A 72089-nucleotide genomic window follows, 5' to 3' on the forward strand; every position below is an offset into this window, starting at 1 on the left:
GTGCTAGTACTTGGGCTTGAACTCAGAACTAATGTTCTCTCCCTTAGCTTCCTACTCAAGGCTGGTATTGTCTACCTGTTCAGTCACATCTCTTCTTCTGGCATACTGCTGGTTATTTGGAGATTAGGAACCTTTCTGCCCCGGGCTGGCTTTGAACCATGATCCTCAGACTTCAGCCTCTTGTGAAGCTAGGATTACAGGGATCAGCCAACTACATCTGGTTGACAAATGCTATTTGAAACCACAGACAAACAATTATTTTTCTCTTATGGTTTTACCTTTTCTTACATTTTATATATCTGAAAAATAACACACTTGCAAAACTAAAATCAAACATGCTAGACTAACCTTATCAAAAAAATCCCTCCCTATTTTTCAAAAAGAAAAATTGAAAATGCAAACCTACCCCAAAGACTAAAACTTAGAACAAGTTTGTGCTTAAATAGCATCATATTATTGACATCATACAAACATTCACACGCTTCATTGGTTAAAGTAAGTCAAGGATTCATTACTGGCATTTTGTACCAGGTGAGTCTCACAGTTGCAAGTAAGGACACAAGTTCTCATCCAACATACAGTAACTTGTGGAACCCAACAGCCTGTCTTTCCTTTCAGCACAAGTAGGAAAGCAAAATAGTCTCACAGTAAAATGTTCATAGCAGATAATATGTCCTTGGAGATTTGAATGTCCAATTATTCCAGTAAAGAAATGATTCGTCTTATTTATGTACATGGCCTCTCATTCCAGAAGATACTCATACATGAATTCAACAAGTATTTGTTGGGTACTTGTGGCATGCCAGGCACACAATATGGGTAAGATCTGATTCTTGTCCTCAAAGAACTTATAGTCTAGCAAGACAAGAAGGTGAAGAAAGGATCAGTGAAGTTAAAAGAAAAGTCATCCACTGGGTCTGTCCGGCTTGGTGGCATGATGCAAGAAGCTGTGGGACATGTTCCTGAGACCCAAAGTCTTGCTCCCAGTTTTTATCAAGACAGGAGCCTCAAATGGTCTGAGTCTGGGGAAGCCTTAGCAGATCATTCCCTAATTTAGGTTCCCATTAAATACCCAAATAAGAATCTGAGCCTGAATATTTAGAAGGGTTCAAGGTGGTCAGGTAGACTGCTCTGAGCTTCTCAAGTGGGAAGTTGTATCTTCATACATAAAGGTGTGGGAGGGCTTTTCTGTAGGACTCAGCTCTCTGTTTCAGCACTGTAGGCGGAGGTGTTCTGTGCATACCTTGCCTTGGTAAGGCCCAGTTATCCTCCATTCTCTAAACCATGAACACCACACAGAAAACACAGCCAAGTGTAGCCAAGACAACGGACAGATACACTGGGAATCTAATACTCCAGACTATTGAAACAGGTGCTGGGGGCCAAGAAACCATCACCTTCGATTGCTTATCTGCTAAGTTGTTCTAGACACACCTAGTCCTAGCAAGGATTGCTCTTCCCTGAAAAGGAAGGGCAGAGGAGGAGCCAAAGACCAACTGCAAGAAGTCTGAGGGAATGTGAATTTAGAGAAAGATCTAGACATTTTGAACAACAAACAGGTCGACCTAGGGAAGGATGGTCCTAGAGAGAACTGGCAGCTGCGTGTCAATGCTTCACAGAATTCACACACACACACACAGAGTCTTCTCTAGCATTTCCCTCTGCAATAAAATCTTTCATACATTAAGGTCCTAATGTCTTCTGTTGTAGTTGTTCTTGACGTATTGCTATGCTTAAATTATCTGACTTTAGTTATCATCCGGTGTTCTGAAAACATAAGTTCCTCTAGATGGTTCAAGCCACTGTCCTTGTGGACTGACTTCAAGGTCTTTTGCTTTACTCTACAATCTAAAAGATCTGACAACCTTTTTCCATTTTCTTTTTCTTTTCTTTTTTTTTGCTCTGAGACAACATCACCATTTATTTTCATCTGGACTAGATAAATCATCAGTTCTCAATCAACGGCAGTTTTGTCCCTTAAGAGATAGATGTCTAGGAATGTATTTGATTGCTATGGTGGGGAAGTACTGTAGATATTTCATCAGTGGAGGTCAAGGGCACTGCTGTGCATCTTATAGTACACAGTGCACTCCTCAACACAAAGATTCCCAGCCCAAAATGTCAGTTGTACCAGTTGAGAAATCTTGAACTACAGAGATATGAAAGCAAATTGTCAACCATTGACCAAGTCCTCTTACTTTTGAACAGTTGGAATAAAAATAATCAAGGCTGGATTCTCTCTTAAATAACTAGAAGTGAGCAGATGTGGCAACTGAAGTTTTTGTAGTAGTAGTAGTTGTTGTTGTTGTTTAGCAATCATCCAAGTGGAAGGGGAAATAGGCAAATCACTCCTGAATGAGCTTAAGTCCCTTACCCATACAGACACCATTATTCTTCTCACTGATTAGCATCTTTCAGCCCATCCTGGATTTTGGAAGTTCCCATTCTCTACTCACTGGCTCCGAAAGTTATGTTAAAATTTATAGCACCCTTTCTGTGGATCTCACCCATCTTGACCCTGGATCTCACCATAGCAACCATATCCAGCTCTCTTGCCAAGGACATTGTTATGGTTGCTAAATGCAGAGGACCCATCCACTTTATCTAACTCTCTGTGCATAGGAAAATATTTTAATGCCCTCTGATTTCCTTTTTCTCTCTCTTAGCAAGAAGCACAGGGCTACAAGTCCTGTTATTCTTGAGCTTCACAAGAGGCAAATATAAATCACAACCACATACAGCGTCATATCTCACAGAAAACTGTGTACATGTGTTCTGTGTACAGGACATACTTTAAAGTAACAAAATAATCTCTTTTATCAACTGTAGTGTTCCTTCTTCCCGTTAGAAGTAGATCCCCCCCCCTCATGGCACATAAATATCAGAGAAAAGCAGTCTTTAAAATATTTATGTCCCAGAGTTCTTCCTTGGTAGGTATATTCATTTGATGTCTACTTTTAGTCTGTGTTCCAAGGGTAGCAGATTCAATTTTCATTTTCTCTCCACCCGCGAGCATTCTTCCCAAACTTATATACCAGTCGCCGTCCATCTACACGTTCCAGGATTTCACGTTTGTAGTAATATCTGCAACAAAGGAAATTTCCATAAGGTAGATGTTCAGATACACAGCCGGTGTGAGGCCTGGCCATGTGGGGAGACCATAAAACCCTGCTCACCTCATGGCCCGGCTGAGTTTCTCATAGGTCATGCTACTGTTGTTTTTCTTCTTCCCCCACAGTTGAGCCACTGCCTCTGACTTCAAGAACCTGAAGACACCCTCTGAGCGGTCTTCCCACTTAATGAGTCCTGGATTTTTGTCGGGGTTCAGGAGAATGTCACGGATGAACTCCCATAAATGTGTCCCTCTTGGGTCTGATGAGAAGCAGAAAAAAATGGGCTGATTAATGACTAAGTCACAAAGAAAGGACAAAGGGAACAACAAGATATATATATATATATATATATATATTTTTAATTGAGCTACCCAATTTTCTCTATTCCCCAGGAAGAGGGATGGCAGAATTGCCAAATACCAGATGATTTCTTTTACAAAGCAGTTGAGAATGAATAGTTTGTACTTTTTTTAGTTTTACAGATGAGGACATTGAGATATGGAGAATTTAAGTAACTTCATCAGCCAACTATTGGCAAGGCTGAGACCCAGAGGTATGACTCAGTCTTTAAGTCAGGAATAATTCCTCCTAATTATCAATTACTATTGTATGGACTTCTTGTCAATGTCATCTAGTTCCTTCTCCAATGACATATCTCCAACCCAGCAACTCTGCTGTGGCCAAATGCACATCAGTATGGCTGCAGAATCTTCTAGACTACATGGAAGGTTAGGGGTATATGTAGATAGTACAAAGATCAAGGGACACTCATTTGACCAGTAAGCAGCTAGTGAAATGACATCAGCAGCCAAGTTTCACTTGACTACTTGTGGTTCCGTGTCATACAAATTCATCTCAAGAAGCTTCATTCATTCCCTGTCATAGAATGACTTGTACCACATCAGGACAAAGGCGTCAAATCTGTGAGCTCTTGCCTATTATGGCCTTTATCTCTTTTACATTCTCAGTTTCTGTTTATGGCCTCCTCAGTTCTATATTTTTTTCTAGATTTACAAGGTTTTATGGTGGAGGACCACCAGCTCCCAAAGAGCTGTGTTGAATCATCAGCAAAAGCAATTATTTCTTGGAACAAGAAATCACAAAAGTGGATGATTAGCCATAGAAAGAGGGATATGAACAATTCTGGCCTGCAACTTATCATTTACCAAGGGTTCTTATCTTTGGGCAAATGATGACAAATATGACAAATGAGGAGGAACTAGCTGGTAAACTGGGTGTCTGTGTCCCACTTTGAGAAACCACTGTACAGAGAGTTATGTGGCCTGAAAAATAAGAGACCTCAATTTCCTTCCCCACCCCAGTCAGAGGTTAAGAAATAGTGACAGAAGGCAAAGCAATTTTTGCCTAGGAACCAGGTTATTTAGTTCTGCCCAACATGAAGAGAGGAGCCAATGGGTACTTGGAAGTGGATCTTACTGTGCTTTTTGGTGTGGGATTTTGCGGGGTGATCTTGCTCCTTTTTCATATCTGGTGACTCTGCTTAGGAGGAAAAAGAAATGATAGTAGTTTAATTTATCCATGCCCTAACAACATTTTTGAATAGTTACTGCCTATCTAGCACTACTGGGCTATGTGGTAGGGAACCAAACAAAACATAATAAATATTATGGAGAAAAATAATGCAAGGTAAAATAAATAGTCATAGAAATATAGAGAAGGGGATAATTGGCGATTTAATACAAGGTGGTCATAGAAGATCTCTCTAACAGAGACCTATGCCACAGACCATGCAAAAAAGCTTGTGAAAGAGACTCCTATAGATGAGGTTAGTTAAACGCAAAACCCCTGAGGTCAGTATGTGTTTGATCAAGAAGCAAATTGGTAGAAGCTTCCACTGTTCGACATTTTCTAAGACTTTTTAAGGACTTTATTCTGAGAGAAATGGAGAGCCACTAAAAGATTGAACTTAACATAAAATGAGAGTATAAACATTCATAATAAAGAAAGATGGCTTTGGAACCAGAAGAGTACCATTTTTTGACAAACAAAGTTATATTTTAATCATGCTGACAAAGAGGCCATTGAATGGCCAGAGCTGGGCACAGAGGATCACAGTAGACTATGGAAACACAGATTAGTTTAGCAAATGACTCGTTATAGCCATCTTTTCATCCCCAGAAAGGAGATGACAGTGGTAGACCTTGGAGGTTAATAGCCTTCTCCAACAAAACAAGTCTGATGCTCCCTGTCCTCAGTCATAGAGGAAAACCAAAAAGTCCACTCTCACTAGAGCAGAGGGAGAATGGTGACTCCTATGATAGGCTAAGAAGGAGAGGGAAAGGATGAGGAGGGAGGTTGAAAGATGGGCAGCAAAATGCAGTTCCACAGGAATAGTAAGTTTGGGTGTTTCATAGCATAGCAGGGTGATAATTATTCACAACCTAACATTTTATAAAGAACTAGAAGAAAGAGCTCCTGAGGCTTCCAACACAAAGGCATGGTAGGAATGTTAATTGCTCTGATTCGATCATGGCATGTTATATACATGTGTCGAATTATCACACTGTTGTCCATAACTATCTTCATTTATTAACCAGGTACAATGGGGCACACATATAATCCCAACAGTCCAGAGGCTGAGCTAAGAGGATCATAAATATGAAGATAGGCTGAGCTACATACCGAGAACTTGTCTCAGAAAAAAATGTTTGATTATTATATCATTAAAAAAGAAAAGCAAATGCTCTAGCTCTGTGTGTGTGTGTGTGTGTGTGTGTGTGTGTGTGTGTGTGTGTGTGTGTGTCACAGAGGGCACTGGGGTTGTGAAAACCAAACCAAATCTTACCAACAAATATTTCACAATCCCAAACTAGCCAATTTTAATTCAAAGTACTCCTTAAACAAAGTCAGTCTTCAAAAGAAAGGGCCAGGAAAAGAGACCTTTCTCTTCTTCCATGAATCAAGACTTCCCAACCTGGGGGCTCACTGACCATGTGTGGCCTTAAAGACATTCTAGACTAAAGCCCAGTGCTAAGAGAGGGATCCTAATTGTTCGAATTGGTCCCTTATTCAGAACAGTGTACAAATCATTCATTTAAATGGTGAATAAGAATAGTTTCCGTTTCTTGAGGACATACCATGTGCCCAGCACTGAACTACTAAGCACTTTCCATGAACTGTCTTATAATCCATCAGATTGTCATTCTGTAATTCCATAGTTAACCGCCATGGGAGATTTGAGAAGCAGAGAGGCCAGGTGGCTAATCTACAGTCCCAACAGCCTGAAAGCAGAGTCCAGATGGGAAGACAAAGAGCTTGAGTCCCAAGGCTTTCCTCATGGCTGTTCTATGCCACTTCCAAAGAGGAAAGCCTGGACTATGTCACTTTTGGCACCTAATAGGTTTGACCCCCCCCCCCAAAAAAGAAAGCAATTTTGAAATCAATGATTCTGGTTTTCCCAATGTGCATGGGCCCATTTATCCACTGGATCTGATCACCAGCAATTCCTAGCATTTTCTCCTAAAGTTGTAGAAAGTGGAGAAGAGAGATTGAGAAAGACCTGTATAGAGGAAAATGCTCTTGTTCTGGTTGAGAATTTCTCTTGGCATTGTCACCAGGGTAGCCTACACCCTACTTGGGTTACCCTGAAATCTGGAAGGACAAATTCACAGGAAGTGCAAGGAGACGTCATTCTCCCTCCCTGAAGGTTGCAGGGAGAGGTTGCGACATCCCATCAGGATGTGACAATATTGCAACAGCACCTGGCACCCACCCCGGTTTCCAAGCGATACATCACCTTGACAGGGCCACGTTGTCCTGAAGACAAAGGGTGGCATTTACCCAGCAGGCCACAAGCAAAGCTCGTTTTCAAATGGTATCCAAGAGGAGACAGAGTCATTATTTCAGAGCCAGGATTGAATTCAGAAGAACCCAGGTGTCTCTCAGCATCTTGGCTTTGGTCATTGTTTGTAAGCTCCAGCCTGATGCAGAACCAATTGCCTTGGAGTTACCTTTTGTGAACAGGGTGAGAACCTTGGATACTGCCTCCTAGAAAATGTATGTGCGTGTACAATCATGATGTTGTGTCAATCATTTCAGAGGTCCATGGCCCACTGAAGTATTTGTGAACTATAAATAAACCGTAGGGACATTTTTGTTTTCATTGAGATGTCATTTACCCTAGCGAGACCTCAATCCAGCTTAGGAAAAACCTTCTTTAAGAAACAACAATCAAATTGCTACTACAATTATATGGCAAAAAGAAAAATCTTTCTTCCTCCTCTTCTTCTCAAGTGCAGGGACAAGCCACACAGAACCTCTGACCTACCTTGGCATTGAAATTGTTTGATCTACATTCTCACTTTAAAACAACCAGCCTCTCTCTCTTCCTCTATCCTCCCCACTGCTACAAAATAAAGCCAGGCCTTTGAAGTTAGCCATGTGGTGGATGATTCATTGTTATAAAATTATGGCTTGCTCCGGGGGAAGTTGTCCATTCTAGCTTTCTCTCACTTCTCTCGAGAAGCTCCAGGCCAAGATCCATGGGGTCCACACAGGGAAAAGAAGTTTGCCATGTAGGTATAAAGGCATGACTTTGGCTGAGCTGCTTCTCCAGAAGCAAAGATTAGAAGAATTTGCATATGATTCATCTATGAGCCATTTCTTTACGGGATATACAAATTTCAGTGTTCTAATAGACCGTGCCACCCTAGCTTGAGGCTCAACAAGTCAGTAGATAAACACATCAAGCCTGAGTTCACATTACTGGCTGCAAGACCAAGGGAGCAGATGAGAACCCTGGCAGGAACCATTTTATGAACTGCTAGATGACGGGGAAATGAAAACAAAACCTGCTTCCCACCTGTGCTATCTCGGAGGCCATCGGTTTACAGGGAGCCTCGCCTTAGCTCAAACTTGAACTTGCGCTAAAACATTGGAAAAGACGTAACTACATTATTTTATGAGAGGCTGTGACGGAAAGACTCAGGCATATAGCAAAGGTCTTTAGGAGGATTCTGGTCCCATCTAGGAGAGACTAAACAATTCTGGAATGAATTGGCCCATACTAGTTGGTAACTAATATCCTACCAAAGTGTTGTTACTTCAAAATACTATCAGCTGCTAACACTGATGGGATTCTTTAGGGCACAATTCTGATTGCTGATCTCATACTCCAACCTATTATAATGACAAGAGGAAATGGGGAACAGGAGAACAAGGGTGCAGAAAGATCTGGGTGTGAATACTGATATAGCTCATTCAATCTAAAAATTCAATAGGTAGAATCAGCTACTGAGCAGACTCTGGGTTCCCTGTTACTATCGATATGTGAGTAGAAACTGGTCCCTGAAACTCTGAGATTGATTCTGAGATCAACTTCAAGTCTAAGTGAAGACACAGAACAGATAAAGATGACCTGGCTATGGCAGAAGAGCTCAGATCACAGTTAAGTTTTCCCAGGAATCTCCAGACCTTGCAACCCATAAGGCCTGGGAAGCACTTGGTTCGACTTGACTCTTGGTTGAAATCCTCTGCCCCAAGTCAAAAACTCAACTGGAAAGGCATAGAAAGTGACACTGAGTGAGTTTGCACTCCCAACCACTGTGGAAAGCAGTGTGGCAGTGCCTCAAAAGGCTAAACATAGAACTCCCCTATGACCCAGCAGTTCCACTACTTGGCATTTACCCAACCATCCAGAAACAAGGACATACTAAATCCACTAGCACAACAATGTTCATTGCAGCACTATTCACCATAGCAAAGATATGGAACCAACCTAGATGTCCCTCAGTTGATGAGTGGATCAACAAGTTGTGGTATTTGTACACAATGGAATTCTATGCCGCTGTCAGAAAGAATGACATTGCCCCATTTGCTAGGAAATGGAAAGACTTAGGAAAAATCATAGTAAGTGAAGTAAGCCAGACTCAAAGGAACTTAGGCTCAATGGTTTCCCTCATTCGTCATAATCAGTAGAAACCTTGGGCTCTACTAGCAGAGATCTGCAATAGAGCAAAATATTGATACATAAGGCCATATAGTATGAAGCTAATTGAAAGGACCTCCAGGATATTGAAACAAAAGCCATATAATGAATGATTGTTGTCCTTAATGTACTATGTTGTCTCTCATCTCCTTTGCTGTCCCTTGGTTATCTCATATTGTTATAGTATCTCACTTTGTTATCTGATATATTGAATTTATTTGTATTTGGATATTTGAAATTTGATAGGGAAGGGGGGAAAACCAAGACGGGTGGGGGGTGTGGGGGGGGAGGGAAATGGGTACCAAGACATGTGAAAGGTTATCAATGTATGTGAATTAATGCACCTTCTATCTGGCAAATATCATGTAACCCTTTTACTAATTACAATAAAAAAAAAGAAAGTGACACTGAGGGGGTTCCACAGGAAATCAAAGGTGGAGCCAGTTGTTTCCTCAGTCCGGAAGTCCTTAGTCTTGCCTGGGTGGCAATGACTGCTACAGAAAGTTTATCCTAATAGATAAACAGTGTTGGCTCTGCTTCCTGATGTCAGCAAATACCTTCCAGTGATACAGCATGTGAAGGGCCACTGGAGAGACGAGGGATGCCAAGAAAAGAACTGGCTTTGGGTCTGAGCCTCAGCTTCAGAAGCATTGTCACTGGCATCCAGCCCTCCCTCCTTCAAGGGGCTTAACCTCAAACAAACTTCAAACCAAAAGGCTTTGGTTATTCCAATTCTTCAGAACACACACTCCACAAAAGAAAATAGAAGATTGTTGTTTAATTCCATGCTTTCTTTCACAGAGACATTATTAAATACCAGTTCTGAAGTTAACCCAAATTCAATTCCTAGAGAAAAAGAATTTCCCTGTTGCAAAATTGATATGCAAGGTCCCTTTCATAGACCTAAGGAGACCCAGAACTTTCTGCTCAGGTCAAAGGATAGCATAAAACCTTGTGTTTAAGTAGTGCTTACACAGTACAGGCAAATAGACCCACTGTCTGAAAGCCCACTTCCCAGATCCCCAATGGGCAAATCTTATTATTTGCTCTAATAGTGACTGAACATCTTGGATCCAGTCTTAACCAAACATAGCTATTGTGAACATAATTCATACAGCACAGGTTCATCCAAATTAGACTTAAAAATTGCAGAGCGGGGAAACAGGGGGAGTGGGGTTAGGGGTGGAAGTAGGTATAAAGGAGAAAATAATGATTCAGGGATTCCTAAAAGTTCCAGAAACCATCACTACAGGTTCACTGGCTTCTGGATCCATTATCACATATTCTTTGTCTAAAGCCAAATGTAATTTGAAATTGATATTATCATTATTTACACTATTACAGCATACATATTGGTTTCAAAACACACCTATTCAGACACATTGGAACTCACTTTCTTCCCTAGCCGTGAGAAGGAAAGTAGTGTGCCGATAATTCCCGCTATTCCTCAGGAATCATTAGCCTCAGATGTCAGAACAACTTACCCATAGGAAGGTGACTGTTAGTTGTCATAGAGATCTGAGCCCGGCAGAAAGATTTGCTGTCCAACAAATCTGTAGCAATGAACAGATAGGTGATATGAAGAACATCCTCCCTCTAACACAATACCTTGGCTGTGAGGGAGGTCAACAGCACTAAAGGGTCTTGAGGGCTGGGGAGTTAGTTACCTACTGTGCTACCATAGTTGGTGTCATATAAATAGTTTTCTTCTTTCCAGGTATTCATGATGGAAGGGTCTACAAGGAATAGAAAATGGGCAGTGTCAAACTTCAGATGAAGAACCTTCCTCTTCTAAGTCTGTGCCCTTAAAAAGGTATCAAAAAGAAATGTAACCGAGGACCAGTGGCTCATGCCTATAATCTTAGCTACTCACTAGGCTGAGATCTGAGGATCATAGATCAAGCCAACCTGGGCAGGAAAGTCCATGAGACTCTTATCTCCAATTAATCACAGAAAAAGCTAGAAGTGGTGCTGTGGCTCCAAAAGGAGCCCAGGGATAGCGCCCAGGCCCAGAGTTCAAGCCCCAGGACCAATAAAAAAAAAAGGGGGAGGAACTGCACTGATTTATGTAACTGTACCTAACCTTTACAATTGGGGGGAAAAAAGGTATCAGAAACACATGGGTTAGTTAGAAGAAGGCCTTGGAGAGAAGGGATAAGAGACTGCTTTGGTCCAGGTTACTTTATAAAAATATAATCTCATTTTCCCTTAGCATCTTAGAGAAAGTGTCTGAGGTCCAGTCCTGTCCTGTCCTTGTTACCTATGCCGATCACATTTTTCAGAGAAATAATTTTTTTACAACAATGCAAATCCTATCTTAGAGCAATGCTTAGATTTCCTAGGAATTTTCCTAGCCTGTTTCAGCCTTTTCTTACATCCTGCTATAAAATTTCCAAAATATTTTTACCCTTGGGTAAAGAGAATGCTTTGTTAGGGACAAATAAATATATAGTAAGGGGTTAACGGGCAAATTTCTTCTGACTACCTTCCTGGGATATTTGATAATATTGCTTTATGAGGGAGTGGGTGGGGGGAAGGAAATGGGGACAAAAATGTAAGAAGGGATATCAATACGTGAGAAGTAATGCACCCTCTATTTGACGAATATAAATGTAACCCCTCTATACATTGAAATAAAAAATAAAAATTAAATATAATAAAAAAAGAAAAGGCTTTATAAGTCCTATCCATTCCCTTCTTTGCTGGAACCCTAAGAGGTACTTAAGTTTGGCGATGGCTTCCCTTGCTTTAGGATCTCCCTAATTAACTTAAAGGGTGATATAAAATTCTCAAAGCAAAACCAGCCAGAAGAGTGATGCTGTGACTCAAGCGGTAGAGCGCTTGCCTTGAGCTGAAGAGCTCAGGGATGGTGCCCAGGCCCAGCGTTCAAGCCTCATAAAAGGACCAAAAAATAAAATAAAATAAACACACAACAGAAGGCAGAAAGTGTTACAGAGTCAAACAAATAGCTTTTGACGAGTGGGGCCCATTGCCTCATCCCTTGGATAAAGAAATACCAGCTTCCTCACGCAGTGCTCCTTCTCAGGCTTGCCGAGTAAGCATACTTCACTCCAAATGACTCTTCACATTTCAGATTTGAAGGGAACTCCCCTCCGCCCACCCTAAATGAAGGCCAAACTCCCACATAACCCCTAATCAGGCTGGACTCCAACACAAGCAGGCTGTTTTATTTTTTTCCATGGATGGTCAAGAGCTTTAAGATTCCTTATCTTATCTACCCTCCTCCCAAACTTCCTGCCTTTCCTTTCCCTCCAGATCCACACTGCCATGCTAGGGTGGCAAGCCACTGGCCGAGTTTCATTTTGTTTTTATAGCATAAATGGTATAAAACCTGACTCACTGGCTAAGTCTTCTTGTTTACGACACAGGGATTTAGTTGGTATTTTACCTAATAGATAGATACATGTTTGGACACCCCAAGCCCAATCTCCTGGGGTTACACCCTCTCTCTTCATTGGGTCATCTCATACACCTGTTGTTGTCTCTGAAAACAAACCAAACCAAAGAGGTTTGGGGGTGTTGGCCCCTCTGTGAGCCTCTTCTCTCCTTCCAGGGTGGGTCTTTCTCCACCCTCCAGCTCTTCTTTCTGAACTGGCTACACAAGAATGTCTAGATGGTCAAGGGGGATTACTGAGCTCTGCAGAACCTCTCCAGTATCGTCCTGGCTCCTCAAGGAAGGCTATCTACTAAGTGAAGGCCATTCTCCTAGGCAAGCCTTATGCCTACCTCCAGAACTAGAACAGATCTACAACACACAGATGATCTGGGCCCATCTCCCAGACTCCAAGGAACAGGGCAGGGCTAGGAAGGACTAATTAAGTGCTTCAAAGCTATTGTTTTCCTTTTCTTTAATAATGGAAGGCTAGCCCCCTGCCCCCCATAAAAGAGTAAATAATTGCATGAGCTAATTTTAGTGCCAAGTGACTGGCAAATCATCCTCAGGTCAAATTCTGTCCTGGGTAACTGGCATGCAATGTTCAAGAAGGCCGGTGGCAAAGTCAGCCAGCCCATATGGCTTGCCATCTCCCTGATGTGGACACAGGGAGTGACCCAGTAGCAGCTGCTCTCACACGCAAGGATTAAGGGACAACTTGCACAAGTTAAGACAGAAAAAGGGGGCAAGTAGATACTGTGAGAATTGTTGAGAACCCATTACACCATCTGTCATGTGAAAATATCCTATAGGCAAGAACTGGGTTCCAGGGTCGCTTGAGGAAATGGATAGAACTGAGAGAGATGAGAGGGAAAGTGGACGGGGTGAAGCTGATTAAGATACAGTGTACTCATATACTGACATGGTGAATTGAAACCCCTTTGTACAACTACTTAAAGATAAAGAGAATTAGGTTCCATAGCTGCTTTGAAAATTCCCATGAAAACACCCCTAAAGTCCCAGAAACTATGCAAACTACAGCACTAATTCACCCTCTCCCTTCTTGTAAGCACACTCCTACCTAACCTATCTCTTCTCTCCTTCCTCTCTCTTTCTCTCTCTCTCTCTCTCTCTCTCTCTCTCTCTCTCTCTCTCTCTCTCTCTCTCTCTCTCTCTCTCTCCTCTCTCTCTCTCCCTCTCTCTCTCTCTCTCCCTCTCTCTCTCTTACTCTTCCGAACTTAGCCACATCCAGTCCCCTTTCTTTTGCTAGGAAGGAGGTCTACTTTAAATTCCGCACCCCTCCAGGCACCTGCTTAGACTTCAAACATTGGCCTGAACAGAAGGCAGAAGCAGAGAAGGCTGGGCAGATAGGAGACTCATGAAGATCACTGGTTCTAGAGTAAGAGAAGAGGCTCATGGTAAAGTAGCCTATTGGAGACAGGGAAAAAAAGGCCTTCTTGGGTTCCCTGCCAAAACTTACTCCTACACTCTCCCTTAGACTCCCTCCTGATTATTCTCCCCACAGCTTCACCTGGCTGGCTAAGCTGGCTCCCTTCGTCTCCCTCATGCTCACCGGTTTGTTCAGCCTTGACGATGACATTGTGTGTAGACTGGAACAGGTCACTGCTGCACTGGCCTGTGAAGGATAGATTGGGAAAGTCAGGGAGGGCCCCAAGGGAGACAAATCTTGGTGATTCAGGAAGGATAGATCTGACTTTTTTTTTTTTAAGAATGTACCTTTTCACAGCCTGGCTAGCCATGTTTGCTTTATAGGAATGAGCTTCCCTCTTGACTCTCCTGGCCCCAGAGAATCATTAGTCTAGAGATTTCCCATCAGATGGGATTATATGGCACCATGGAGGGATGACATCCAGTCTGGTAGGCACAGAACATTCAATGGAAAAGACTAGTTTTCCCATTGCTACGAAAGAGCTGGGACTCGGTGTCCTCATCTGTACATTTAGGGGATTAGACAGTCACTAGACAGCCCCTATGGTGCTTTCCCATGCTACCATATGACATGAAATGGAAGCAAGAACAAAAGGGAAACTATTTCTAATGTAGCTAGCTTGATTCTTCATTGACCTTAGACTTAGTCAACCAATTCTGATTAGATTCAGCCTTTGAGGTACATTTGGATAATATGCAGTGATCTTTCTCTTATTTATGTCATATGTTCTTGGGGTTTCTGAAAACTCCTCTTGGGTTATATGGTATACAATTACGTACGCATGAATGAACCATTCTAGAATGGTTTCCCAGTCCCAAACAGATCATTAACATTTCAGGTGTGCAAGTCATATATCTAATCTTTTGACCTCTTCTGTTTTCCATCTGTAAAATGGATGCAATACTTATTTCATTATAAGATCATTACATGAACCAATTTGCTGGGGACTAAGAGAAGTAAACACTCAGTAACATTAAGTTCATCTGTGAAGAATCAAACAAGGAAATGAAGGTGAGAAGCATGGCTATTTAGGCAGTCAGAGGTCATAGCAGCAGCATGTGGTCAGACCACACAAGTCACAGAAGATCAAAGATGGACACTGCGTGTCCCAGGTCTCTATGCCTCAGCTCAATCAGGGCAAAGCTTTAAAGAAGTGGACTTAATTGGAGGTGGGGAAGTAAATGTTTTGAATTCTTCAAGTGTAACTCTATTCTTTCTGAACATTGGGAGAATGGGGATGGGGCTATTTATAGAGCTTTGGTTTGGATCTAGTAAAAGAGAAATGAGCAACTACTGTGGTAAGGTGGTGGGAAGAAGGAAGTATCAAGGTACTAAATGACATCATCAAAATGGCTACCACAGCCAGCCTGCCAGATCATCATGATTGATGGCAGCTGTCAGGGTCTGGCTCTGGCTCACAGCCCTGGTGCTTGAATTGCCTCCTTAACTAGGGACTTACTTGCCCAAACATAGCTTCTATTAGGCTATAAAGGCCTTTCCCAACATGGACAGTGAGCTGAGAATCTTTCAACGTGCCTGATTTCTTGGATTCAAGGAGCAGGAGAAGTCTCATGTCAGTCAGTGTCTATGGCATTGTGCAAGATAAGTTGGCTGCCCTGCTGGGTTCTCTAAGTCAGTCTGGAGTATGTTTGGAAACTAGTGACAGGTGTACAGAGTTTGCAAGGTGGCCTGTCTGGGAGACATCTGAGGAATACGGGCAGCTTCAATTACAGAAATCACTACACAAGCATTCCATGTGTCCAAACTGCCTGTGAAAAACCTGCGTTCTCTCCCTCCCCCATCTCTCTCTCCTTTATTTCTTCATTTTTTCCTTTCCCTTCCTTCCTTCCTTCCTTCCTTCCTTCCTTCCTTCCTTCCTTCCTTCCTTCCTTCCTTCCTTCCTTCGTTCCTTCCTTCCTTCCTTCCTTCCTTCCCTCCCTTCCCCCCTCCTTCCCTTCCCTTCCCTTCCATCCTCCTTCCCTCCCTCTCTCTCTCTTTCCCTCCCTCCCTCCCCCTCTCTCTCTTTCTTTCTTTCTTTCTTTCTTTCTTTCTTTCTTTCTTTTGCATGTACTATTTAAAACTCTTCCAACTGGGGTTGGAGATTTAATTCAGTAGCGGAGAACTTAACCAGCAAGTATAAGGTCCTTAATTCAGTCCTTGGCTCTGGAAAAAAACATCTTCCAAAAAGAAAAAATAAAGTGACCATTCTCCCTTCTCAAACACACAAATCTGATCTCACATATCTTCTTACTACCCTAGACATCCATTTTAAGAACCTAGATCTTGACCAAGTATGGTGGCATGCAAGTATAAGTCCCTCATTTGGGAGTTTGATACATGAGGAGGGAGACTTGGAAGCCAGTCTGAGTTATACAGCTAGATTTTGTCTTAAAAAAATATTGAATGCTGGGAGTTTGGCCTAGTGGTAGAGTGCTTGCCTAGCATGCATGAAGACCCGGATTTGATTCCTTGGTACCACATACATAGAAAAGAGCTGGAAGTGGTGCTGAAGCTCAAGTGGTAGGCCTCTAGCCTTGAGAAAATCCAAGGATAGTGCTCAGGTCCTTGAGCTCAAGCCCAGAATGGCAAAAAATAAAATTGAATAACAAACAAATCCTAGGTTTAGATAACTCTCTCAAGTAGCCAGAATGATTTTTAACAAGAAAATGACTGAAAATTTTTACAGTTGGCAAATGTAAAGAAAAAGAAAAAAAAGCCTGTATAGGAGTAGCAAATTTTCCATAACTACCCAGCCAGGCTTTGTGTCTCTGGAAATACTGACCACCATAAGGGATTAGACCTACTTCCTACCCTAGCCCTTGCTCCTTTCTCTCGCCTCCCTTCTATGCTCTGCCTTAGAAAAAGGTCATTTGTTAGTGGGGCATCCTTTGTCCTCCCTAGCAGGGACCCCCTCCCGCTGCAGAGCCTCTGGACTTGCTGGCCACCTCTCACCATTCCACTTGAGATGTTGAAGGTTGCTGTAGAGCAGCTGCCCAGCTGTGCCCGCTGCCCGTGTGAACTCCTGAAGACTCATGCTGCACAGGTGTTCACCATTGACGTCAAATTCTTGGAAGGGGATGCAGCTGGCATCCAGCTGGTTGGTGTCCAGGAGATGTTGAAGCCACTCCCATACCTGGTACTTGGTCCAGTACTGAGGGTGAATTTCATGCCACTGACCTCCAAAAAACCCACTGGAAACTGCAAAAGAGGAGGAGGTGGCCCAGTGAGTAGCTATTCCTGGGCATAACCTTCAAATGGAGAGGCATTGCTGGGCGTCAGATGTCATGGGGGACTCAATCTGTGTGGATGTCACTGTGGGGGTTGGAACATGAGGTGGACTCTGGAAGAGGTTCTTTCTCCCAATTGTGTGGGATTATCATTTGCCTCTGCACCTTCATGTCTTCCCTAGCATGATACTTATCCTTCGGCATAAGATGAGGACTGGAAGTGGTCGGATCTCACAACCCTTATCCCAAACTATAGTATAAAAACTAAGCCACTGATACTGTTCCAATCACTTGTGTGCTTGTTACCAACACCCCAATACAGATTGCTTTCAGGAATACTTGTAGACCAAAATCTGGAACCATTCAACTCCCCCAAGCAAAATAGTGTAGTATCTGTATAGTATGTGTACAGATGCTCTCATAGACTTCAACTCATCTCTAGATGACTTGCCATCCCTATCACTATGAAAATTCCAGGGAAATGACAGTTATTTTAGAAAGAAAACGAGAGAATAAAAACCTTACACGGGCACAGTGCAGAGAACCATTGTTGTCTTGCTACATTGTTGAACTTATGACTAGTTGGATCTATAGATCCATTACCCTGAAATATGGAGGACCTGTAGCTCATCTTCTCTGGCTGTATCTGTGTGTCTCTCTTTCACACATACACATAAACACAACTACACACTCCTATTTTTCACATTAGGTCTACTCCAAACCCAAGTTTGCAACCATTTACTACCACATACAAGTTCTGATATGGATATCCTAATGTGATCCAGATTATTCCTGAGCTAATCATGGCACCATCCCCACTTCTACACTGATTACTATAGTAACCTGACTTCCCTACTCAGTGGCGTTCAGTATTTCCCCCAGAATCTGCCAAATAAGAAACAGAACTGCCAGGTTTGAAGACATTTGGCTAACTTCTTCAAGTAATATGACCTTTGTCTTTTATCTGTACTGTTTATTAACCCCTGTTTGTGTTCTACTTCCTAATCCAGTTGAATGCCTGCCTATCTTCCAAAGTCTGACAAGTCATCAAGTGATCATTACTTCTCTTAACTTCCTTAGATGGATCCATGGAAGCATCCCTGGGATTTCTCCCAATGGCTTTTATCATGTTGTACTTGTCTTTTCAAATCCCTAAGTCCTGGTTAACTCATCCTCCTATCTCCATTATAAAAACTTCCTTGAAGGCCTTCTATTATCGAATACTTACTACATTAAAAGAGATGTTTTACCCAAGAAGAAATAACACATGATTATGGAAGCACCCTTAGGTGCATTCATGAGATTATTCATTCAGATTCCAGCAAAGAACTGGAGTTCACATAAGTCAATAAACGCTGCTGGGCCTATACTGTGGTACTTATCTAGATATATTTCTATGTATCTCCTACAGTCACTTAAAAGAATACTACAGTCAGCTCAAAGCCATTAGGATAGGGATGTGAGGAAAGAGCTGGCCCCGGGGCTAAGTGATGGGACTGAGAGTTCTTACAGACCCTTCTAAACACAAATCAAGAGAAGGAGCTCTCTTTCAAGAAAAGTGAGGAATCAGTCAAGGACACGATGCATTGTATCTCCTACCAAGCTGAAATAGGGGAACTGTCACTGGACATGGCACAGACTCAAGATGTGGACCACAGAAGGAAAAGTATTTGTAAGGAAATTGCCCCTAACTTCCTACAAAGTTGTACTAGATCAGTACTTTCTCAAACTTCAATGTGATCACAAATCACCCATGAATAAAGCTAGAAAAGCTCTGATGCAGATCAGGACTCAGCAAGCACAGAGGGTGCTTCTGCCTACTTAACAGCATCACTGGGATTCTGCTGCTGGCAGGCTCAATTCCCATAGGGCACATGGCCAAGCCCTCCATGCCCCAGAACCACCCAATCCTAGTTTCAAACCCAATCCCACCTCTACTCATCCCTCAAAGTCTATCATCTGCTTTCAGAAACAGCAACGCAGGGACGAAGAGCATTTGGGGTGTGAAGAACTGGCACGCCTAACCCCTGTTGATTAAATAAACATGGCCCTAGACTTTCAGCATTTTCCCTTGAAATAATTTTGCTGCTCCAGCAGTGCAGTTCTGGATTTTCCAACAAGAATCAACAATGTTCAATAATCCACTATTAGGTCTGGTATAATCTCTTCTGCTCACTTAATATGATGGCAAGTGCCTGTCCTGACATACATAGGACATACATTAAGATTTGACATACATAGGACATACATTAAGATTTGACATACATAGGAATACATTAAGATTTGACATACATAGGACATACATTAAGGTTTGAGGTCAGCCCTGGACAAAGCAAAACAAAACCCCACAATATTCTACCTGAAAAAAATAATAAAAATTATTAAATTTTATTAAATTATTAAAAATTTAAAAGGACTGGAAGTATCATTCACAGGGCCCAGCAAGTTTAAGATCATAGAGCCAAACTTCAGTACTGCTAATCTCTTATCCATTTAACAAAAAGGGCAGAATCTGGAGTTGCATCCTGCTCAAAATGTTGTCTAGAGAAAAGTATCTACTCAAGCAGAGAATTCATCAGCTTCACTTGTTTCAAGAGAAACAGAAAACCCAACACGTTCTGATCTCCATCATTGAGCTTCCTCTCTTTCCTTCAGTCTTGCTAAAGAGCAAAGTCTCTTCTAGGCTTCTAGACTTTCTGGAGCTTAAGAAAAAATATATATATATACATACACACACACAATTAGACAGTGCTGTCTTCAAAAGTCCCCTAATCTGGGGGTATAGGATCTCTTTCTCTGTTTAGAAGATTCCTGTTAGGTGACAACAGGGAACTTAAAGCCAGTAACAAATATATAACTGCCAAGAAAGGGCAGCAATTTTGTGAGACAAGTGATGGGATAAGGCTACCTACTCACACTTCCTGCTGTTTGGCTGGGATTCCAAACTAAGAGAGGTGGAGCCCCACATGGATCAACCTTTCGTGGGAGAATATAATTGATTCATTGCCATCTCACTCCTACTTCTTTAACTCTTGCTCACTCACACAAATAAATAATAATAATAAATGAGCCGCGGAGTCTGTGGTGGGAAGATTAGTGATAAGTGTGAGGTGTAAAAACCCCAGAGCTTTTGAGAACTAATGTTACTGGTCACTCAACACTGTCTACACAGACCACCTTCATGGCCAGTGTGGGGACCTGATTTAGCAACAGCTTTTTCCTTCAGCTTCTGCAGTAAACCAACAGTTTGATCACCTCGGTAAGACTTACCACTAAGTCCTGCACATTTGCATAGTGTGTTCTAGGCTAAAGCATTAAAGGCTACCTGGTCACCTGTAGTGATTCTTTTCTATCCCTCTATGCAGGGAGGTCACTGCAAGATGAATTAGAAAGCTGAAGGTGTAACCTTTTCTCCCTTAACTTGCATGTTCATATGTTGTGTTATATCCACATGCTTGTATATTGTGTTGGACACATGAACCTAGGCTTCCCCTATTATACCTCTCTCTTTCTCTGGTGGCCTTTGGGACTGAATACTTGTGTATGCTTAGCAAGTGCTAAGCCCCTCACCTGCCAAACAAGCACCCTACTACTGAGCTATATCCCTAGCCCTCCCCAGCCTGGCTTAATATTCTAGCAAAACACCATTAAAAGCTTCAACAGGGGCCGGGAGTTTGGCCTAGTGGTAGAGTGCTTGCCTAGCAAGCACATATATAGAAAAAAAGCTGGAAGTGGTGCTGAGGCTCAAGTGGTAGAGCTCTAGCCTTGAGAAAGTCCAAGGATGGTGCTCAAGCCCTGTGCTCAAGCCCAGGACTGGCAAAAAAAATTCAACAGGAGATCCTCCTTTCCCTTTTGGGAATGTCTTCTATCACCCCATATACCAGGCTACCCACCTAGAACCCTAGTATTTCACTAAGAGACAGGGGAAGAGAGCAGAACCACAGATAGCTCCAGCTATCAGGATGAGGGCAGAGCTCAGTGGTAGCATATGCAAAGCCTTGGATTCAGAACTGCAAACAAAAAAGATGGGGGAGTTTCTCTGTACTTTCTGGTGGCCCATGTCATCTCCTCAGTAGCACCTGTAGTGCCCGAATGTTAATGTGGGAGGGGAATTAAAGCAAGGAAGGATATACAGGGGCAGTGACACCTATGTCTGCACGATGCCCACATTTGCACAGCTCTTACCATTGCACGTGGGGTAGCCATCTGTCCAGGCTGGCTGCTGGTGAAGGAGGTTGTTGCCTGGGTTGAGATTCATTACACCACTTCCTTCCAGAATCATGATCTGTAAAGGGTCAAACAGTTGGTTCAGTCTGTGCCTCATGGACAAACATCACTGAAGAGCTCAGATCAGAGAGTTAATTTAGAGGAAAACAGTGTGTGTGTGTGTGTGTGTGTGTGTGTGTGTGTGTTTGTGTGTGTGTGTGAGAGAGAGAGAGAGACAGAGAGAGAGACAGAGACAGAGACAGAGAGAAAGATTCCTTCCCCACATTGCCACAGCCTTTTCAGTAAAAGGCAATTAAAAATTTCCAAGTTTGATTTTCATATGCATGAGGTAAGTATGTACAGCCAGCCATTCATAAATGAATAATCTCTGATCAGGAATGAAGCAGGAGGAAAATTCAATACCTGCTCCCAAGGCAAGTCTGGCCACCATCCAAGTTTCTTACAAAAGTGAAAATGCCAGAGAGATTTAAAGTGAAATTTCAATCAATGAAACTTCAAACCTGGCACCTATGTGGGAGAACTCAGACTAAAATCAGACATTTCTGTCGGTGGGCCCCACACCTGGGACTTCGCTAACATTTCCTCAGGGTAGAGCCCTGCCACTGCATAGGCTCGATGTCTAGGGCCTCCACCATCCTTTATTGGAGTTTCTTCAGTGGTTTTGGTTTTGTGATAAGAGTCGGAATTATTTTGTTTCTCCAATGGACCCTTCCCCTTTGGGGTAAAATTAAATTTTGCCTTTATTTTTTAATCTCTATTTTTCCCCTTTCTGATAAAAGTTATGACAAACATTCTTGATTTCTTCTGTCTTTGGGCTCCGTTTCTCTGTTTACAGATGCAAAAGAAGAATTTTCTCTCATGCATCTGTTTGGAATGTTCGAACAGGTGGATTTTTTTTCTTTACAACTTTAGAAAAGTTCCCTTCATTCATCTAACAGGTATGACGTGCCTGCTCCCCAACTGGGCACCCTCCACATTTCTGATCAGAGCCTCAGGGTGTGTGCAACCGTTCAAAGGAAGGGCAGGCTTTCTCTAGAAGCTTAGTGAGCATTGCCCTGGGGCTGTAAAAGTCATTTGCTTTTTATAAAATGCCAAGTTGGGGACAGAAGTCATTCCCTACAGATCATGGAAATTTTTCTGCCTGTTTGAGGAAATTTTTACATGTTCAGGTGTCACCAAAGGCCACCAATTAGAATTATCTCCCTAAGTTTATTCCATATTGACTCGACTTCCTGCCCCACCACCCCTCATCCCACCAACTCAGCGTCTACCCTCTTTGATTCTATCGACATAGAATTGGACCTAAGGGGAAGAAGACAAACCCTATACTGACTTGTTCAACAAATATTTATCAGCCCAGAGAAGGGCTGGGCACTCTTTAGGGATAGAGCAGTGATTAAGGGTTGAACCAGGCTAGACACGAACATTCGTGATGATTATTAGTATGGTCACCATTGTTGCTTAGTAAATAATTAGGCTTGAATCCAGCCTAAGTGGAAGGTGGAGAAGGAGAGACAGGGTAGGAATGGGGACCACTGTAATAAGCAATGTCTCCCTGGGTGGAGAAACAAAAGACTGGGGTTTTGTGTCTTGATATATCTATTAGGAGACATTTGAACCCAGAGAGCTGAGGCCCACTCCAAGCTCTCCCAAAGTTGCCACTAAGTCCCACTGGTTACATAAGTTCTCAGAACTCATTTTCTCCTAGGTCAAAGGCTGATGCTAACCTATAGCCTGGTCATCAGGGATTGAAGAGCAAATGCATTTGGCATAGAGCAGGTCATAATGAAGTAGGACGGGGAGAGGTGACAAGGAAGAAGGTCACTACCTGACTAGATAACCTGACCCCAAACAACCTGGAACCCCAGCATTCCCTTCTGAAAATGGATTCTTTAATTCCTTTTTGGAAATTTCTGGCATTCTTACCCTCAGAGAAAGAAAAATCCATCTTAGGTACAACTCCTCTTTTTAAAAAAAAACTAATAAGTAAGCTTTTTTTTTTCCTTTCAGCTTTTCAGAGTAAGGCCCCAGAACTAAGAAATCAGTCTGGTGACTTCAAGACCAAAGAAAAGCTTGGAGTCTCCAGATGAGAAGGGTGAGGGAGGGAGAGAGAGCCCAGTTTCTTGTTTGCCCAAGGCTGGGTTCCTTCCTGGCCAGTATTTGCTCCACCACAAGCAGTGGAAAGGTTACTGTTTAACCCTGAAAGAGCTGAAACTCAGAGCCCAGCCTGTTGGCTGGGAGGGACTGGCCAATCTTCCAGGCTTCAGGAAGACAGGCAGCACAAAGCTTCTCTGAAATTCTTTTCTGAGGATTTGCCTTTGCAAAGTGGTTATTTCAATGGAAGCAAAAACTGCCCTTGGCCCACCTGGAGCTATCTCCTCACAAAAGGCAGGTACTAAGTCCCTGTGTGTCAAAACTAGACGTGTGCTCCTAGCCTTACTCCCCCTGATTCATGTAAATGAATTTGAATTCCAAATGTGCCCAGCCAAAACTGTTCTGGTCCCCACTTTCCCCACCAAGGAAAAAAAAAGGGGAACACCACTTAACTCAAAGCATTGGCAGACCCACAGGAGACTGTGTATGTGGAGAACTTAACAGGCAATAATAACAATTTTAAAAGACTTCACTAAGTGTCTCGAGGCCAATGCGCAGTATTCACAAGCTCCTTTCCTCAGGAGAGTCATCGTTTCTTGCTGCAACAACCTAGAAGCATCCAGAACTATTCTCCACTTGCAGAACAGCCTTGAGGACTTAAGGGTTTCAGCTGCCTCATCCCCTTCTCCAACCCTCTCCCCAGCATTGTTTCCTGACATTACCCCCTTTTCCAGGGGAAAGCAGTCTGTGTGGTGAGGGACCCTTTTTATAAGGCCAATTAAATGGTTACCACTCATAAAAGAGTTTATGTGGCTTAACCTTCAGTGAGTCAGAGTTCATGAGCTCCCATGGGCTTGTGAACATAGGAGGTTGGGGGCTGGGACCCATAGGGACCCATTGGGACCCACAAGGACTCAGAGAGCTTCACAGGGAGATGGCTCTAGGATGGGCTAGAAGAGCTACATTCTTTGACCAAGTCCTACTCCTTCTGAGGCTCAGTTCAGATCTAAATTGTCCTCCAACAGCCTCCCAGGACGGTTGAGGAGAGTAAATGAGATAATGGATCATAAATGTACCATGAGAACTGTAAAACAACCTCTTCTGACCAACACGCCCACACCCCCTTACACTAATAGAGACTTTCCATGGTATACAGTGATTGCTTTATGGGATATATAAAAAGCAACCCTTTTAATTAAAAAGAAGAAGGATTATTTAATGTTCTGCTCTCAGCTCCCTACTTTACCTTCAATGCAGCTTTCTGGATTGGAAAAAAAAAAGTTGTCAACTATATGAAGTAGATTTTGGAACCTGACAGGTGTTGAGACAGAGGGCAAGAGGCTGATTTCCTCTCAGCCTGAGGGCTGCTTTGAAAGATAAATAATATAGTAGATTTTAAAAGTATCTACCAGCACCTGGCACACATACCCTCAATAAAAGAAGTCACTTTTCTCTTTTCTTTCCTTGCTGTATCAATTCTGAAGCTATTTTGCTAACACCTTTTTGTTTCTTCCAGGCCTTGTTCTTCAAAACCTAACTAAGAAACACACCTTGTATGTATCAAGTACAGGGGCGGGGGGAGGAGGAAAGGGGATTATCTTCTCTCTGTCCTCAGCTTCTCAGTTCAGAGCAAAATCTGAAGACTGGGGACACGCCAAGTAGTTAAAAGCAGTTTCCTACCTGGGCTTGGTGCTCAAGCCTATAATTCTAACTACTACTTGGGAGTTGGCGGTGCGGGGGGGTCGGGTGTGGTACTGGGGTTCAAGGCCAACCTGAGTATAAAAGTATGAAAGACTATCACACTCAATTGCTGGGCACGGTGGTATGTACCTATAATACCAGCTATGTGGAAAGCACAATGGCTGGACTCAGTGCTACCCCTCCCCCCCCCCCCCCCCCCCCCCCGCGTCACCGCTACTCACTGATACAGGAAGTAACAAAAAGAAGGATCCCCACCCAGATCTGCCAGGGCATAAAGTGAGACCATTTATTAATCATAATCAATGCAAAAAGAGGGATGGAGGTGTAGCGCCCATGGTATAGCGCCTACTTAGCAAGTACAAGGCCTTAACTTTAACTCCCAATCTCTATCAGGCCAGGCCCCTGACTCAAACCTATATTCCTGTATATCTAGCTACTCAGGAAGCTGAGATCTAAGAATCACAGTTCAAACCAGCCTGGTAAGAAGATCTTTCTGACTCTTATGTCTCATTAACCACCAAAAAGCCCAAAGTAGAGTTGTGACTCAAGTGTTAGCACACCAGCCTTGAACAAAAATGTTAAGAGACAGCACCCAAACCCTGAGTTCAAGCCCTAGGAGTAGCACAAAAGAAAAAAAAAAGGAAAAAGAAATAGAGCTGTGGCTCAAAGTGGTAGAGTGCTAGCCTTGAGCAAAAGACCTCAGGGACAGCACCTAGACCCTGAGTCCCACAACCATGATGATGATGATGATGAAAAAAGAAGAATAGTAAGAATAAGAAGAACAGTTTCTCAGTGTCCCCTCTACTAATTTGGGACTGAATTTTTTATTTTTAAAAATTAATAAATGATATTCATACATATTTATGAAGCATAGTATGAGAATTTATACATGTATACAATATGATGATCAAACCAGGTTAGTTATTATTTCCATCTGAAACATTTATAATTTCTACATATTGGAAAATTTTGCGCTCTTCTCTTTTAGTTATATTTAAATAGACAATAATATAGCATTAATATGGCATAGACTTGCCTACCCTGTTATAGTTTAAAAATCACCATTAATTTCCCCTGTCTAACTATATATTGATATCTCTTATTTACTATAGCATAGACTGTGCTTACCTTGTTATACTTTAAAAATCATCATTAATTTCCCCTGTCTAACTATATATTGATACCTCTTATTTACCATCTCCCTACCTTACTCAGAAATAGTGACTACTATTCCACTCTCTTCTTTGTGATCAATGCTTTTACTTTCCACTAATGACTAAGAACATGCAGATCTGTCTTGCTATGCCTGACTTATCACTAACATGATGTCCTTTATTTCTGCTTCATTTCCACAAAAAAAGAAAAAAAAGAATTTTATTCTTTTATGGCGGAATAATATTCCATCATATGTCTTTATATAAATATATATATGCACCCCATTTCTTTATACACACTTCGGTTGATTCTACATCTGTGAATAATGCTCCAATGAACGCTAGTCTGCAGGTGGAACTATAAAATTCTTTGAGGGGAGGGCTGTGCTATGTATTGTAGGGTATTTAGCAGGACCAATCACCTTTTTCCCATTGGATGACAGGAGTTCTCCTCCCACTCCAAATGTCTCCTAGAGCAAACTCAGGCCTGGCTAATTGCAGTGGTTAGTAGCAAAGCCTGTGGAGGCAGACAGCCCAGGCTTTGCTATTGCTAGCATGGCAACTTTGAGCTGTCCCTTAGACTTTCTAAGCTGCTATTTCCTCTCCTGGGAAACAGACCGCATGAGCTTCTACCACATAGGCTTGCTGAGGATTAAACACAATGGTCTTCTCTGAGCTGGTTGCATACACTGTTCACAGACACGGAAAGCGATTGCCTAATCAGTGGAGAGTGAAGCCAATGTGCTGCAGATCTGGGCTGTCTCAGTCTATCCTCAGGCAGCATGTATTCAGGAAAGACAGGATACATGGTTACTTAGATTATTAAAAAGAAAAGAGAAATGCATGCATACTAGAAAACTTAACTTTATTTCAAACCCAAAGGATGAAACAAAAATGTGAGATATACCAAGATATAAAACTATATTTCATCTCCCTCATTAATGGAGAGAAACAATCAGGACAACAAAGGGAAGAGGAGTTAGTTGGTGCTATGCCCTCAACCCACACCCACTCATATCATCCCTTTGAGAGGAAGTTCACCAGAATGACTGTTCAGGAGACAGAACTTCACATTATTTAAAGAGCAAGGTTCAGGCATGTTACCCAACAGAATAAAACAGTCCAGAACCTCAAACCACCTCTGATCAGGACCTGTTCTACCATATATAGACAGAGGTCTCCTGCAAATGTTAAACCATCAGCTCCCCTAGCAGTACTATGCCATGTGAGACTGGCCTGTCTGGGACTTGTTTTTTTAGGAAGGAAGAGCTGTCAAATAGCCACCACCTGAGACTTGATGGGTGCCATAGCAGTTTTAGAAAAACATTAAGCCCGCCTCCCATGCCTTAAGTGGCTAAAGGCTTTGGTGACTTCTGCATCAGTGACCACGTGGGCTTCCGTGCCCACTCTTCTTCCAGGCCTTCATCTAAGGCTTGTTCCCTTCTCTGCTGGTGACCAGCCCAGTCACCAGCACACGCAGGTTGAACTAGATCAAAGGAAACAGGGCTGGAAAATTTGGCCTGACTTACATCTAAAAGAACCCATTGCACCTACTGGTTGGCAGCAGCTTTGCACAGAGAGACTTGAAGCCTAGACACACAGCCACTGGACGCCACCAAATCTGCACCTAAAGACATTCTGATGTGGAAGGAGATTCCAACACGGCCTTGAGTTGCTGTCTCAAGAACTTGTCTTTTTCTGTGTACTAGAGCTTGGACCCAAGATCTGGCACTACACCTTAGCTTTTTCATTCCAGGTTGGTACTCTACTATGCAAGCCACAGCTCCACTTCTTTGAATCTCAATCCTTAGATCTCAACCTCTAAGGATGAAATGAAAAGTCAAATTCACTCAAGTCTAACCTCTATCACTTGCAAGATGGTCACCAGTTCCCGCTGCCTAAAGCCTGCTCCAAGCCTCCTTACCCATCCTGGGTGACTCAGTTACAGATTCACCGCAATGGCTGAGCTATAAACTAAGGTCCCAGCCCTGTTCACAGAAGCCATGCTCTTCCCCACTGAATGCAGTGTTTGCCAAGGGTCGCAAGCCACCTCTTCTGCTCCTTCCTTTGGCCAGACACCTGGCCCAAGACTCCAAAGCACAGCCATAGACTATACATTCAAACACTCTGGAAATAACAGGCTTCCATTCCTAGGGTTCCTGGCTGCCAAGCCAAGAGGGAGCGCAGCAAGTCTCATAAGAGCCTAGCAAAGGGTCCAGGGCATCGCACCGGGTCCACTTGCACAGGAAGTGCTGGGAAGCGTAGGATTTGGGATTTGGTGATTGATACAGAAGAGGTGCTCCTGGGACTCCAGCAGAGTGCTGGCCTGGTGTACCTCAAACCTCTGCAGGCTCTGCCTAGTCTCTAAACTCCTAACAAGACAAGCAATTACTCAATTGATTTCTCCTGAAAAAAGAGGCCTCCTCCCTTTCCCCCTCCCTCTTCTCCCCCTCCTCCTGCTTGCCTTTCAGAGAACATTTCAGGAGAGAGTAATGAACCCACTCCCACCTAGGGCTTGCTCAGCTAGAAGCAAATCTCTCTTTTGTTTAGCTGTAAAACTTATGGGGCCTGTTGAACACTTCAAATGCTCCAGCTCTGTGTTATGAATTAGCAAGTGCATTATCTCAGACAGTACAATGACAGATGGCCTGTCTGAGGCTCAATCAGGAGTAGGGAACTTGGTCAAGTTCTCACAGCTCAGCAAGAATTGGAGCTAGGAAATGAACTATGCAACTCATGAGTAGAGATGTAAGGGAAAACCTGGGAGAGATGGAGCGAATAGGTGACATTGTCTAAATGAAATGTACTCTTTAACTGACTTATCTAAGTGTAACCTCTCTGGACATCGCCTTTATAATAACAATTTAAATGTTTTTTTAAAGAATTGGAGCTAGAAAAGTATGTGAACTCCTAATGTCTAGCAATAAACCCCCAAAGCTCAGCAACTCTCTGTACCAAGAAGAGGGTGTTTTTGCAGAGAAGAAAGGTCCCTCAATGTCAGTGTCCCTTTACTCCATCTCCCACACCTGGTCATAGTATTGCACTATGTCATTAGCTTCCTCATTAGGACTGTACACATCTCAGATGCCCACATAAGGTGAAGGCTTGCCTATGACTCAACTTATTTTCACTTTAAACTTGGGAATACACTAGCCCAACATTATGTGTGCTTTTCACAAATCAAAATCCTGGGCTAAAGAGTATAGGTTGCTATGCATCACTATAAACTTCAGCAAGACTAACATCTGCCTTCCCTGTCCCCAGCCATGTGGGACTAAGAGTCAACGTCATGATGCACTTTTCTCCCAGCTCCCTTGTTTGGTCTGCCACATCATCCCCAAATGGCCACAGAACTAGCTGCCATGGGACATTTTCACCCCTCAAGCCAGAAGAGCAATTAGCTCTTTTAAATGATTACTTTTATGATGGCATCCAGTCCCATGTTAGTCTTTAAGCAAAATTACCAGCAGGTAAAACCACAGCATTTGTCCTAAGGATGTTGCAAAAACTCACTGACTTCCTGTTTCAGGATGACTGTCATGTCAAAAACTACTCCCCATCCAGGAAAGGAAAAAGAAAAAAAAGAAAGAAAGAAAAAAGAAAATCCACGTATGTGTAAAAATGTAGTTGAATAGAACACAGGCAATAGTTTGTGTTTTTACAAATGAATCAAGATGTGAATCAAGCATAGGGAATGCATTTGATCCTCTTAGGATTACATCATAGGTAATTTCATACCTTCCTAATGTGTTTGAAACAGGCATTTCATGTTCCCGGGGGCCACATTTGAAGTCTTATTCCTAGGGTTTCAAGTGTTTTCATGGCCCATAATGCTATAGCGAAAGAACAAGTCTGGCCCCATTATAACTCTACTTTATTGACTGTATGTCATTAGGAAATACACATATTATGCTGATCTTTATCATCCTTGGTGCCAGACTGAGACAAGATGGCACATACTGACAGGGGCAGGCACCAAAGTTGATGGAAAAACGAGATTGCCTCAAGTAACCTGCACAGCCTTTGTTGATCTCACGCTGATCCAATCAAGTGTAGGATAAGCTTTGAGCCTTTAAAGGTCATAGTTCCTTCAAATCTTAGTAGAAGTGATGGCTCTTTCTGTTTACTACCACTGTACATCCACTTTGGGCTTTGCTTATATTTTGTGAGCCTCAAGATAACCCACTGAACCTAGAGATCTAGAGAAATTATGGATCATCAGGAAATTTCACTGACACTGTTTAGATTAGTATTTAAGAAAAAATGTGGTGGAGACAATGTTAGGGCACATCAGAAAGTTTATTCTCTCCTAGGAAATAAGGTCTGAGAAAATATACTCTTGCTGTCTTGCTTGGCTTGGATATCTCCTTGCTCTCCCACCCAGAAAACAGGAAAGACCCCACTGTGCCTACCTAGTAGAAGCTAGGAATTGTCCTGGATAGATCCTTTCTTTTCCTAGAACTTGCCACTTTCCATACCTTTCTCTATACTAAAACCAAATAACCATATAATATAATGAAGAGGGCATAGAGGCTGAGAGCATTGGCTCATAATCACAACCCCAACTACTCAGGAGGCAAAGACGGGAGGATGGCCAGTCTAGTAAAGGGTTGGAAAGATTCCGTCTCAATCAGTAACTGGACATGATGGTGCACATCTATCATCCTAGCTACGTGACAAGTGTAAAAAGGAGGATCTAGGTCCAGTAAGTAAAAATGAGAGACTCTATCGCCCAAATAACTAAAGCAAAAAGTACTAGAGTCATGTCTCAACTAGCAAGTGTGAGGCTCTAACTTCTACCATCACCACCCAAAATATATATATGGAACCGGGAGTGTGACCTAGTGGTAGAGTGCTTACCTAGCATACATGAAGCCTTGGGTTCCATTCCCCAGTACCATATACACAGAAAAAGCCAGGAGTAGTGCTGTGGCTCAAGTGTTAGAGTGCTAGCCTTGAGCAAAAGTGCTCAAGGACGGTGTCCAGGCTCTGAGTTCAAGTCTTAGGACTGGCATATATATATATATATATATATATATATATATATATATATATATATTTCCATCCCTTATTTCTCATTATAACCATGGGTTTTTGTAGGCTTCATTAGGTCCCATATACAGGCACCACAATATCTGGGATGCCTTCTTGGCTTCTGAGACCATGCACTTGTTTCTCAAGGTTTTGTCTACAGGCCACTAGGCAGAGTAGGCTCTAGGAGAAGTAAATTTGCATAGGCCTGGGGCACCACCACATTCTGCATCAGAATCATCACAAGCCACCTCCTTTTGATTCTTGCTCCCTCTACAGTTGAGAATTGCTGCTTTATTTATTTACCTGTCTTCTTCAACTTCCTATCATAAGATGACGAACACCAAGAGATATCAGTCCTGAAAAATATATATATCTTAACACAAGAAAATTGTGGTAAAGTCAGACGTAAAAGACTCAATTAGAAAAGTTTAAGCTCCAATCTGCCTAGAGAGACTCCATTATTGTCAGTCGGAAATAAAACAGTTTTAAATACTCAGTATCCTCAAGTTGTCACATTTTACAACATCCAATTGCTCACAAGTTGCATTTCTGCAGAGGGCTTCTATGATTGTTATTCTATCAAGAGAACCCCTGAATCCATCCTACCCCAATCTTACCTTTTTAGAAACCTACTGTTAGCCATTCCTGCCCAATAAAATTAATGTCTTAGCATTCTGCAGATAGAAACTGTCTCTGAGACTCACTCTTCCAAATATTACAAATATTGATTCATTCTCACAAGTTTTAATATCTGTAATAAATATAACATATATTATATGATATATTGTATATGTATATATGTTCAGAATGTTCATTAGGTGCTCAGCACCTAGCTCACCGTGCTAGGTGCTGGAGATACAGTTCTGTACAAAACACAGACACTGCCCTGCCCTATTGGACTCTTAGCGAGGACATACTACCAAAACAATAGCAGCTCTTTCCAAAGTCTGCTGAGATCATTCTCTTCCCCCTTGGCAATGAAATGGAACAAGAACAGAGAGAGGCAGGCAATTGTCCTGGCATTTGGGGGTAGCCAGCTGTGAAAAGAATTTCCACTAGATCCATCAGTAGAACCCAGTCATGCACTTGTGAGTCACAAGTAATCCTAGCTACTCAGAAGGCTGAGATCTGAGGAGTCCAGTTTAGAGCAAGCCTGGGCAGAAAAATCCATCAGACTTATCTCCAATTAACTAGGAAAAAGCAAGAAGTGGAGATGTGGTTCAAATGGTAGAGTTGACCAGCTTTGAGTTAAAAAGCCAGTCCAGAGCAAAACACTCTTGAGTTCAAGCCTTAGGACCAACACACACACACACATACACACACACACACACACACACACACACACACACACACACACGCATGTATGCACACATGCACCCTCCCCCCAACACACACTCATACACATAGAATCCATCTTCTTATCTGCAGTAAGCCCCTGCCCTTGTTTTCACAGAAAATCCCCTCCAGGACATGAACTTGGCAGGTATGATAGTGCCTCTGAATTCATAAGAGCATTCTCAGCCAAAACCAATCTCTACTTAGAGCAGAAGAAAGCAGTTGGTTGTCTGGATGGTTGAAAGTCTAGTTCCAAGACAATGGTGTGTTTATGTGTTAGAGGGTTAGGAGCAGGTTGTTAACATAAAACCCACCGTAAACAGATCTGTTAATTCAGTTGCTGGCAGGGGCTTCTGTTATCTCCTGAATACCTCCCAGAGGGGATAAACCCTTCCTTTTCATTTGAGTTGGCAGCAGAGTTATTTTCTTGCACCTGTTGCCCTGCTCCGATAACAACGCAGTTAAGCATTGATTTGTTGGAAAATAAACAGAAAAAAAGAAAGAAAGAAAGAAAGGCATGTGCCCAAGCAGCCTGAGCTGGTCTGACTGAGCATTCGTGCCAATTTGTTTTTCCTATAAAAACCAAAGAAAAACCTGCGTTTTTAGTTCGGATGTTATTCTCCCACACCCTCTGACTAGAAGAAGAAGGTATGGAATAGGCCAGTGAGAGCTGGTCAGCCAAAAAGCCAGAAGGCCTTGTACTTTTCCATTGGCTGGTTCCACAAGGGCACGGAGGGGTTGCCAAGGTCTGGACAGCAATATGGCCAGCCTCCAGCCTGCCCAGGTTCAGATTAGGAATTAGATTAAGTAGATGAGAGCCATGGGAAGTGATGGAAACCCAAACCACACTCTCCCAGAGTTGACTTGGGAAATCTACCATTTTGGTGAGCAGGTGTGGACTATGGGCTATGGGCTACCTCCTAAAGCAGAGGCTCAACACCCCGGAGTCTCAGACTATCCTCTCCCATGGATATCCTAACATCTAGCCCTGGGCAAAGCAATTTACTTGAAGAAAACCTCCTCTAAACCTGGGACCATGACATTCACATTTTGAAAACGATGCCCACCAAACCTACCTCAAAAGCGGGCTGTGAAGAGTCACTCAGGTTCTGTTCTGCCAAGGGATCTGAGGTGTTGGGTTTTACATAGAGAGGGCCTGAGAAGCCGGACACGTGCGTCCTACCCTAATCCAAGCATCATGGCGCTCCCATTTCTCATTAGTGTGCTAATATCTCATGATGAGCTACAACCAAAACGGGCCCCAGACTGCTCAACAAATCACCCAGGTGGAGATCATGAACAATCCTGATTAGTCAGTGGCATCATTCTGAGGAAGCTTTTTAATCTCTTTGGGGCTAAGAAAAATGTATAGACAACAGATAGTGTTTTCTTCCCTTCTCATCCTTTCCCCCAAAAGCCTCGGGCATGCCCCTGGTCTTTCAGCCATAAGTCCCATTACCACCAGGCCAGTGGTTTAATGGTGGGGCAGGACAGTGGAGAAGGGCTGGGGAACTTGGCTTTACCAACAGCGTTAAGAACAGGGTGATCTGACAGGGGAGGGACATGGCTGGCTGAGCACTCCCAAGCATTCTTGTCATGAGCAGGGCAGGGAGTGGAGTGCCTCGAACCAAATCAGGCAGCAGAAAAAGAAAAGATTTAACAACACCCTTAGTTGACTGAAAAATAAATAAGATCAACTGCACAGGAATGCAATAAGGGTGGAGGGAAGAAAGGGGTGTGGACTGGAGCTTGGGAGAAGTTAAGATGGATGAGGACAATGGTTTGACCATTTTGAGAGTCCAGTTTCCTACAAGGAAAACACTAAGATACTCAAGCCCAGCAGAGATCAACAGCCATCAATTTGGTATTATCACTGGCTAAATAATTACAAACAAGAAAAGCAATGATGATGATGGTTAAAATTATTCATATTTACATGTTTACTGTGTGCTATGAATCGAGCTAAGCTTCCCATGAATTATGTCATTCAATCTCACAAGAATCTCAAGCCTCAGAAATAATATCCCCCAATCCCCACCCACTGTCTTGCCATTTACAGATGGAAAGACACAGAGACATTAAATAACTTACCCTAAAACAGGGACCTAATAACTAAAGTTGGATGGATTATTATTAAATGCGTTATAGAAAAAGTGTGAAAAATAATACAATTCTTCGTACTTCAAAAAGTGTTTCTAAAGAGGAGATAGATGTCAGGATTCTCTAAGAGTAGCTCCCTTAACTTCCTAACACGAGTAGGAAGCATATCAAACTCTCCTGTGTCCTAATCTGAAAGCTCTTCACAGCATTAATTCATAACCAGATTAAATTCAAAATTTGGACTCATGGAAGCTGGGAATGTGGCTGGGTGGTATAAAGCTGTGCTTACCGAGATTACCAGTGACGAGGCTCTGATTCCATATGCTGCCCCCAAACAAAGCAAAATGAACCAAACCCCACAACAACAGAGAGAGAAGAAATAACAAAGCAAAACACACACACACACACACACACACACACACACACACAACAACAACAACAACAACAACAACTTTCAGTAAGCCCTGGATTGACTCAGGGGCTAAAGTGGCTACCTGAAGCAGTCTCACACTTATTAACTCTGATAAAAGAGTCCTGATGACAACAAGAAACATGGCTGGGAAATTAAAGGGAAATTATGGCTTCTTCGGAGGAATACCTGGTATCTGAGCCATCATGCAGGTCCTGAGGGCAGACCTGTTTGTTCTGGGAACACTATGGTGACACACAAGGGACAGAATGCATCATTTGGGGGGTCCTGAAGTCCACTGCTCAAAGAAATCCAGCCAAGCACCCCCACATACTTCCATTACTATATCCACCACCCCTGTTGCACATCTTCCAAGACTGTACAAACTTAGTCCTAAAATATAGATGAACCTCATGAGGCTTATTGCATTTTCAAACTTGCAACTTTAAAAATAAATAGCATCTGAATTTCCTCACCTATCAGAGAACCTCCACCTTAAAAAAAAAGAGTTTTCTTTGTTCTGATAATCATTAAATGATAGCAGTAAGAAATTGAAGCTCTTGTTTTGTTTTGTTAGTATCTTCTGAAGAACATACACTCTCCTATGCCAGGTCTTATTTTCCCTTCCCAAACTGAATTTGTTCTGCTTCTCTTTACTCACGGGTCTCTATGGCAAACCCTCTGGAAAATAAAACAAGAAAACCCACCCGAAAGGCAAGCAACTCCCTACCAGAATGGTTTCAAAGGAATTAAAATTCCTTCACTGATGATTTGATCAGTCCCTCAATTATTTCAGAGGAAATTTTGAGAGCATGAACAACATTGACATTTCACAAGTTCAAAAACTACATTCTCCACTCCTGGCCTGGCAGACCTCAGCCTTCTCATGGTTGATTAGAGAAGCAGGGGAAGAGTATGCAGAGGGGAAGAGCGACATCAAAGCATTGCACCAAATTAGAGTCTTTCTAAGCACAGGTTGTCAAGCCACAACAGGGAGGGGTGCTGGATCTCAATTGCCTTTACCCCAATCAAGGCTGCATCACTCCCCATTGGGAACGGGGAGGTCTTCATATGCTCTATTGTCTATCTCCTCGGGTAACTCGGAGGATAAAATGAAATACGGAACACATGATGTCTACAACTGGCTTTCCTACAGCACTCAACAAAGGTTAGCTCTTATTCACTTTAATGTTATTACTACTATCATCTTTATAATCAAGATCTCTACACAACTCCAATGTCCAGAATCAGAAAACATATTCTTTTCTTTTGACAATGATTATCTATCCACGAATGGCGCTCAGAGATCATTTTATTCCCTACGTGCAAGAAAACGATGTAAATTAGAACGTCTTAATCTTCTATTTGTACCATACACTGCCCTGAAACCTGTTGAGGCCTGCAGGCCCCTTCTCAATGATCTTAATTGTCAGATACTTTGTAAGACAAATATGCGGTATTATAATAATATATGTGCTTCTTCATTAACACATCAAATAAGAATATCTAATACATCTAATAACTCCTGTGATGTCAGATAATGACATTCTGAGAAATAGGAAGCAAATATAAAACTCTAACATGTTTGTGATTTCTCTTTGCAATAGTCATAGTTGTGGCTAATTATAATATAGATTCATGCAAAAGAAGACAACTTTATTTAGAGGTTATTGTAAGTGGTTATATGTGTGTATGTGTGTATAAAGATACATTTTTTCACATCCTAGCTCATAGACTCTTTGAGTCCTCCCCAAGGTCATTAAGAGATTTTTGGACACTAGCTTAGAATCTCTGGCTATTTTATTATCAGTGACAACTGGCCTATGCAACTCAGTCCCTAGAAACTACTTTCAACATTTGAACAATTCAGCAAGAGGTAGATACTATAATTTTCAGGCAAAATTAGCAAATAGTTATTTCTTCCTTCTCAAGACTGCATGCCCAAGGTCAGAGGCTTCAGCAACAATGGTCAGTAGACATCAGCAGACCCTCAAGCATTTTAGAAGTACCAGGGTACAAAAGCATTGTCAGTCCTGTGAACTTCCTGGGGCAGGTGGGTGGGGGAAGTCTTTACTTATGTGCCAGGCATCAGGAACAGAGATAGGAGTGTACTACTTGAACTCTCTGGAGCCTTCCCACAGCCTTCATGGATCATGATTCACAGACAGCTGGAAATGAGGCTTATTCAGGGGTACAGAAATGAAGGGAGAAAGGGTGAACAAACACAGCAGCGGTACTCATTAGACTATGTTGAAAATGAACTATAATACAACTTGTGGGTGAAGATGGGAGAGAAAAGCTGGGAGAGAGCAAAGGAAGGGGTGACATCGTCCAAAAAGTAATGTACTCTTTACCTGACTTATTAACTGTAACCCCTCTGTATATCAACTTCATAAGAACAATTTTCAATGGCTCCATATAGAGGTTCTCCATTAACTTGTATTGTTTCATTTCCCTGCTGCTCACTATCTCTACCCAGTGCATTTCTTTCTCAAAGTTACAGTACAGAACCAGAATGAATAGTTACTTTTAAAGATAAAAATACAAATTTGCTTTCAGAAATGAGTTCTTATCCACTCCAGTCCAAGGAAGACTCACTGAAAACAATCAAACTGAGTATTGCTCCTTGACTTCTGCAAATGAATAATAATTCATCACAAGCATCTTTTTCAGGGTGTTTTCATATCCTTTGCTTACCTTAATCCTTCCAACACCCCTGTGCCATATGTCATTAACCCCCCCTTTCATTTTCCAGGTCACTTGATTACCCTAGTGTCAGTGTCTGATTTGAACCCAGGTAGTCTGATTCTAAATCCAATGCTCTTTGTACCGCATTCCAACTGCTCATAGGTCATAAGGACTCCTTGCTGCCTACCTCTTCACATACACAGCAGTGAACATCATCAGCTCCTCCTCTGATCAGAAAAGATGTAGGAACAGGGCCAGGAGTTTGGCCTAGTGGTAGAGTGCTTGCCTAGCATGCACGAAGACCCAGGTTCGATTCCTTGGTACCACATACATAAAAAAAAGCCAGAAGTGGTGCTGAGGCTCAAGTGGTGGAGATCTAGCCTTGAGAAAGTCCAAGGACAGTGCTCAGGCCCTGAGCTCAAGCCTAGGACTGGCAAAAGAAAAGAAAAGATGCAGGAATTGGGAAGTTTGTGCTTTCTGGCTTCTAAGTGGGCAATGTCTCAGCACATACTAAATCCACAGGTTACTACAAAGACCAAACAAGCCTTGTGCTGGAAGCTGATGGTTCATGTCTGTAACTACTGAGGAAACTGATATGTGAAGTTCACGGTTCAAAGCCAGGCTGGTCAGGAAAGTCCATGAGAATTGTATCTCCACTTTACCACCAGAAATCTGGTGACAGAGGTGTGGTTCAAAGTGGTAGGGTGCTAGCCTTGAGCAAAATTGCTCAAGGACAGTTCCTGATCTGAGTTCAAGCCCCACAACTGACTCTCCACCCCCCCCAAAAAAAGTCTTGTCACTACATAAACATAACTAAAAATAGTTCTTCAGACTCCATTCACAGCATCCTCTAAAATACACCATCAACTCTACTGAGGAAATTTTTCAAAAGACTTCTAAGAGTGATTCTAGAATGACCTTTACAAGACAGCAATGTTCACCAAACTTGTCATACATAAGAAGTAGAAGATCATTTTCCTATCCCAAGAGAAGCTCATCAGAGCCGTGGAGGATCTTTGCAGTGGGCTAAGGAATGGGGATAATGGGAGGGATTGAAATTTCTCCAATCTCGGCCAGTAAGATCCTGGCCCTCAATCTTGTTGTTAGTTGTGTGTCTATGACACGGAGTGAGGAAGAAGGAACAGATACGATATTTCAGGTTCGCCACAAATACAACACACATTAAAGAAAGTCTGCATACAGACAAGGTAATGCAAAAGTAGAAATAAATTGTTCTGCTGATAGTCGTGTTAATAAGGCAGCTCATCAGTTCAATTATCAGACTATTATCAGTTTGGCACTTGAGCTCCTTTTTAAGCTTAGACTTTGTTTCACCAGAAAGCATGCTTTAAATGCAGCTACAGTGCCCTTGCTTCAATTAAATAGTCATGTACCCTGAATAATAATTAGCATGCTTCTGAAAAAATACATGCGAGACAGGCTCAGAGGTCCCGAGAATGGAGAAAGACCAGAAGAGAATGTGAATCCAATAGGCCAGAATAAGGTACCCAACCCTGTCAAGCAGACTGAGGACAGAATGTGGTTAGGTGCTAGTGAAATCATTTTCAAAGGAATATTTTACAGTGTCCCTTTTAAACAATCTCAATTAGTACCCTAGGATCATCTTTAAATGGGACACCCTGCTTGACCTTGTTGTAAGTTGTAGTTACTCCAGATACAGGGCTGAGGCCCTCAGGGGACATTCCATGGCTTCCCATGTGGGATTTTGTCAAGGAGATGGAGCCCTGATCCTCCCCATCTAATCAGTATTCCTGGACAGCTGGGGTTACAAACTCACAAGGAGGCCCATATGGACTGAGTGGATGCCAAGGTGTTGAATGCCACCTTTCAAGAGACGTTTTAGGGACAGCATTCTTAAGAGTATCTGCTCCTATACACTAGCTGCTTTCTGTGCCAACAGCTTCATCCAATTCCACACTTGCAGTCTTTTGAGTGTGGGACAAAAACTGATAAACATGAGATTTGGATGGGAACAGACGCTTACACTCCCACAGAACTCCAGGTGTTGGGTCTAAATCTCTCTTCTTAGCATAGCCCCCAAATTCCGAAGAACCCAAGGAAACAAGTTAAGGGCACCCACAGCTCTTCTTTCCTGTCTCATCCTTAGAGGGCATCAGCCACCTATTTCTCAACTAGCCTTACTGCCCCCTTCCCTTTCTTACCCTCCGCATCCTACCACCTTCATCCTGACAGCAATAGTACCTGAGGATTGAAATGGATCTTAAAGATGAGCAGGTTTTTCTAGAAGAAAAAATTAAAGTGCAGATAGGTGGAGCGTGGTGCTCTGGGCCACACAGCTTTGCCAGGTCTTCTGACGGCCATCTGAGTGTGATCCCACACACCGCCCTCACTGCAGTGTGCACATAGCTGCAAAGGTGGAATCTGGCTTTCTTCAGGAAAGGTTCTTAAGAAAATATCTGTGTTCCCCAGAATTATTTTGTCAAATAAATCTGAAGGATCCATGGAAATTTTTTCTCTAGTATTTATCACGGTTCCCTGATGGTATTGCCTTGTGGCTAGGGAAAAAGGCCTTTCTTGAGACATAAACTGTTTGGGTGGGGGGAGTGTTATTAGCCCCTGAGCACTGCTGATTTCCTGTACAGCCTAGCAACCTGACCCTTTTAAAATTATTCACGTTTAAGACACGAAACAATTTTTAATAGGAGTACAATTACGTCTTAGAATAAATGATAGCATTTTACAAAACTTGGATATAAAAATTTCAGAAAAGGTAAAATACCCATTCACTCCCTTTAGTCATTCAGAGACAGATTTAAGAGAATATAACAACATATGCAAGTCTGCTGTCCCTGGATTCAAATAACAACCGACTATACATTCGGCTTACCAAAGCCAAGAGCCACTATCCTCTGCTCTTACCCAGAAGCAAAGGTAGGGGAAACGTGTGTGGTCTCTAAACAGCATATGATGTCTCAACAGAAAGATAATACATTGACAACACCAGAGCGTAAATCTAACAAGAGACATGGGCTGAAATAACCATGCAATGGTATCATCAAAATTCAGGTTTCCTAAATGCATGGCATTGTCTCCGGAGATTGTTAGCAAATTCTTAGTGTCCACCCTGTCCTGCCTCCCAGAGGTCTTTGAAAGCCACATCTGTTTGAAAGTACACCTGGAGGAAGGAAAGCCCTTATAACGTCCAAACCTCTGACTGTGTTAGGCTGTAACATGAAACATGGTTCTTACACAAGACTTCCAGAAAAGCAATAGAGTCCAATAAACATGACCCAGTGTTAAGGACTAAAATTCAAGGAGGAGTGACAGGAGATAAGAGGGAAATAAAACTTTGCAGGACTCCAGAAAGTTTAATTTTATTTCCTTAGTAAGATACCTTTGTCCAAAGAACTAGCATGCTGACCTGAGATCTAATATGAGTCCCTTTTAGTTTCTAATTAGGTAACTGAGTATAATTGAGTCCACATCATAATGTCTCAGTTTCCACTTTGTCCTAGACCATTGAGAAGTCAAAAAAGCCCCTGGTAGAGGTGGTCATTGAATAGAAGTACTACCAAAATCTTCCAAGCTGGGAATCATAGGTATGGTTTGTTAGAGAAGAACGGTGGCCCAAGGCTCTTCCACAAGAAATTGCGATTGATGAATATATTAAGAATTTTTTTAAAAAAATCTAGAATGTGGCAAGTGATCAAAGTGCAACCAGAAAGCTATGTATTAAATAATATCGTTAATAAGTTGTATTCACACAATATAATCTAAAAGTTTGTGTGAATCTAACAAATTGGTAATTTTTAGCACAACAGAGTAAATGTAACTGAATTTGACTGGTACTTTGATACCAGTCAGACCTACTCCAGCATCTTGCTCTACCCATAGCTAACTTTAAAAGATCCTGAGATCTATTTTGAATGGTGAGATGAAAGGACTTTAATTTCAGCCAGTCTCTCAATCTTACTCTTGCTCCCATCAAACAATTTGAAAACACAAAGATTACCTCTGTGATATTTATTATTTTTAATTAAAGTCCCAGTCCAAATGACTCTTACTTAATTTTCCTCCAGTTTTTAAACACCATTACTATTGAGGTAGAAATCACATGGATCCACATAGCTCCATATTATGAGAAAATGACTTATTTCAAAGTCCTGCAATTTTAAGTGACAAAAAAGGACAAGTGGGGCCTTTTACAAACTTAGAAAGGTAGCGATTACATTCTTCAAGTCCCTTCTCTAATAGTATTTCCTAACCATGAAATTCTTCCCTCAATCCCCTTTTCCGCATCTCATCTTCACACTTATGTCCACAGAACCAGGGCCTGAAACACAGCTTCAGTCAGAATGTTCTCAGAATCTGCTCATTCTCCCTGTGATTAAGGACAACCATCAAAGATACTTGAAAACTTAGGTTCACAAAATCTTACATTTCATTTAAAAACAAAAACAAAGACTGCATAATCTCTAAATAGCAAATACATTGGAAATGTCACTTTGCTATTTCAGTGCTATTTTCAACCAACATGAAGATTAATTCTCCTCTATTCCCAGTTCTGTCAATGTGGTGACCAGTATTTCTTTGCAGTACACAAGCAAAAGCAAAGGAGTCCCTATAGCAAGAAAGTATTTGCTACCAGTGAGTCACATTTCCCATTACAGAGAAACAAAGGGTCAGTTTGTTCTCTCAAAAATATGCCAAAATATTTTACCTAAACTGATTTTTATTTTCTTGACAGGATCATTTTAAGGGTTCAGCTCTTCCTAGTTCTGCCTACTTCGGCCCAGTTGGCCCTTCTTTCCAGTATAGGGATTCATTATTTTGCCTATTTCTAGTCAGTTTCTAAGAGTTGGATCACACACACGCATAATTGGCCTTTCTCTACAACTTATAAGTCAGAAAAATTACTAGCAAAAGACACCTGCAAAAAGGAAGAAGTTGTACTCAAAGCTCCAACAGCTCCTTAGCCAATTTGCCCTGTACTGAGCCATGGCCGAGCTACCTGTCTGCTTTTTGTTTCACAAGAATCCAACCTAGGGGACATGGCTTTGCCACAAGGAGTGAGGGCTTTTTTATTCACCGTGGTTAGCAGTCCAGACAATTCAAGAATTCACAGATAACATCCAAAACAGCCCAGCTGCCCCTCAAAATATGATTCTAACAATACCCAGTGAGGTGAGCCCAGGTAAAACAAGCTTCACTTCCTGCTAGCTGCCTCCGGGAGTGTGTTTTATTTCATCTGTCTGATTCAAGACAAGTCTCTCTTTTCACTCCGGTGTTTGAATTCCAGATTCAAAAGAAGGTTTAAAAATCAGGACTTACCTCATTTACCTAAAGATTCTGGGTGGGAAATCCAATAGCTCTGGCTAATGGAGAGGAGGCAGTAGGTAGCACGCCAGCTCCTACAGGGTTGGGGAGCTACAGTGCTATCATGTCTGAGCCCTCATCAGAGTGAAGATAAATGCATATGACAATAATTTAAAATCATTTTGTAGGATGTTAAGCAATAAGCCACCAACCGGGAATTCCCTAAGTCACTTCCCCCTCTTCTGATTGGCTGCCCAGCCCTTTAGAAAAAATAAAATAAAGGATTACAAACATTGGCTCATTTGCATTTGGCCAACTCACACATTAGTGTTCAAACAAAACAGGTCTAACCAGGTTATGCCTGTGTGTCTTGAGAACAGAGACAACCTGTTAATGGATGAGGAATTGATTTGGTGGTGACTGTTCTTTTCGGCTTAGTGGCAGTTTCAGGTGAAAATCACCTTGTTCCCCAAAGACACCATCAGAAACTGAGAAGGTAAAAAACAAAATGAGTAGAAGTCCAAATCTTCCAGAGGTGATGGAGAGGGTGTGTGGGCCCTCTTGAACATTTATCACATGCTCTAGTCTGCATTTATTCCACTCTGCTTTGGCATTTAGAGCGTAGCTTGGGCTGTTCTGGTACCAGCTTTAAAAGGAGCTTCTGGCCAGTTCTCTCCGGGCATCATCTTGGTTGCCTATTTCAACAATGACCTTAGGTAATTTCAGTGGGTTTTGAAAAGGCAAATCCCCCATCCCTGAATAAGAATCTTGAGAGAAGATATGGAAAGGAAGAAAAGGAAAAAGGAAGGAAGAGATGAAGAGAGAGAGAGGGAGGGAGAGAGGGAGAGAGAGAGAGAGAGAGAGAGAGAGAGAGAGAGAGAGAGAGAGAGAGAGAGAGAGAGAGAGAGAGAGAGAGAGAGGATATAGAATGAGAAATGGTAGAGGGAGGAGGGACCCACAATGAGATGCTAAAGTCCAACAATCAACTCTAAACAATCCAAGGGCTGATTGGCTGTAGTTATCTAGGTTCTTTACATCCTCCCAACACTGACATAAATTTTTTTTTTGCTTTCGTATTTATTGACTGTAGGAGCTAAAGAAAAGAGGAAGCCAAGATGCTACAACTGGAAAGAAAATAGCATAGTTTGGGCAAGAAAGTGAAACACTGGGCAAGAGCTCTACAGAGATCACCCAGCTCCTTCCTCTCTCCTAGGACAAGAGCATACCAGAAATTCATTTCCTGCTCCTGCTTCACTGTTTCCAAAATGTTCCTCTACCTGATGAGGTGAGCCACTTCCCTGGCAAGGAAAATGCGTGCTCGCTCCCTCCCACCCCCTCTTACTCTCTCTTCTTCTCACAGGGTCTCCCCTAGGAAAAGAAAAAACCAATGTGGGGAAAGAGATAAAAAGTTTGATTACAAAATTTCTTGTGTCAAAAGTGGTCCCTGCCTCGCTAAGGGAGGGGATAAAGGAATCACAGAAGCATCGTTCTTTTTGCTCAGTTTTTTTTTTTTTAAATTTAAGCAATGTGTAAGCAGATTGGTCTAAAAGTGTAGGGGGATCTTAGAGATGGGTAGACAGGGGTCTTGGAACTCCAGCAGCTCTTAAAAGAAATCTGGAAGATTTGAGTCTTGAATGGGCAGCCCTCTTTCTCTCTAGCCTCCACCACACACTGCTACCCTCTCCTTAGAATCCACTTCCTATACTAGCTCAGGGCCCTGTTAACAGGCAAATGTATGCCCTGAGCCTGATAAAAACAGTAAATGTCATTATTGCCTATTATCACATTAGTCCCAATTAGCTTATCAGCTCCAGATCTGAGAGCATGGCCCTGGGGGAACAGCTTGCTGGTGTTTTGCTTGAAAGATGAATCAGGAGCAGCCCAAGGAACTCAGGCTCCACCCATGACGGGGTAGATGCAGGGGTGGGGGGTGGGGATCAGTGCCAATAAGACTGTAGACAGGCAAACTTGGCCTTCTTTGCCCTTTTGTCTGAAATTAACATGACACAGTCAAGTACAGTTCTAGATGAATGATGTGTGGTCCTGAGGTAGTAAACTTCAAATGTAATGCCTACTATGATGCAGCTCCTTGGCTCTGGCCAAGGGCCCAACCACCTTTAATTATAAAGCCTGTAATTTGTAGCTGAAGAATCCTGGTTCTCTCTCCATTCTTCACTCACTCTTGTCAGCCAGATGGCAGGACAGCTTCACAAAGACACTCCTAAGAGGAGTTATTTTGGGGCATTGGTGGGAGTGGAAAGGAACAGAAGGACATCATCTAATTCTCCGAAGCCATTTTGTTTGTGGAGTTTTATGTATGTGAAGTATGGTACTTTGTGGCTACTTATTGTTGGTACTTTTCTTCTATCTTAGTTGAATTCCATTGAAGAAACACAAAAGCAACCATTTCTCCTTCCATAATTAAAAAAAAGTCAAATAGGGCTTTTGCATCTGCAAGGAAATTCCTTTGGAATATTAAGTCTTTTACTCTATAGTCAATTTCAAATAAGATAGTGCTAAGATGGGAGAGGGGAGAGACAGGAAAGAGAGGAGGAGGAGAGGGAAAGAACGAGAAAGAGAAGAGGCCTTTCCTGTAAGAATCTCATATGTATCAAGTAAGTTGCTCATGGTGAGAAATTCAAGTGTGACCACAACTCCCTCAAACAGCATACATCCTATATGGACACATCATAAATTCCTTTTTTTTTTTGCCAGTCCTGGGACTTGAACTCGGGGCCTGAACACTGTCTTTTGGCGTTCTCAAGGATAGAGCTCTACCACTTAAACCACAGCATCACTTCCAGCTTTTTCTATGTATGTGGCCCCAAGGAATCAAACACCAGTCTTTGTGCATTCTAGGCAAGCACTCTGCCACTAGGCCAAACTCCCAGCCCCACATCATAAATTCTTGAGGGAAATCCAGGCAAGCATCTCATTCTCATTGCAGGCATCCCCCATTTGTTCTGTGCCACCAAAATTCTCAGAGAGAATGAGAAAGGACATGGAGAATGGAATAAAGAGACAAAGTCAAGACCAAGATAATGTCAGGAATTTGAACCAACTCTAAATATCCAAGTACTCTATATAGAAACTTTCCTGTTAATCTCTATAGGTCTTAAACCTCAACAAAGGATGTCGCTCACAAACAAGGGAAATACGACCAATCTGATTATGCTGTTTGCAGAGAGGAGCCTCTGAGTAAGTTGTTTTTTCTCTTAGAAGATCTAAATTATGAATACATAAAGCACTAGGGATCTAATACCAAATCAGGCTAAGACAAAGAATTTCTCCAACCTAAGCCCTAAGGGTCTTAGCACCAATACTCTGTGGTTCCAAGGTCACTGGTGCTGTGGGCTTGCTTTGCAAGAAGGATGGATGTCATTTATATAGAGGTTGGTAGTTATTTTTGAAAGCAAAAATGTATTTATGTGGATTTCTATCATCTTATTTTAAAATTTTGTATTATTGTAAAGGTGATATATAGAGGGGCTACGTCAGGTAATGAGCACATTTCTTTTTGAACAGTGTCACCTCTTCTCATTCTCTCCTAGTTTTTTCCCCTCCTGGCACCCACAACATAAGTTGTTTTGTTCATTTTCAATGTAGTGTCTAGTGAGTATCACTGCTGCATTTGTCTGCCCTTTATTGCACTGTTTCTGTGCTCGCCTTACACTCCCTAAAACAGATAAATACACATACAAAGCAAAAGGTACAGAAAACAAAAAGAATGACAAAGGAGAAAAGCAAAACAGAAAACAAAAAAAAATCCCCTCTTGTTTCCATTTCTTGGAATTCATTTCAATAAACCTCATTTTATATAATGTATCTGTTTGTTGAGCCTTTGTGATCCTCTCCTAAGAATATACTCCTTTGGTCTCACTATGTGAATGTCTAGAGTCCTGTATAATTTAGCATGTTTTTTTTTACCAGTCAGTATATTTACACGTAGATTTATGTAATATCCTCCAAGGCAGGATGTGACAGATATAGGATATCGTAGTGACAGCAGGCCTGAAAGAAGCAAGAAATTTTTGGTTCTGTGAAACAGGAAAGAGAGTCAGAGAGAGAATATCAATACCTACTACCCTGGCTATAGTCAAATAAGGAACCATAAGTATCTTCTTGCCTCCAACTGGATTTGGGCAGGGCTTAGGAGATCTCACTCTTTCATGAGGAGAAGTTTCACGGTCTCTGAAGGTGAGAACTGTATTCTTTTTGTGAGGTCACACATTGACAGCTGTCATAATTGATCTATATTGGAGCACTTGTAAATTTTGCCATCACTTTTCTGTGTCTATGTCCTGAGAAATCCTACTTCCGATGGCGCGCGCACACACACACACACACACACACACACACACACACACACACACACACACACACACACTTTAGCCTATGACTACAACTGTAACAGCGTATTTGTGACCTTGTCCTTTACATTTTAGGGATTCCCAAGATGATTCCATTCTTGCTGCTCCCTTGTTTCTTCTGCCTCATGTGTGTCTGATTTCTGGCCTTGCCATTCTTCACAGATAGCTTTATACCCTGTCTTAACTCAATGTCATCCTCACTGCTGGGAGAAGCATTTTGGTTCTTGAGCCATGCTGTGAGCTTCATCACAGACTTTTTATTTGAAAGCTCTAAAAATTTAGACTTGGGTTGGAAGTTTGGCCTAGTGGTGGAGTGCTAGCTTAGCATGCACGAAGCTGTTCTTGGGTTCAATTCCTCAGTATCATATATAGAGAAAAAAAGCGGGAAGCGGTACTGTGGCTCAAGTGGTAGAGCCCTAGCCTTGAGAAGGCCCAAGGACAGTGCTCAGGCCCTGAGCTTAAGACTGGGACTGGCAAAATAAAAGTTTAGACTTGTTGGTCACTATCTGATGGACTTTCTGTGTGTAATATTTTCTTCTTTTTGGGGGAAGTGTTTCTTATAAATATACAGTTTGCTTTTCCACCACCATCCCTTTAACATTACCCTTTCTTTAACTGACAAATTGAGATTGCATATATTTGCGGTATACAACACGATCTGATATATGACTAGGTAACATGGATAAGTCAACATATGCATTACCTCACATACTTACCATTTCTCTGTAGTGAGAACATTTATAATCTACTCTTTGCAACTTGCTAGTACACAATACATTATTATTAACTACAGTCACCATATTGTATAATTAGTGGGAGGGGTAGGTAAGGGAGTGAAGTTGTTTGTTTTTGTGGTACTGAGATTTGAATCCAGGACCTTGCATATAATAGGCAAGCATTCCACCACTGAGTTACATCCCAAACTCAACTATTGTTTGTACAGCTTTTTCTAATTATTCTTTACCTTTCTAATTAGGCTATATTAGTTATACAATGGGAAATTTCATCGTGACATTTTCATATATGTATACAATCCCCCCCATCAAAGTTACTCTCTCTATCACTCTCCTTTAGCTTCTCTCCTTTCATAAAACAATTTTATCCATTTTATTTTCTATTTCCACATATGCAAATTAGCTGCTTAGACCTTATTCATTCTCATTCTCCCTCTTCATCAGTCCTCCCCATCCTGCTGATATCTGATTCCTTTTTAATCTTCTTTGGCATTTTTAAAATTTTTCATTTATTTATTTTGCTTAGGAGCTCCCCACTATCATGAGACCCTAAAAGATAAAAACTGATGAAAAGATAATTGCTGCCTACTGACTGAAGGTAAGACGGTGATGGTTGTGGTATCTTGACTCCCTTTCTTAGCTCACGGGTTTTGAGTCTTCTCTGCTGTGTGTCCTGACTCTAAGCCAATGGACCATCAGAGTCACCATCAGAAATGCAGTGAACTCACTTCTGTCAAATCAGCACATGCCTGCAAGAGTGCAGGGATGGCAGTGCACATTGTCCCTTTGGTGTTTATCACTGTCTAGTCATATTATGTGGGCTCCTGTATTGTTCCACAGATAATCAACTAGAAAACAGAACACTCCTACCACACAAGAGGATATTTTCAAGTGTCTCAGTGCCTGGTCTTTTTCACTCAGGGACCATGAGAGAGAGAGAATAAGAAATTTGTACGAACCCCATCCAGATATGTAATTGTGTGTGTGTGTGTGTGTGTGTGTGTGTGTGTGTGTGTGTGTGTGTGTGTGTGTGTATGTGTGTGTTGGTCCTGGGGCTTGAACTCAGGCCTGGATACTGGCCCTAAACTTCTTTATTCAAAACTTCTTTGCTCTACCACTTGAGCCACAGTTCCATTTCTAGCTGTTGGATGATTAATGGAATTCTCAAGGCTGTTTTTTGCTCTGGCTGGCTTTGAACCACAATCCTCAGATCCCAGCCTCCTGAATAGCTAGGATTACAGGCATGATCCATAAGTACCAGAATCAGATGTATAATTCTTCAGGACAGTTTTTGATGGCTGAAGATGAAGGATGCTCAGAATTCTCCCCGGGGTCTTTAAAACAGACCAATGACCCCCCCACACACACACACAAAAACTAGATGGTTCAAACTGTCTTCAGAAGCAATGTCATAGGGTAGAAGTATAAATCTTTGATTAGGCTCTGATGCTCACACATTTAATTTTGGTTACTCAGAAAGCTGAGATCTGAGAATTACAGTTTGAAAACAGCCTGATTAGCAAGATTAGACATGAGACTCTAACCTCCAATTAACCAGTTAGTTCCAGGTAGTTCAAGTGGTAGAGTATCAGTCTGAAAAATGAAGATAGATAGCTTTTGTAACTAAACTTGTCATATTTACTTAAACTTTAGATCTCAGTTTCCTCATCTATTTATGAGGATATTAAGGTTTTTCAGTGACTTGCTTACATCCCTTGCTAGGTGCATCTGTGGCTTTCTAGTCTTGTCTTAGCTCTCTAAGAGAATGTCACCCCATGGCACCAATAAATGAGAAGTTACATAAAGCACTACAAAAGTGCCTGGTGCTTGTCGAACTATCAGAAAATGATTGCTTCCCCCCTCCACTAGGTAGGGAGCTTGAACCTCAAAGCTTCCCTTAGCCAAATGAGAAACTTCATATGGTTGGTCAGAGATCGAACCTTCTGTGAGTCTAAGAAAAGTAGGAGACACAGATGAAGGAAAAACATGATAAAAAGAATTATCGATGGTCACGTTTGTAGGTTTTAATCATGACCCACTCGCTAGACTAGAAAATGAACTAGTATTACCTCACTTAGTCCTCAGTGAGATCAATTGGAGGGTACTGCTATCCTTACACTAACCTTAAATGGAAACTGAGCCTCCTAAACTTGATAAGGTTACTTTCAAGGTCACAGAAAGAAGCTGATGCTCTGAGTTCAGTGCCATTCCAAACAAGATCTCTTACCTACAATCCTCTCCAGAAAAGAGAGCTCAAGATAAGGATTAGAATTAATGTATGTAGATACGAAGCAAAAAATCAAGACTAGCTCCTGAGGACAATTGGAACCGTTTTTCTGAGGAAGAACAAACTTGGAAAGTTGAAATGAGAAAAACATGAAAGAACACAACCTGTCTAGCCCCTAACAGGCCAGTTCTTCACCCCCCACCATTCAGTAGCAACTGTGTAAAGTGCTAAATGATCAGACTAAAACACCAAGGGGAAACCCATTGGAAAAGTTGTGACTTGATCCTGTTGGGAAGTCACAAGAGTCACTTGACCAAAATGTCACTCTGTCTCTCTCCAGGCTTAGGAGTAATGGGCAGGCTAAATACCACATGAGAAGTCCTTAGACATCTGAATTCAGTGACAGAGGAAGGAAGCTGAAAGCTGCTGTGCTGATGAAAGCATCAAGTATGAATTGTAAAACTTTAGTGGGGATAGGGGTGGGGTGGGAGTCATTCCCCAAAGAAGTCCATCCCCATTCTCCACAAACAAGCAAGAGCATCTCAAAGTCCTCAAGCAGCATGCTGCACTCTCGGTGTCTCACCAGATAGAACTTTGGAATCTAGTCTTACAGAAACTGTATCTACAAACCTTCTGAAAATAATACCTGAGAGTTGACAGACACATCCACTGGAACTATGCAAAAAGCTAATTTGCACAAATACGTTATCTATTCAGTGCATTCAAAACATCTGCCACCTGCACACTGTAGGAATGTCAGGAAAGAAAGCCCTTGGAATTATTTCTGAGTAAGTTGGTATTTGGGAGAAACCCAGATAAAATCTCCCCACTGTAATCATGGCTGGTTTATGACTTTTCTCCTCTCTCTCCCCACCTCCATTTTTAGTAACCACATCTCATTTCAGGGCTTGGAATTAGTCAGTCTCTGTTTATGGACAAGAATTGCCTGCCAAATAGTCCTATTTTGAGACTCTGTTTCTTTCGTGACAGTGTCCCTAGGAAAGTTTGATGAGAGTCCTAATTTAACATTGGAGGTTAATGGCTCTGAAATTCTGAGAAACTGACAACTATTGTGTAGGTGGGAGCCCAGTAAAACTGAAATAAGGAAGTCTTCTGCAAACTGAACCCCAATCTGTACATTTCTCTTGGGAGCACAGCCCTGCTGTGCACAGGCTGCTCACTTCCTCACTGAGGAAAACGTTAAGGCCTGATATTCTGGTGTTCTGCAGAGCAGGAGATGGAGGGCAGTGGGGAACGGAAGCCAACCTGACATAGTGAGTGTCAGAGGCAAGCTTGGCTTGCTAAGGATTTTCTCCATCACCATGTAAGTCTGATACGAATGAACATGTACCATCCACATTAAAAAAAAATTTTTACCCCGATTCATGGTTCTCAGATTTACCCACCTGTGGTTCTTCAGGAAGTTCTAGAGCCACAAAGCAGAAACCCTCTGAAAAACTAGTCTTCATTTCTCACAATTGTATATGGTGGAGGTTGAGGAGAGGGGTCCTTGGCCAAATACTTGACTTTTGCTAATACATTTATTTTTCTTTCCAGCTTGGTAGGTCACTTGGAGACTGAAGATACGCCTGAGAGCAACATATAGATCAGTGCTCGGTGAACTTGATAACTTGGGGTGACATTCTCTAGAGAACTGTCAGACAAGACTAGAAAGCCACAGACCCATGCTAAACAAGGGATGTAAGCATTAGGCACTCAGAGCCTAATAGGTCACTGCACAGCCTCTCATGGAATAGTCCAAGTGCAGTCCCTCTCTGACCCTGGAACTGTTGATAGCATGCATGAGATAGAAGGAAAAGATTCCAGGAAGGAAACAGAAGGAAAGAGACCCAGGCAGCCATGTCTTTGTAGTTTATTATGGTGACCCCTTCCTCCCCATACTTTGAAAAGCACCCCAAACTCACCTTGGGAAATATCTTACCTCTACAGTCACAATTGTATCCAAACTATAGGCACATATATATCATCCTATACTTCCTCATCATTCCTTTATTTGAACATCACTGTGAGACTGAACACTGATGGCTCATAGATGTAATCCTAGCTACTCGAGAGGCAGACATATGGAGGATCACAGTTCAAAGCCAGCCAAGCCAAAAAAGTTCACTAGACTCCATCTCTAATAAATATAAAGCAAAATAAAATAACCAGCAAAAGTTGAGCACTGGGCTCACAGCTAATAAGGAGGCTGAGATCGGAGGATCACACTTCAATGCCAGTCAAGGCAGGAAAGTATGTGATGCTCCAATGAACTCCAAAAATTAATCTCCAATTATCTGCCAAAAACCAGAAGTGGAGCTATAGCTCAAGTGATAGAGCATTAGCCTTAAGCAAAGAATCTCAGGGATAGTGGCCAGGCTCCTGAATACAAGTTCCAGGGCTGGCACACAATAAAGCAAATCAGGAGGCATGGTTCAAGTAGTAGAGTGCTAGCCAAGTGCAAAGCAATTTGCCAGTTCCATAATCTTTGGAGCTTTTTCCATGTTCTGAAGAACATCCCTTAAAACATTCCCATGTCATACTAAGACTCAGCTTAATTTTAATTATGTAGTTACATTGATGTGCCAGTGATTGCATATAGAGGTTCTCTTCTTGAATATTTGTTAAACATGAAATATGATGTGAAAAATCAGTGTTAATAAAATCTTTTAATTAAAAAATTCCCATGTGGGACCGGGAGTTTGGCCTAGTGGTGGAGTGTTTGCCTAGCATGCAGAAAGACCCAGGATCAATTCCTTGGTACCACATACATAGAAAAAAGCCAGAAGTGGTGCTGAAGCTCAAGTGGTAGAGCTCTAGCCTTGAAAAAATCCAAGGACAGTGCTCAAACCCTGAGCACAAGCTCAGGACTGGCACCAAAAAAAATTCCCATGTTAGATGGCAAACAAGGTGATTTTCAGTGCAAATACTGATTTTTCACAATTATGTGGATTTTATTTATATTTATTTTGTTTTTATTTATTTATTTAATAAACTAAAAGAGTGAGCCAACTTAAGGAAAATTGCTAAGTAAATAACATAGATGAATAAAGAGATCCATAAAAAATAACAACAAAATGAGAGTCATTGGAACTGGGCAGGGGATAATGTCTTAAAGGCATCAGACATCCAAAGTGCTGAAGGAATGACAGCCCTCATGCTCTACCAGATGGTCTCTGACTTTGATTTGGATAGCACATACCAGGCATGTGGGGTCCAGTCACTTGTCATAAGAAACACACACTTTCCTGCATTCCTCACATACATGGATCACACCAAGACGGCACCCTTCCCCAACCATTTGCCAGTTCCATTTCTCCATTCAGCTTGCACCCACTGCCTCCATACAAATTTAAATTTGGATCTATTCAACAGTCAGTATTCAATATTCGGTCAGTGTTTACAGCATTTCTGTCATGAGGGAAGAGCTAAGCTAGACTTAGGAATTCCATCATGAGAAGAAGACTATGGGCTCTGGTTAAGTGAGGTGGTAACATGTTTCCTGTTCAGCCTGCTTTGGGACACTCACTGCTTTTTCCAGACAGCCTGGTTAATCTGGGAAGATTGAGTCTTCCTTGTGTTCCCATTCCAGAAAGGCTTTACACAACTCCATGCAAAATGTCTGGCACCCAAATCTATCTATTAAATTAAATCATATGGCATGTGCCATATGGGCCCTGTTTCTGCACATTTGTGCTCAAGGCTAGCATTCTACCACTTTGAGCCACGGTTCCATTTCCTGGTGTGTGTGTGTGTGTGTGTGTGTGTGTGTGTGTGTGTGTGTGTGTGTGTGTGTGTGATTTTGGTTTGGTTTGGTTTTGGGGGGGGTTAAGGGGGAACTGGAGAGAAGTGACTCATGGACTTTCCTGCCAGGCTGTCTTTGAACCATGGCCCTCAGAGCTCAGATTCCTGAGATGCTAGGATTACAAGTGTGAGCCACTGGCCCCAGTAGACTATATCTTTACTGTGCTTTAGAAATGATTTCTTCCACATCTCTCATCAGATCCCACAATGTCTTTGAGATACATAGCGCAGACAAAGTGGTAACTCCATTGGGTTTTATGAGTTTCCAGAGGTTATGTCCTTAGTCTATGGCAGCATGAGGTCAAGTTCATATTCTTTCCATGTGGCTGTTCTTGGAATGTAAAAGTGCTCTGCTCCTGCTTCAGGATAAACTGCTCTAGGCACAGACAATGCTCACCAGGAATGAAACCTCCATAAAGCACCAAGCACCTCATGGCATGAGGTAGTATGTGGCTGCAGGAAAAAAGAGGACAGCAGAAACACCAGACAGGGGAAGCCAGGATGTCTTCACAAGGAACAGGGCAGAGCTGCTGCAGTCAATCTTTCTCTGTACCTCTTTTACTTCTCTCACTTCCATCCTTTTCCAGAACAATTGCCAAACCTCTGCAGGAAGGCTACCCAAGAGCATCCACCTACCCGAGGCTATCTCCATTTGAGGACCAAAATGCCCCACATCCCAAGGGAAAAAAAGAGAAAGAAAAGAAAAAGTTAATCAGTAGCATAACACACAGACCTGCTCCATGCTAAGCTCTGAACGTTGTGTGCCCTTGGCCAATGACCTACCATCTCCAAATCTTAATTTTCTCATCTGTATATGGACGTGAGACCATACCCAGAGCTGCTGCTAGGAAAAACACATAATGAGCATTTAAGCAATTCACCAGCACCATGAGTGGTGGTGATTAATACTTTTGAAACCTGGACTGCCAGTATGAAAAGGAAGTACTTTAGCCGAATCAAAGAACCTACGAGCTGGTTAAGGCTGAGTGGACATCTCAGATTTGGAGACTGACATGCCCAAGAATCATGCAACCACAGTAGGTATCTTCTTACCAGGGTCTCACAATGGCAGGAACTAGAAACTTGTTTGCAAATGCTGTAAACCACATACTCATCCTACCTTATTGCTTTTTATTAAGCACCTGTTGTATGCTAGATAATATTTTATTCACATGCAATTCCTCCTCATGCATTTAATGCTCTTGCATGTATTTGATGCTCATACGGATCCTCAGAGAGTTATAACCTAATCCAGATTTCAAAGATATGAATGAGACTCTTATCTCCAATTAATCACCAGAAAATTGGACGTGGTGCAGTGGCTCAGAGGTAGAGCACTAGCCTTGAGCATAAAAGCTCAAGGACAGTACCCAGGCCCTGAGTCTGAGTCCCACAACTGATTTTTTAAAGAAAAACAAGAGAAGAGAAAAGAACATTGAAGCTGAGAGAGATCAGAATTTTCTCAAGGCCATGCTGCTGAGGACAGATGAAAGCCAGGTCTGCCTAACCTCAGAAACTTCTACACCTAGCCATCATCTCCCTACAAGTAACTTATATTCCCCAGCCTTGACAGGAGCTGACCACTTTTCCCTGCAGATAAAAGAAAACTGTTGTTTTACTATGCACTGAGCAATCTGGCTAGTCGTGGAAGAAAGGGGAATTAACAGACAAGCCCTTGCTTGCTGGGAGAAATGGTTTACCCTGAAACTCAGCTGGGTTTCCCAGAATCTTGAGTTAACATTTACATAATCTTATTAAGTTGCTCCAGGTTTAGACTGGAGAGAAAACCCAGAACTCATCAGGACAAGCATTATGATTGTAATTTGGACAGACTCTTTTTCAGCTCATGGCGGGCTAATAAAGACTCATTCCTGGACTATTGAAGAAAGGGTTTCTGGCTTGGAAACAAACTTAGGGTTTTCACCCACTATTTACTTTTTATATCATGTTGGATGGCTCTGCTCTCCCACCTGTAAAATGGGTATAAATCGGTCCAAGAACTATCAGCATCATGGTCATCAGCGTTATTGTCATCTCCTCCACAATTCAGAGTGCTAGTAGTTTATTCAGGACTGTTCTTGAACCTTCCTATCAAATCCCTTTGATGCGGGCACTATTTTTATTCCTACTTTATACATGATGAAAGTAAGATTCAGAGAAGTTAGAAAATGGAGCCATGGTTGTAGATGGATGTACACCCATTAAATGTAGACTCTTGCTCTTCATCTCTGCATTCTATCTCTCAAAGCCCGCAGAGCAAAGCTTCACAATGACGTGGCACTGTGAGTGTGTGCAACTCAGAGGTCCCTTCTAGAAGCATCCTCTGCTCTGCAATCAGTGCTCAGCCATCATTCCTTACAGGAGCTTGGGAGGAAGAAGAGAGAGGGGATCTCCTTAGGAAACCCTCCTCTCTGGCACTGTCTTCTCCTTTCTAAACCAGCTGTGCCCACCCAGATGATTCATCAGTCTGGAAGAGCACTTGTGAGTTTGCGAGGGACCAAGGAAGGAGCATCTAACTGCAGAACAAAGCCACGCAGCCACTTGTGGCAAAGATAATTACAGGATGGAGACGCGACACAAAGGCCAAGAGCAGTCTAGTTTATAAGATCATAAATTACAACCTCAAAGACTTCCAGGAGGTCTAGAGGCCCCACCAGTGCACTTGGTACCCAAGCAGAGCTTCAAATTCAAAAGGCAAAAGTCTTCCCCCAGTCCTACACCTGCTGTGTGATCTCCCTGCCTCTTCCCCACCACACACACAAGCTTGAACCTCCACTAGCCCAATGCTCAGACAGTGATGGGAAGAGGTCTAAAGTTGGGAGCATAATACCTTTTTCAAATATCCAAAAAAAACCCAAATAGGACATCAGTTATAAAATAGAATCTTCATTTTCATGTTGCAAAAGCACTAAGTTGTGTGTGTGTGTATGTGTGTGTGTGTGTGTGTGCCGATAGTTGGGCTTGGGTGCCAGTATTTGGGTGCTGTCCCTTAACTTTTTCACTCAAGAATGGCACTCTACCACTTGAGCCACAACTCTATTTCTGGCTTTGTGGTAATTGATTGGAGATAAACATCTCACTGACAGACATTTCCTGCCCAATCTGCCTTCAAATCATGATTCTCAGATCTTAGTCTCTTGAGTAGCTAAGGTTTACAGATATGAAGCACTGGCATTTTGTAAAAAAAAAAAAAAAAAAAGAAATCACCCAGTTTTGATCAAGACAGAAAATGAGACCTATCGCTCTTAGCCCCTACTTATGAGCCTCACTGAGCCATGCTGAAATTGAAGGCTTTCTTTCCACTTAGAGTCAAGCAGGCCTCTTGTGCTCCAGCCCAGACATTTGTGGTTGTGTGACCTTGACTAAATGACTTGACCTCAGTGAGCTTCTGCTTCCTCTTTCTAAGTGAGGATCTTTAGTCTGTAAGGTTTTGAAGGGGACCTGATTCGACAGTTTTAGTTATTTCATGTAGTTACTCCTGTAATTGTGGCTTCTGCCTCCTTTTCCCCTAGCCCTTGGCCCTCAATCCTACACATTCTATCGATAGCCACATTCCCTTGGTCATTTAGACTTGATCCTCTATTCTTGCTTGTGGGAATTTTTCAAATGGAGCCAGTAAAACTGGGGGCCAATATCATCTCATGTGCCTGACTCACCCCACACATGCCACAGGTGGCACCTGTACTATGAGCTATTGAGACCTAGAAGTTTTCTCTGGCCCCTTCCTTCTTGCCTTCTGGCTACCCTCCCCTTCCTAAACATTTTCTCTGTCACCTGCAGCCAGCCCAGGCCATGAGCTCTTTCCATGGAAATGCTATTTGGTTGTTTTGCATTTTGTAACACCAAAGACCTATAACACCTGGTCAAGAGATCAGGACTTGAGTATAGCCACAGCTTAACAATAGACAGAGAAGTCCCTTTTCTAAAACATCTTGACTTCCTCACACTTTTTCTTCTCTCTAATTATCAGACCACCAGACACAACTAAGATCTGTATGTCAAGCTGTCTTTTATGACAAACTCAATAATGATCATTTATTGGGTCAGGCACCATTCTATTTGCCCATTATGATGCTAGATATGGATATTATGGAGAATAATTTATTATCATCTATCAAAATGTTTTAAAAAATCCCATAGATACGTGTGTGCACAAAACACCAAAAAATATATGATGAAGATGTGAAAATAGCATTAATATCCTTTTCCCTTGGAGAATGCTCAAATTAACTGTGGCTGAGGGGGTTAATATAACAGAAACACTTCAAACGCATGTATGAAAACAGAATAATGAAACCCTTTAAAATTGTCCAGCAAAGGGAGAGGGAGATAAGAAGGAGTTATAGAGGGGTGAACTTGGTCAAAGTACATCTTGTGCACGTATAGAAATATAACAATGAAACTCTTTGCGCGATTATGATCCATCTATGCCATAAAGTAATACTAAGAAAACAGACAGATACAGGGTTAAGAATGGAACACAGTGGTAAAGGTGCTTGCCTAATATGTGTGAGGTCCTGAGTTCAATCCTCAGCACTTGAAAAAAAATTTAAAAACTCATCTATATGTTATGATGGTGACAGGGTGTCCACATGAATGCTGTCCATATGAATGTGTGTGTGTGTGTGTGTGTGTGTGTGTGTGTGTGTGTGTGTGTGTGTGTGTATCAGTGCTGAGCCTGGGACTTAAACTCAAGGCCTGGGCCCTTAGCTATTTTGCTCAAGGTTGCTGTTCAACCACTTGGGTCATAGTTCCATTTCTGGATTTTATAGCCATGAGCCACCAGCACCCAGCTTTCTGGCTGTAGTTTTATAGTTTACAGAGAAACATAACAAACAAAACCTCACTTAAATATCACACTATTCCCATGGTATTCTTATTCTAGAAGCAAGGAAGCAGAGGCTCAGAGAGGAAAAGGGTTTGGGCCCCATGTCAAATGGCTGGTGGATGGTAAAGCCAAGACTGGAAGTCCATGCACCTTTTCCAGCCCTCCATACCTACAATATTACTTCCATGGTCAAAATTAGGTCCTCTTCTTCGGTATAAATAAAATTCACAATACCTGGGAATGTCTAATAGCTCTAAAGGGGAAGGGATAAAGACAGGGAGAAATGAGAGGTAAAGGACATGCTAGATAAGGGTGGAGAAGGCAATAAGAGACTTGGCATCTTGTTCTATGATTAAATGTACAAGCTATCGGCAAAGACCCTAACCAAATCCTCCTTTCCTCTGTTGCTCGAAGGTGAATCATTGTTCCAGTCTTATTCTAAGTTCTATGGGAGTTGAGCCTAAACCCTAGTTTGATGGTGGGACTACTCTCACCCTAGTATATTTCATGAACTTCTGCCCAACATCCTCTTAAGGAGCTGCTTCCAGAGCCACAGGTGGAAAAGAGATCCCAGAGGGCTGTCTATAATGTGCGCCTGCGTGTTTAATGTCTACCCATTGTTCTATGCCTTTTGGAATAAAACTCACCCTTCATAACAGAGTTCTGAAGGCCCTTTGAGACTGCATCTCCTTACTTTTCCAGTCTTCTCTCATGTATTTCTTACCTTCCCTCCTACTCTTAGTAACTGGGTATATATAAAAAAAACCAAAACAAACACAAAAAAACCCTCATTTGCCAGGCACTAGTAGTTCATACCTGTAATCCTAGCTACCCAGGAAGCTGAGATTTGAAGATCATAGTTCAAGGACAGCCCAGGTAAGAAAGTCCATGAGACTCTTATCTCCAATTAACTACTAAAAAACCAGAAGTGGAGCTGTGGCTCAAAGTGGTAGAACACTAACCTTGAGCAAAAGAACTCAGGGACAGTGTCCAAGCCCTGAGTTCAAGCCTCATTACACACCAGAAACATACACACACACACACACACACACACACACACACACACACACACACACACACACAAACGTGTGTGGCCTTTTCCCACACATCAAGCAAACAAAGTAGCAGTAGATGCTAGCTAGGCATCCTCTAATCATTCTCATACTTTCCACCTAGAGATAGATTCAGATCCCACAAAACTGCCCCACCCCCACTATTTTTCTTGATCAGTTGTGGGGCTTGAATGGAAGGCCTGGGCACTGACCCTGTGCTTTTTCACTTGAGGCTAATAGTCTACCACTTTGAGCCACAGCATCATTTCCAGTTTTATGGTAGATAACTGGAAGAATCTTCTTCCCACATTCATACTCATGTGCTTCTGTCTACATGAAGAGGAGGTGAAATGCCCCCATATGTGGATGAGTCCTTGTTGGTCTTTCTGTAGTTTAGCCCTTTGGTATTTTCATGGAGACACTATTGCCTCAGTATAATTGATTAAAATATTGGTCATTGGTGATTAATTCCATTCCTTGCCCTTCCCCATTCCCATAGGTTGAGAGCAGGGCTGAGTTCCAATTATCTAAGAATATGTTAGCCACGCCCCCCCCACTGACTAGTCTCCATCCTGAAGGAACTGAAAGTGGCCAAACATCAGTCAACTTCTTAGTTTAAGTATCTTTTAGACACATCATTTTGGCGATTATAAGGCTTTTAAGAATTATATGCCTGTGAATCTGGTCACCGGTGGTTCATACCTGTAATCCTAGCTTTTCAGGAGGCTGAGATCTGAGTACTGTAATTCAAAACTAGCCCAGGAAGAAAAATTCATGAAGCTTTTATCTCCAATTAACCAGCAAAAAGCTGGAAATGGATCTGTGTAGTTCAAGTAGTAGAGCACCAGTCTTGAGCAATAAAGCTTAGGGACAATGCTCGAGCCCTGAGTGGTAAGCTCCAATACCAGCACAAAGATTTTTTTTTAAAAAAAGAAATACCAGGAAACTAGTATAAAACGTATATTTTACAATAACACAGTACCATAAGTGGGCAGTCCGTTCTATCCCACACTTCAGCATATACTGCTACACTTCCCCAGAATACGTTACTCTCCCTTCCCCCTTGGTTTAGGGCTATTCAGCCTTCCTAACCCACACAGTTTCCTCCAGGTTGCTTTCCTGATGGGCACCCTTGTCACCAATTAGTCTCCATCTGGCTTGAGGCCTTCCTTCATCCGGAATCTCCTTCTCCCCAGCACTTACCAACACTTCATTGTAGTGTCTCATTTACATGCTTCCCTAGCACAGTGGCTGGTGCATTCTAGGAACCTGTAAGTATGGATTTAATGGAAGGAGAATGACATGGTTTTGATGGTAGATGACAGGTATCTGACTTCACCAGTGGCATTTAGCTCACCAACCTGGCATGTGCCACCCAAATCATGCCATCTTCATTCACATGACCAGTAACTGAGGCTCCTAGCCTACGAAGTATTAAGCTTTGAATGACAGACATACCATGAAAGGTCAATGACCATGGAGCCATGCATTGTGAGATAATTTCTGGCAGATTCTAATCACAACTCCATAGGAGTAAAAACAGAACACCCTCAGTTTTACAAGGCAGTAATAGAACCAAAAGGCCAAGACCAGGCTCAAGAGGTTACTGAATCCATTCACCTGCCTCCAGGCAAGACTGGCTCAGTCACAGACAAGTGGGTGTTTCCTTGTATTAAAAGAGTAGTAGTAGTATTCACATTAGTATTAATGTTAGTAGCATCCTAGTGATGGTTCTACCAAAAACAAGAGCAGAAAAAATGATATCTACTTCCTGTTCCCCCTCACCTTCCCAATATTCTGTAGAACATTGGGACTAGAAGTTGTCTCAACTGTGTGATTGCTGGGTGAGAAGGGAGCCAGCAGGTTCTGTGAGACGCAAACACAACATTGTTGAATCAAGCTTTGGAAGATCTATCACACAGCAGCCCTAAGCAAGAACAACGCCATCAGGATTGCAAAATGGAGAGATTCAGGGCTTCCAAGTGTGATCTCATTGGACCCACAAGAACATGTGAATCCAGATATTGGGGCTGGGTTTGGGGGGGTAGGGGTGGAGCCAAAACTGGGAAAGGCTGTAGGTCAGTTTCCTGACCTACATGAGTGGCTGAGACCTAATGGAGGAATCAAGCCTTTGATGGCCAATTGGAAAGTCCCTACTTTATATTCAGGATGTCGGTGTGGAAAGAAGGTAAGAATGGAACAGTCTGTCCCATATGCTCCACAGGCCACATTTTCTATAAATACATGAGTGCTTGCTGTAGATCAGGCTTTGATCCAGGATCTGGGAATCTAATAGCAAATGAGCAAACATTTTTCAAAAATTAAAAAAAAATAACGACGACAAAAAACCACCCTCACCCTATCTTTCTAGCGTGTGCATTCTGGTTCACTTACATTTACATTCACAGCTGGAATGTGACATGGTTTTCAGTGACTCAGGGACCTGCAATTGAACAATACTGAATCACAGAGTGAGAAATCAGTGTATTTTCCTGTTCTCCCAGTCCTGCCTGGCTTTCAAAGGAAGTCTGTGTGCAGAGAGCTCATTTCCACAGAGTGTGATTGTTGCACACTCTGTATCTATCTCCTTAATGATTACTTCCAAGCCTTTACCATGCACTTTCAGCTTCACAAGTTTTAAAAATCAAGTTGTGGGCTGGGAGCGTGGCCTAGTGGTAGCATGCTCGACTAGCATGCACAAAGTCCTGGGTTCAATTCCCCAGAACCACGTACACAGAAAAAGCAAGAAATGGCACTGTGGCTCAAGTGGTAGAGTGCTAGCCTTGAGCAAAAAGTGTCCAAAGACAGTGCCCAGGCCCTGAATTTAAGCCCCAGGACTGGCAAAAAAAAAAAAATCAAGTTGTTTCTTTCCCAATTTTCTCTCTCTTCCCTCTTACCTCCATTATTATCTCCTACCTCCCTTTTTATTTGTGCTGCAAGGAAATGAGTTTGGTTCACTGAGTGTGATTTGATTCCATTAACAGTTAAGTTCAACATGTGGCCAGTGCTGCTCACTTACTATTAGAGATAGGGATTCAGTTGTTTTATAAACACACTAATTCTTTTTTACTAACAAAACAGTTGTACATGTTTATGGAGTATAGCCTGCTAGTTTGGTACCTGTATGAAGTGTGCAAGGATCAAACCATTACTTTAAACAGTAGAGTATAGTAAGCCCTGAACTCCACAGTGCTATAGATTACTAGAACTTACTCTTTAATAAACAAATCACTTAAAGACAGATCTATAAGGCTAACAGGACACATGTTGAATGAAACAAAACCCTAAATGTTTGAGAGACTTGAATGTGACAAGACCAAGTGCAATAAGATCTAAAGACCCAGCATATTAGAGCTTTTAAGAACCCAAAGGAGATGGCCCAAAGTTCATTGCTTAATATTTCCATTAAGCCCACACCTCTCACCTTTGTTCCTCTATTCACCTGCAGCTACTTTGGGGCTGAGCCTACTTTTCTCTCTGAGAGAGAAACTCCAGAACTAAGCCTAGAACCCAGCCTCTATCTGCCAACACTTTTTCCTCCTTATCTGGATCGCCACACTTTCACAGAGGGCAAAGGTCATCCACAAGGAGATCCTGCCAAGAAGCCTCCTGCTCTAAATTAGCAAGAAGGAAATGATCCCTTGGAGTTCAGCTTTTTCCCAGTACTGAAGGTCCCACACTGGCTCATGATCTGAACCATTAGGGAGCTTTATCAAAATGCAGTTGCTTGCTGCACAGTCACCTTGAGGATGTGGCCTGGAAATCTGCATTCTGCACTCCTTTGGAGAATCCAGTGTCCAGCTGATGGTCCTAGCTGGATATGCCTTCTCAATAGACTTTCTATTTGCCTAAGTGACAATTCACAAGTCGTTTATCAAGATAATCAGGATAGTGGTTTATAAGTAAGTATAGGGACTTTGGAATTGGACAGATCTGTATTCAAATCCTGGGCTCAATCAAAAGAAGTTGAATAGCCTCAGACAAGCTGCTTAACCATTCTCAGCCATAAAATAGGGATGACATTGGTGCTTAAACACTATCAGGTTGTTTGAAAGAAAGTACCAAAAGAACACAGTGCAGTGACCAGCTTGGGATAAGGGCAAAGGCAACAGTGACCATGAGTAAAGAAGGTTGGGGTTTTCTTACCCACCAAAAGGAAAACGCAAGGCTGTTCTGAAACCAGAGGCCAAAAGGAAAGAGGAGGAGGAGAAGACAAAAACATCTTCAATTACCAGTCCTTTCTATTTTGCCAGTCCTAGGGCTTGAACTCAGGGCCTGGGCACTGTCCTTGGACATTGTTCAAGACTAACACACTGCCACTTGAGCCACAGCACCACTTCCAGCTTTTGCTATGTATGTGGTACTGAAGAATTGAACTTGTGCATGCTGCCACTAGGCCAAACTCCCAGCTAATGTCTAGTTCTTATTTATCTTTTTTCCTTGTAACCTATGAGGTCCCTAAGATCAAAAGCCAGGATTCTAGATCATTCCTCATCACTCTGCCTCTCCTTGATCTCTACTTATCCAGGAGACATGGCCAAATGGCTGAATGACCCACAAATATAGAGCAGACACTTCACATGAAGCCAATCTAGGCTTTCTGTCATGGGAGAGGCATGAGAAGTCCTTCCCTGTCTCTCCCTGCCTTGCTCCATTTGGAACTTTGCATGGAAGGCTCCAGATGGTGGGTGATCAGCTCCCTCCCTCACTTTTGGCTCCCTCTTCCAGCAAGATCCCTGCTGAGGGCCTGCTGGGTACCACTCTTGTGAGCTGCCCTGTGCAGGAACACGCTGAACATCTGCTGGCTCATCTTCTAACTTTACAGATGAGAACCTGGAACCCAGGAAGATGCTGTGATTCAACCTTAGCCTCACAGCCACAAAGCAATGGCACCAAGACTTGGATCCAACCATTCTAGTTCTCACCACCTCGCTTCAGGAAGATGCTGTGATTCAACCTTAGCCTCACAGCCACAAAGCAATGGCACCAAGACTTGGATCCAACCATTCTAGTTCTCACCACCTCGCTTCAGTCCCTACACTGGACTTGTGAAAAGCAGGGCCCAAACCCCACAAGGACCTAGTTCTCTTTACCTAATGCAGCCATCCACCCTAATATCTGGAGCTGAATAATGTTTAAGTAAATCCAATAGTTTGGGAACCAAATCCACTTCCAGAAGTACAGCCAGGACAAAAAGGAGGGTAGTTTTGCCTCAGCTTTTAAGTGCAGCCAATCACTCAGTGGATCCATTAAAATTAAAGGTGCTACTTCTGGGAAGTTGGGTCCAGCAGAGGATTATGAGGTCTTTGCAGGCTTACAGATGATGCCTGGACAGTTGATCCCAGAGCAGATCTTCATTGTGGATAGCACTTTGGGGAGGAAGCATGTCTCAATTCAAACTCCTGTTCTGCTACTTATCTACTATGGAGCCCACTGCTTAAATACACTGTACAGTGTTATCAGGAGGTTTAAATGAGTTAACATATATTAAGCACGTACCTGGTCTCATTTGCACATGCCAGGCATAGGAAAATGATGGGCTGATAACAGAAAGCAGAAGGTGAAAAGAGCTGGGCATCATGACTAATGCCTATAATCCTAGCCACTCAGGAGGCTGAGATCTGAGGATGGTGGTTCAAAGACAGCCCAGGGACTAAAGACTGTGGGACTCTTATCTCCAATAAGCCACTAGAAAACCGGAACTGGCACTATGGCTCAAGAGATAGGGTTATAGCCTTGAGCTGAAGAGCTCAGGAACAACGCCCAGGCCCAGAGTTCATGCCCCACAACAGAAAGGAAGGAAGGAAGGAAGGAAGGAAGGAAGGAAGGAAGGAAGGAAGGAAGGAAGGAAGAAAGGAAGGAAGGAAGGAAGGAAGGAAGGAAGAAGGAAAGAAAGAAAGAAAGAAAGAAAGAAAGAAAGAAAGAAAGAAAGAAAGAAAGAAAGAAAGGAAAAACTTTTCTGGCACAGTAAGGCAGCATTCTGCTCTGTCCCTGATTACCACCCTCAAGATTTAATGTATTCTTCCACTATATCTTGCTAGTCTGAATCCAAACCATCCTTGACCAATCCCTGAAACCAAAAGGCAGATGAGACTACTCTGATCATGAAGATGGTCAGTGTAATGCAGCATGCCCTGCAAATGCCACTGTGACAGAAGGAGGGGCAGGTCCTGCCTCTCCACTGACTGATATCTACATTTAAATGTGCCTTGCCTCTTTAGGTTTGGGGGAGGCAGTTTTTACCCTGAGGACCTTGGAGAGATAAGAAGTAATTTTAAAAAATGATGAGATCATTCTGCCATCATCAGAAGGAAAAAAAATGGTTAGACTCCCTAACAGAGTTTGCAGAAGACATAAATTAAGTCCTTTGAGGTTAGCAGGTTACCAAGGTCCTAGGAGAAATGAGGGTAAATTGAGATCCTCATGTCAGTCAATTTTCTCTGACTGTGGAACTTTTCTCTCTACTGTCACCATCTCTCCCCTTGTCTTATCCCCCAGTAACGTTCTATGGGTAGCCATTCATTCATTCATCCATTCATATATACCACTGCAGAAATGGTTGTCAGCAGCAGCTCAAATGGAACTAGTACTTTTTTGTTTTCCCTAGAAGTCAAGTCTCACACCTGTAACCCTAGCTACTCAGGAGGCAGAGATCTGAGAATCACAATTTGAAGCCAGTCCAGGCAGGAAAGTCCATTCAACTCTTCCCCAAATAATCACCAGAAAGCCAGAAGTGGCACTATAGCTCAAGGTGGTAGAATGCTAGTCTTGAGCAAAAAAAAAAAAATCTCAGGGCCTGGGCATGGTCCCATGACCCACAAAAACAAAGAAATAAAAACACTTCACTGACGAGACATGAGAAAGGGTATCAATATATGTGAATTAATGCACCTCCTATCTGGCAAATATAATGTAACCCTTCTATTAATTACAATAAAAAAATATATAAAAGAACAAAATAAAAACCAAACCAAAACAAAACAAAAAACACTTCACTGAAAGTACTCTGGGTATCCGTGCTGGGAAAGGGGATTTGAAAGGAGAACCATATGGTTTTAAGTTTAGGAAGCCCTGAGTTGGGACCTTAGCTCTGGGATTTATCAGCTGAGGGAAGAAAAGCATTTAATCTTTCATCTTGTAAAGTAAGGCTAATACTTTACCTTACTTGTGGGATGAGCGTTAAGGGATAGGAGGCTCCATGGCTAATGTCTGACGCTGACAAACCCTACATCAATTACTGTGGTTAAGACCTGCTCAGAGCACCTTTCCTGACTTCCCAGGCTGGGCTGACCACTCTCTTTGATCTCAGCCTGTCTACTCCTCACCATCTCAACCCACAGACTATTGGCAGGCATTCCATCTGTCTCTTTCTTCCCGCTAAGGACTAGGAAAAGGCAGAGCCCCTGTCTCTTTCATGGTGGACCTCTGTGTCCTAAGCACCCTGCTTATCCTCAGGGCTGAGGCTTGGCTAAAGGCAAGGGTCTTAGATGGTGGAGGGATGGAGGGGAATCGCTGTCATCAGACCTAAGCTTGGGGCTCACATTCTGCCCTTCCCTTCTCCTCCGAACTGGCATGTTGCTCTCCACAGTGAGCAACCTCAGCTTGATCCCAGAGCTCTCCGGGCAGGCCAGGTCCTGGCTGCATGTGCAGACAGGGAAGAGCTAAGCTCTGGGTTGGGCATTTTCTCAATTGTTTCATTCTCTCTGTCTTATCTCCAGCTAGTTAGTGATTAACTACTCTTTGAAAGTTTCCCAGCCTCCCCAGGAGCACAGGTGGCCACTGGGTTAGAGCAGGCAAATCTGAGTCAGACCCAGTACTTGAGGAAGACCCCAGGGGCAGACCCTACAGGACAGGGCCAGGAGAATTGTACTGAAGTAATGGAATGACAGGTACCAGGAACTCATGTCTGCAGACACTGGGTCCCTAGCCAAAGATTGCATGTATATGGGGGTAAGGAATGTGATCACCTGTACCTAAGAGAAATCTCCCACCCCCAAGAGCCATACTGCTGACTAGGTGAGCCAGACTGGAGCTGCTATCCTGTTCAAGCTATACTGACAGATAATCCCTCTACGCTAGAGTAAACTGTCTCCCATTCTGTCCTTGAACGTACTATCCTACCTGAGCCACAGAGAAGACCAGTAGAAAAATCAAGCACACACATTCCAGAACTTTCTACAGGATACAAAGATCTTTTTCCTTTCAGAGTATGGACTTTCCCATCTTTCCTTTAAGATTTCTGTGGAAATCTTGCAATCTCTAAAAATACTAGTCATCAGCAAAATAAAGAAGAATATCTACACACATTTGGGGGATGCTACAATCAGCCAAAGGATGTAAATCAGAGTTTGTCATTTTTTTTCCCCAGAAGTCACTTTACTTCCACTTACTTCTTATTGCATTCACTTGGAGGAGACAAATCCTTATCATGAGCCAGAACATCTTGCCTGCCATCCATTCCTTCTCCTTCAGCCCTGAATCTCAGTGTTCTGGCCCTGGTTGTCTCTGTTTCAATGTAGCCTCATGGACAGCCACTGAAATTTACATTTTAAGTGTTTTTTTAAAAAAAATCAAAAGAGTGAATGTGGGTAGGGTGTTGTGGCTTACACCTGAAATCCTAGCTACTCAGGAGGCTGAGATCTGAGGATCAAGGTTCAAAGCCAGCCTGCACACAAAAGGACCTGAGACTCTTATCTCCAGTCAAACTCTAGGAAACAGGAAATGGGGTTTGGCTCAAGGGTAGGGCAATAGCCTTGAGTTGAAGAGCTCAGGGACAGCACCCAAACTGAGTTCAAGCCCTATGATCCACAAAAAAAGAGTGAATATGAAAAATTATATGAAGTATAAATGCTAGCACCTATACTGGAAGTTATATTGAAACAAAGTCAACAGTAGCTTACTTTTTCTCAATGGCGGTCTATACTCCATAAAAGCAGGAATGAAAAATTGTGTCAGAGACTGTCAGGCCTACCAAGCCCAAAACACTTCTTATTGACCCCTTACAGAACCTGTTTGCCATCTTCCTGCTCTACATAATGCTAACTAAGAAGGGAAATGTGATAAAATCCAATTAGGTGCAGGAAAGGATGAAGAATTGAAGAAGAAGAAAATTTTAAAGATAAGAAAAAGATGAAAAAGAGCCAGCTGAGAGAATAAAACAAGAACAGTTCACTGAGCACCTAACCATATGCTAGGAACTCAGGCTCTTTGCCTACTTAATTTCTCAGCTCAGCACAGAACTTGAAGTTCAGGCAAAATTTTTGGTCAGTAACTGTATATCCTTAAACTCTACACTTTTTCTGAGCATGTGTTTCCAGTTAAGCATCCCAAATGGCTCTCCTGTCATTAAAGCATCAAGGCCTTACTTCTTTTCTATTTGATTCCACAGCCATCCTGCTCCAGACATTTTTGTCTGTAGGGATAAAAGTTAGCTGGCTATTCTCATTCCCATAAGGTTCTACTACATGAAGGCAGAAATAAGGACAGGCTTTTTCTATGTTGCTCCTACCTATACTTCCAAGCCCTGTATCCAATGCATAGAAAGACTTCAATACATATTTGCTGAGGGATTGACTTAGCCAATGAACCACAGAGAGTGTTAGCTCAGTTAGCCACAGTGTCTCAGGGCATAGGGATCCAGTGGTAGGGGTGAATTGCTGAAAGGAAAATGCTTAGCCACAGACAGGTCCTTCTCAGAAATATCACAGTTCACTCCACAGCTGTTCCATAAAGACCTAAGGGCTCTGGACACCACTCTGCCCTTCTCGTGTGGCTGCCCCTTCTGTGGGACTGCCCATCTCACATTTTCAGAAGCCTTCGTCTCTGTGGCCTCTTCCACCTTTGCTGCATGCCCAGCTACTCTGCTAAGCTTGTCTCCCCTACTTCACATCTTGTCACTGTTCTGGCCTCAGAGGAGAAGTCATAGAATGTCAGTGGCACTGGAGAATGTAAATTGTATTTGGCAACTGCACCCCCTCCGTGGTTATTTCAAGACACAAATAGAAAAAGTCAAGCCAGAGACTTGATCAGATGGCTGGGCAACTCAAGGGTAGAGTGCTTGCCCAGAATGTAAAATGTCTTGGGTTCAATCCCTAGCACCAAAAGAAAAGAGAGAAAGGGAAAAGGAGATGGGAAGGGGAAGGGGAAGGGGAAGACTTCATCTGGCATTTCCTAGAAGGGGTGACAACTCTCACTTTCATAGCTGGTTTGAGCACAAGCACAGGTTGCCTTATAAAAGAGAAGCTAAGCTTCTAAGCAGTAAATCTGGGAGTTTGGGGCGGGGGGAGGTTGGAGTGGGGTGGGTAGAGGTGGATGTGATTCGTTTCAGAAGTCTGACCAACATATCTTAGTGAAGACCACCTGAAAAGGTCAACAATATATGTTCAGTTCCTTTCATGGGCTTTCCATGATACCCGTGGCTGGCAAATGACTTCCATTTATTTGTGTCTTTCCCATCGATGTTTGTGGCCTCCAGTGGTAAAAACAATTCCTAGGGAGACTCATGATTCGCTGTGAGGCAAAGGCTCCTGGTCGCATAGGGCATCTTTCCTAACAAAACAAAGCAAGAAATGCTGAGGTCAATAGCAGAGAGGGCACAGATAGAGAGTCTTGGGCACCCAGAGAACAAGTAACAGTTGGATTGGGTGAATTACACTAACCCATAGATGTGAGTCTTCCTAAGGATTTTCTATCTTCATCTTTAAAATACCACTGTGTCTGCCAGGCTGAGTCAAATACAAAAAGTACAAGTGTTTGTACAACTATACTTACTTTCATTGAAATAAAAGTTACTTGATTGAAGTGAGTTCCAGGTTAAAACAACTCCATATTCTTTTTTATTAGTATTCTTTTTATTTTTTTTCCTTTTTGTTGATCATGGGCTTGAACTTGGGCCTATGTGCTGCCCCTGAGCATTTTTGCTCAAGGTTAGTACTCTGCCACTTTGAGCCACAGTGTCACTCTGATTTTCTGGTGGCTAATTGAAGATAAGTGTCTCACAGATTTTTCTGCCCAGGCTGGCTTGGAGCTGGTCACAGGTTAGTAATCCCAGCTACTGGGGAAGCAAAGGCATATACAGGAGCATTAAGAGTTCAGAATCAGCCTGGGTAAAGTTAATTAGACCCTGTGTCAAAAACAAAAACAAACAAAAAGGCTTGAGGCATGGTTCAAGTGGTAGAGTGCTGACCTAAGTGAGAGCCTGGGTTCAATCCCTAGTACTAGAAAAGGTCTCCCCATCACTGATAAGCAGAGAATCGCAGAGTAACACAAGTCAGGCTACTTCACATCTTTCAAATTGGCAAAACTATGAGGTCTGATAAAAAAGAATATTACCCAAAATGTGGCAAAAAAGGAATTCTCATTCACTGTAGGCTTGGGAAGGCTGGTTGTTATAAATACTTTGGAGAGTGATTTGTGAACATCAAGTAAATACTGGTAATTTCTAGTAAACTGGAAGATATACTCACTCCAAACCCACCCAAGAACAGTGCCCAGATAAGAGGCCCACAAAACTTCATTATTCCTTACTGGGTGATAACACAGTCATTCATCCATGTACTCGTTTGTTGTGCCAATCGTTCATTCCTCCCTTCATTATTTTTCTTTTAATTCAGTACATTTCCATAAGTTGATATGTATACAAATCACAAATCACTGGGGAGACAGTTAGGGAGGTAGAATTCTTAGCCCCACCCGGAGAGAAGGTGGGTCTTAAGTATAAGAAGGTGGACAAAAAAATGAGCCTTTTTATGAGCTCATGATGCTAATGCATGTGGTCTTTGAGTCACACTGTATCTAATCATTCATCCTGACCTTAGATTGCAAGCTGGATTGCAAAACTAGGTGAGTGTCACATAGCCTCTGGTTACTCATCCCTTACTAGGTAAAGAGCTCTGAACAGCCTA

The 72089-nt window shown here is 42.4% G+C and overlaps 1 protein-coding gene across 2 annotated transcripts; it reads right to left on the reverse strand.

Moving 5' to 3' along the window:
* Positions 1-2295: 2295 nt before the first annotated feature.
* On the reverse strand, positions 2296-43298 carry Ehf (ETS homologous factor). 2 transcript variants are annotated; one of them, XM_090347894.1, is made up of 9 exons: positions 43187-43298; positions 21317-21416; positions 16857-17102; positions 14028-14090; positions 10728-10796; positions 10545-10613; positions 4551-4610; positions 3177-3372; positions 2296-3084 (listed from the first exon to the last, which is right to left on the reverse strand). In XM_090347894.1, exons 2-9 carry the CDS (start codon positions 21411-21413, stop codon positions 2985-2987), a joined length of 900 nt encoding a protein of 299 aa, XP_090204020.1. In that variant the 5' UTR covers positions 21414-21416; positions 43187-43298; the 3' UTR covers positions 2296-2984. The 2 variants fall into 2 exon arrangements, with proteins under 2 accessions (XP_090204020.1, XP_090204019.1); XM_090347893.1 differs by having other exon boundaries at positions 4551-4613.
* Between the last annotated feature and the right edge of the window lie 28791 nt (positions 43299-72089).

This window comes from Megascapheus bottae, chromosome 16 (assembly GCF_031878675.1).
Source record: "Megascapheus bottae isolate mThoBot1 chromosome 16, mThoBot2.hap1, whole genome shotgun sequence".
Lineage (NCBI taxonomy): Eukaryota > Metazoa > Chordata > Mammalia > Rodentia > Geomyidae > Megascapheus > Megascapheus bottae.

Bases quoted from the DNA above. Each gene is read 5' to 3' on its own strand.
- Ehf (XM_090347893.1), bottom strand. From the start codon at position 21,413: ATGATTCTGGAAGGAAGTGGTGTAATGAATCTCAACCCAGGCAACAAC. The intron at 3,373-4,550 runs GTAAGATCCACT...GCTTCTCATCAG, and splicing joins ATCCCACACCAAAAAGCACA to ACCCAAGAGGGACACATTTA. The intron at 3,085-3,176 runs GTGAGCAGGGTT...CCTTTGTTGCAG, and splicing joins AAACTCAGCCGGGCCATGAG to ATATTACTACAAACGTGAAA.